At 43.1% G+C, this 72089-nt stretch overlaps 1 protein-coding gene and 1 non-coding gene across 3 annotated transcripts; both read right to left on the reverse strand.

Annotated features, from left to right (window-relative positions):
- Window positions 1–12913: 12913 nt before the first annotated feature.
- On the reverse strand, window positions 12914–58585 carry RPL21 (ribosomal protein L21). Of its 2 annotated transcripts, none has more exons than XM_044073279.1 (5): window positions 58447–58585; window positions 55727–55788; window positions 24793–24905; window positions 13321–13471; window positions 12914–13054 (listed from the first exon to the last, which is right to left on the reverse strand). In XM_044073279.1, the coding sequence occupies exons 1-5, from the start codon at window positions 58511–58513 to the stop codon at window positions 12965–12967; spliced, it is 483 nt and encodes a 160-aa protein (XP_043929214.1). In that variant the 5' UTR covers window positions 58514–58585; the 3' UTR covers window positions 12914–12964. The 2 variants fall into 2 exon arrangements, with proteins under 2 accessions (XP_043929214.1, XP_043929215.1); XM_044073280.1 differs by lacking the exon at window positions 55727–55788 and adding an exon at window positions 47816–47877 and having other exon boundaries at window positions 58447–58546.
- Window positions 24611–24744, reverse strand: LOC122803702. Its single transcript, XR_006365148.1, has one exon. It is a non-coding gene; the product is annotated as a small nucleolar RNA SNORA27 (small nucleolar RNA).
- Window positions 58586–72089: the final 13504 nt, after the last annotated feature.

Below are 72089 nucleotides of genomic sequence, written 5' to 3' on the forward strand. Positions count from 1 at the left end.
CATACTTGATGAAAATGCATACGGTGGGCTATACTTTATTCTCCAGATGACAAACACATCCTCCAAAAGGGTATCGTAGAGACAGATACCTGGTGTCAAACTCATGCTGTAAAGCTATAAGCCAAAGAAAGCATAGTTATCCACTTTTAGAAAACAAAGTATCCCCAGAGTACCACATAGGTAGTAGCCCCCAAAATGTGGAACAGGTACTAATGTATACATACAGCCATGTGTATCTCTCCTTTGATAATCACATTACCAAAGGGTTTTGGAAATCCCTCTGTGGAGCACATAAGCAATAAAGGGTTTGCATGCAGATCCACAGAGGTTGTTGCACTCCTATAATGATTAGTCATCTTTGCCAGACTTTGCTTGCTTTGGAACAGGATTCAAATATACCTAAAGCATAAACCTTCACTCACACTCCAATAGAAACCATGATGGGTAGATGTGAAACAGAAGACATAGCCCAGGGATCACTGCAGTGGCTAAGCTTGTCACAAGCATACAGAAGTGACCTAGTCTGGAAAGCACCAGCATGCTCTGGCAAAGATAATTAGAAGTTATGTACTCACCATAACGTTCCATCTGAGTAGGTGTATTCATTTGTCTGCAACCTGTGGGTTATGGATCCGACATCGGATCCGAACCGGCATGGTTTTCCAGCTATGGATCCAAGCTCTCAGCTCCTCCCCTCACCCATAATGCCCTGCTCTACCCTCATGACCTCAGATCGAGTTTGCCAAAGCAACAACACCCTGAAAAGGGTAACATAGAATAAGCAGGAAACTGAAAGGCCAGGGGGATAGGAGGGCGGGATGGTTGCAGACAAATGAATACACCTACTCAGATGGAACGTTATGGTGAGTACATAACTTCTAAATCTGAAGTAGGATATTCATTTGTCTGCAACCTGTGGGACAGAGTCCCCAGCTACCTGAATCTTGGGGCCATCATGGAAGGATATTCCGAGCACCGGAGCCAAAGGATGCTCTACCCCTAGATGCAAGATCCAACTTATAGTGGGAAATAAAAGTATGAGATGAAGCCCACGTGGCTGCTGCACAAATATCATCTAGAGGAACCCTAGCCTTGAAGGCTGCCGAGGTAGATACTGACCGGGTTGAATGGGCATGAACCCTTCCGTGCGGGCCTTCCTGAAGCTTGATAAGCCAATAAGATGCACTGTGAAATCCAGCGGGACAGAGAAACTTTAGAAATTGGCTTGCCCAAATTGAATTTTGCAAAGGAAATAAACAACTGGTCGGATTGCCTATGACCAGCCAGCCCTGTTCAGATAAAATCTAAGTTGCCTGTGAACATCTAATGAATGGAGCTTATATTCACCTTTGTTTTCATATTTAGGGAAGAAAACAGGGAGGTTAATGGACTGATTGATGTTTGCTTCAGAAGCGACTTTAGGAAGAAAGGACGGGTTGGTCCTGAGGTAGACACGGTCCGGATGAAACACCAAGTAAGGAGGTTTAGCTGATAATGCTTGAAGCTCAGAAACTCTCTTGGCCGATGTAATGGCTACCAAAAAGGCTGTCTTGTAGGACAAGAATTTGAGATCCACCGTAGCCGCTGGCTCGAAAGGGGGAGCGGTCAAGGCCTGTAGAACCAGAGAGAGGTCCCAAGGAGGAACCGCTTGTTTTATAGGGGGCCTGAGAAGAAAAGTACCTTTAAGAAAAATTTTACACAATTTGGCTGACATAAGAGGGTTAGAGTCATGGCCAATGTGATAATGAGAAATTGCCGCCAGTTGTACTTTGACTGTGGAACTGCTGGCACCATCGTTAAAGAGAGTGGTTAGAAATTCAAGCACTAATGGAAGAGGAGCCGTGAAGGGATTCAGGCCTTGCCGCTCCGCCCACAAAGAAAAACGTTTCCACTTGCTGCGGTAAACCTTTCTAGTGGATGGTTTATGAGCTGCCACCAAAATTGCCTTAACAGGTGACGAAATACCGGAGTCCTGATCAAGAGTGGAACTGGAGCAGCCAAGCCGTCAGCTTCAGGTTGTCCAGATTCAGAGGAGGAATGCAGGATGGATGGGATATCAGATCCGGATGGGATCTAGAATCCAAGGAGGATTCACCGAGTGAGACCTTAGGAAGGGAACCAGATCTGTCGAGGCCAAACGGAGCAATGAGAATCATTCTGCAACCCACCCGAGAGGCTTTCTGAAGAACTTGGAGCATCAGAGGCAAGGGTGGATAAGCATACAGAAGACCGGGTGGCCAAGCATGCACCAGAGCTGCCTCTTGGGGAACCTCCGGGAGGAGGTATCAGAGCCAAAAAACTGTCGCACTTGGTGTTTGAGGGAGAGGCAAAAGATCGCATGAAGGGTTCCCCACCGTGCGAATATGCGTTCCGCTACTTGACAATTGAGAGACCACTCGTAAGGGGTCAGAATGGTGCGACTGAGCTTGTCCGCTAGGATGTTGGACCGACCCGGAATGTGCGTTGCTATTAGAAAGCGGTTGGTGGAGATTGCCCATTCCCAAACTCTCATGGCTTCTCGACAAAGAGGGTAAGACCTTGTTCCTCCTTGCTTGTTGATGTACCAGACCACAGACATGTTGTCCGATTGAATCGCAATTGTTCCCAAGGGAAGAAAGCCCTGAAGTGCTAGCAACGCTAAGAGCACTGCTCTCATCTCTAGAACATTGATATGCAGTAAGGTCTCTGAATCGTCCCAAGTGCCTTGGACGGTCCGGCCCGCAAAGTGCCCCCCCCCACCCGAGGCGGGAGGCGTCCGTGGTCACCGTGGCGAGAGGGGGAGAAGCACAAAATGGGCGGCCCCTGTGGAGATCCGGGGAGTGAAGCCACCACAAGAGGGACCGCTTGCAAGCCTTGCTGATCGCAATGGGATGATGCATGGGGAGAGCAAGGTATGACCACTGTACTAAGAGCGTCCACTGTAGAATGCGCATATTGAGCCTGGCAAGAGGAAGAAGTGCTATAGCAGATGCCATGGACCCTAGAGCCCTCAGGACCAACTCCTGAACAGAACTTGAGTGGAGAATGGCCTGCACCTGGAGCTGCAGATTTTGAATTCTGTCCGCAGTGAGGAAGGCTCAGAACTCCTTGTATCTAGCCTGGCCCCTATAAAATCTAAGAGCTGTGTGGGCCAGGTTGGATTTCTTTGTATTTATTATGATGCCCAGAAAAGGAGCAAGATGGAGGAAGGAGTCTCGGCCAATAAAAGTAGATGCCTTGTTGGGGCGGTAAGGAGCCAGTCGTCCAGGTAGGGAAACACCTGCACCCCTGAAGCCTCAGGTGGGCCGCTACCACTGCTAATACTTTGGTGAACACCCTGGGGGCTGTGGTGAGACCAAAGGGAAGGACCCGAACTGGTAGTGACTGGCTCCCAGCCGAAGCGGAGGAACCTCCTGAGCGCCTGTCCATCAGGATGTGGTAGTACGCGTCCTTGAGGTCTATCGAGCACATCCAGTGATTTTCTCCCAGAAGGGGAGAATAGATTGCAGAGTGACCATTCGAATTTTTCTTTGGGGACTGCCAGACTCAAGAGAGAGAGGTCTAGGATTGGTCTTAGTTCCCCGCCTTCTTTGGCACTAAAAAGAACCTGGAGTAGAACCCTGATCCGACCTGGTCTGGGGAACGGGCTGGATGGCTCTTTCTTTAGCAGATGGCCAATTTCTGCCAAAGCGCCTCCGCTGACCGGGTGGGACGCCTGGGAGGACTTCAACTTTGGAAGGTGAAGGAAAGCGATGCGATATCCTCTGGATATGATTTGGAGAACCCAGCGGTCTGATGTTATGGACTCCCATGCCGCTAGGTGCCCCGAACGCCCCGACTGCCTCCAGAGTGGAGCAGTCGGGCAACCCTCAGGGTTGCTGGCCGGGCCGCTCAGAGAAAGGTTCCCTGGACCCGAAGTTTCTGGGAGCCCTCTGCCTCTAGGGCGGCGTCCTCCCTGTCCTCCTCTGCCACGGAAGGACTGGTTGTCCGAGCAGGCTGGGACTGCTGCGACTTCGAACCACATCTTCTTCTGACCCTTTTGGTTCCTAGAGTAGGGCCTCTGGGGTGCAGAGAAGCGGATTCCGACGGCAGACAGCGCCTTCCGCCCTTCTCGCTCTGGGTCAACGCCTCGCGAACGGTTTTGCCAAAGAGAGCAGAACCATCAAAGGGCGCTCGCAAATGACGCTTTGAAGGGCTCAGAAAAGAGGACGGAGCCAGGCCTGACGCCTAATGACTAGGCCTGTCCCGCAGCTCTAGCGCCTTCCGTGGCGTGGGAGAGTAGCCGATAAAGGTATTAGTAACTGACCTTAGAGTGGCCATACGGGTGGAGTGCAGAACCCTGTCCTCCTCCGAAATGGACTCTGGGGGAGATGCAGCATAATCTTTAATCAGATCTCGCTGCATCCTAATGACATGTGCCAGTAGTTCAGCGCCCTTACGAAGGTCGCTGAACTAAACATCCGCTTCCCCAAGCGGTCCATCATCCGAGACTCCTTGCTCGGGATGGACTGAGGGACTCTCCTGAGCCAGTTCCCTCTTGGTGGCCGCCGTCAACATGGCATCTACCGGGGCCCCTTACTCCAATGGGCACGGTCGGACGGTGGGCTAAGGATCCTATCGGGCCTCTTAGGAATTGGCTCCACGGTGTCCGGTTCCTTCCACGCCCTGGTGGTAATGAGGTCCACCAGGGGTCGGCAGGAGGGGACACCCAAGAGGTAGACGGGCCCGCTTCAAATGCCTCCAAGAACACGGACTCGTCCGAGGAAGACTTGGGGCAGACCACCCCCTTATGGAGCATTTCCATGATGTCTCCAAATGAGACATCCTCGGGGTGACCGTGGGGAGCCTTCCCTTCCTCCAAGTCCGTGTCTTCTGTGAGAGACTCGGGAGTCAATGTGCCTCCTTTGCGTATGCTTGCGAGGACATCCTCTGGGGGCTGTCAGAGGAGTCCTCGCAAGCAGCAACTTGTTCCATTGGAACAACTTGGGGCACAGCGGGCTGTCCCAGGGGCCGGATGGTGGAAGCCTGGCCCAGTGCAGAGGGAGCGGGACGGAGCCGAACAAGTGCCGGGGTCCGGAGACCCTCAACAGGGCCCTCTCCACTACATCAAACGCCGAAGGGAGCCGACCTCGATCAAAGGATCCGACAATCGGCTCCCCTCGGATCCGAAGAGTGGATCGGAGCCGGCGCCAAGCGCCGGATCCGAAGGACAGTGCGCTCCGACACAGACGGGCGCCGAAGGAGCACTGATCCCCGGATCCGAGGCTCGGATCCAGGCTCCGAGGTCGGATCCGATGCACTCGAGGGCAGGGTCGGATCCGGTACCAAGTACTATCGGCGCCGGCCCACCCCGGCTCGGCTGCTCGGCTCCAGCTGCTCTGAACCCGGTAGCGGGTCGGAGAAGGAGCAATAGGTTTGAAAAGGGTGTTGAGCTCCCCAGAGGGAGGCAAGAGCACTCCCATCTGCATCTGGGCCTGGATGAATCTTCTCATCATCCGGTCCAGATCAGCATCCGAAAGGCTGTATGTAGATCTCGACGAGGCTACCGAGGCAGGCCTTGAGTGCCTCCTCGATAGCCTCGACGGAGATCGGGTCTCCTCCTCCTCAGGACCCGGTGAAAAGCACACTGGGGACCGGAGCCGAGAAGGAGGAGACCGAGCCGACAACGGAGCCGGGGGAGAAGCCCGCTTGGCTGGCGGGGCCGAAACAGAGGTCTCGGCCCGCCGCTTGTGGTGCTTCTCCCTCCGGTCCTTTTTCCTAGCATCCCTCTCCTCTCCAGAAGCGGGAGGTTGAGTCCCAGGAGGAGGAGGGGGTGCCACGGAGGGGAGAACCGAAGGTCCGGTTACTCCCGAAGGAGCGGAGGTCGGAGCCGAGTCCGGCGGTAAGAGGCCCGCCAAAACAAGCTTGGACCTCCGCTCCTTCAGAGCCCTGGGGTTGAACCCTGCACAAATGGAGCATCCAGATGTGAGGTGTTCAACCCCCAGGCATCTAACACACCGAGTGTGGCCATCAGCTGGGGAAAGCTTATGGCCACACTCGGAGCATTTAGAAAATATAGATTTGGGCTGTTCAGCCATCCCAATCTATAAAGAAGTTACTAAACTAAAGTAACTAAACAATATACACACACAGGCCCAACACACACACACACTACGCCAACAGCGAGGGGAGGGAAATAATTTTAGATTAACTCTAAAAGTAAAAATATAAAAGGGGAAACCTACACTTTCACACAAAAGTTCAATAAAAAACTTCAAAATTCTAATATTAACAGTAGAAAACTAGCACTTAGCTTGAGCTTTAGAAACCAATCCAGTCACCATGCGCGGCAAACGAGATCTGAGGTCATGAGGGTAGAGCAGGGCATTATGGGTGAGGGGAGGAGCTGAGAGCTTGGATCCATAGCTGGAAAACCATGCCGGTTCGGATCCGATGTCGGATCCATAACCCACAGGTTGCAGACAAATGAATATCCTACTTCAGATCATCTTGTTTGACAACTGCGTGTAATTGAGACTTCTGAGTTAACAGCCACATGAAATACTGCCTTCTACAAGTGGCACCTTATATGGTCTGTCCATGCTAATTCAACTGCTGGAAGTATCAATTTCTCCAACATCAAATTCAGATTCCAGGATGGCACACCTGACCGCTTTAGGGGCATTAGATGCAAGACCTGCTTCAGCAAGTGTTAACTGCTATCCTGGAATAGTGAGTACAGGAGTCCAGAGGTAAAACACTACATATAGGTGGACCTTTGTGGAAATAATGGTACGCCTGGGTGAAAATACTGAATCAGCAGGCCACCGTTACCCACTACTTCAGTAGGTCATCAGCTCCCTATTTGGGCAGCAAAAGGAGTTTACATTTTGCCACACAATTTCTTACTGCTGGGTTTCCTGACCTCAGTCATGACAGTCTGCATACCTGAAGTACCAAAAAAGAAACAATCTTCCAGGCTGCCAAGAGTCCCATGAGTAGTAGGATGCACTCCCCTTAAATCAGCACTGCTGTGTAACGGATATAGGCATCACCTCCTACAAAGAGAAGGCCAGCAGAAGCTAATTGTCAAGGTATGGATGGGTGTGTGTGCCTTTGTGCAACTGGCAATAACTAGGGAAAGATATTTTGACAATTCAAATACTGGATAAACCAAATAAAAGATGAACTGAAGTGGCCACACACTGCAAAGATTCGCCTATCGAAGTGCTGACATTCACCTTCTAAAACAAATGCTTTGAGACTTGGCAACTGAAGGCCAGTCCAGAAAATTAGCATTTTTAGTGTGGGGGCCGAGAGGTGCTCATTTAGCTTAGAAAAGAGAATGGGCCTCTACAGGCCACTGTTTTTTGAAGCCACGGAAAGCTTCAGGTAAAGACCTTTTACCTGTCACCTGGGAACCATTTCTGATTCCTTCCTCCAACATTCACATGCAGAATGGGTACAATGAAGTGCTCTGTCTGCATGTTCGCTTGTACCCCCTTGCTCAGGGATTTAGATTCTAGACTGCACATTCTAGCAACGACTCCTAATACCATTCTGTCAATGACTGCCGTCCAAGCTAGCTATTAGCCAAACCCCCAATTTGGGAGGATGCTCAGTCAGGGGGAAAGGTTAGGTCGGGGTAGTCACAGCTGAGGGCCAAACCTTTAGCCTCTTTTCTTCTGCTGGACATATTTTATGCAATGGCCTGTCCATGCGATTGGTTTGCCTTTCTTGTTTTCTGTACTATTATGCTTGGTTTAAAGGTAATTCCAACTATACTTACTAAGAAAAGTTGGAATACACAGTGGTGTGTATACATGTCCTCTCCTTTTCTTCCAAGGCACTAAAAACTTTACAGATCTGTGGCAGAGTTAGCCATCTAAAGGGGCAATCAAAAACTTTGTTATAATGTCCTCAGCTAATGACCAAACAGTGCCATGCATGTCTGCTTAGTACTGTCCTGCCAGCAGCTACACCAGAAACAGTACCAGCAGCATCACAATCACATTTAACACTATGCGTAATCTACTTAAATGTTTTTCCTAAAGAGGTTTTATGGTCATCTTTTATGGTTCCAAAACCTGCTAATGTTCTACTGCAACTTCAAAAATAGAAGTGAAAATTCAGAACTCTGAATGCTAATGTGACAGAGAACCCCACCAATTCAGGAGCATCTCATTCCCATTATGAAAGTTTCTTCCAGATGAGAATTTGCCCCCTTTGGTATCTTCTACAGGCTACCAACGTTTGCAGTTGGTAAACAGAAAGGAGTAGGGCCCACCACATAATGTAAACCTTGCCCAACTTAACTGGGACTGGTGGATGAGCTGGATCTTGGGGAATAAGCCACAAGCACATTCGGCACTGCTGCTTGCAAAGGGGCAACTGCCATCAACTCAGAAAATACCATAACCCAATAACTCTAAAGCCCTCTTCTGGGCAGACACCTCAACCACTGAAACCAGCCCTATATAAAGGCCTAAAAAGATGTTAGATCAGGTGCTGAATCTAGGATCAAGGTGTCTTCACAGTCAGCTTGGGGGATAAACTTTTGAAATATAATCCAGCTCATCCTCCCTTGATTTGCCAGGTTCCATAGGATCAGATACTGAAGGTCTAGCATGAACCCTTAAGCAGCCCTAGGCAAAGAGGAACCACTCTGGGGAATGATTTGGGGAGGGCAGGTACCTACTCAAGACTGTTTTCAACACAGCTCATTGAACATTTGCCCAAAGTTTGTAGTCTGCACAAAGTAGGGGAATCCTCGTCTGTCACATGCCTGTAAACCACAATTAAAATAGAAATAATCCCTCATCTCCTTGTTTTATCACTATGCACCTCTCCACTTGCAGCATACAGTAGTTCCACTGGAAAAAGCTTTGTGCTCAGTCCACCCAGATGTGACCAAGTCATATGAAACTCCACAGGGACATCAGGCACACAACTCAAAGAAACCAGGCCCAAGGACAGTACAAGTGACACCTCTAACAGCATCTTCGAACAAAGAATGCTCTATAGGGTGCCCTCAGTCTCTTCAGGCCTGCAGAATCACTTGTTTGAGGGGGATGTCTGGACATCATAAAATGCCCTTTTTCGGTTTTAAATGCGGTAGGAGAGGAATCACTTATGGCTTTTCTTCATGAAGTCTTTAGAGATGTTACAAGCAGCAATGTAGAGGTAAATATTAATTTAAGATCAGTTGTTTAATCTAACAGAAAAAGGCAAATCTCTGAGCAAAGAAATGAACTCAATCCCATTGGGGGTCAACGGCACTCTTCCATTTGTGGCCTGGCCCAGACTACAATGACATATGACTGTCAACACCCAGAGATGGCCAACCATTATGTCTACCTTTAACACAGAAATTTAAACACAAAGGCTCAGAGAATATCAGCATAAGATAAAAGGGTAACAGACCACTTAAAAATACTGTACATCTGCTTAAAAAAGTAATTAGAAAACATCTAAACAGGACTTCTCAACTCTCTAAGGAATAAGTCACTCTGCAGACTGCTATGCTTTCTGTTCAAAACTGCTCAACAGATTTAAGATTCTGCCCCCAAAAGCATGCAAATGGGATTCTTCATTATAAATCCAACTCCCTGCAAATATTAACTGCTGCTGACATGTACAAGTACCTCCCCTATGCTAAATTTAAAACCAACTTGCTGGACTGCTCTCAGTTCGCCGGTGAAATCCATTCATTTCATGCTGCATTAATTTGCTATCATGGGAGGACGATCATCACAGAGCTCCAGCCAAGTCCCACTGGTTAAATATATGCAAAACTGCATTCTATCGTAGTAGTTTTGAGAAACATTTGTTAGTAGCCCTCAAATTATTTTCTAAAAGTGTTTTGAGACAAAGGTTTCAATAATATGCCATCAAATGTTCCACCAAGATGAGACGTTCCATTACCTAGCAATGTTAAACTTTAAATTTCACTCTTAGACCAGATTTACACAGCTTAGTTCTCTCCCCAAAAGTGTGGAAGAGAAACCATTCAACTTTGCAAACAGCACCAAAGTTTTGGCTTGTTCAGAATACCACCACATTGCAAAACTTTAGTCACCACCTCAGGTATTGGCAAAGGGGTGCACAGAATTCCTCTCATCAAATGTGGCAAAAAAAAAAAAACAAACTATAGAATATTCTTCACTGCAGTTGCCTGTGGTAGTATCTGTGAAGCATGTATCAAGGGGGAGGCCTGAAAACACTCAGTCAACAAAATATACTTTTTTTTTTTTGCATAAAATGACTGCAAAGAACTGAGGCAGTTTAAATGTAATGGTAACTAGAAAAACGATCAAAGCATCATACAAACTTCACATAATCAATATTTGGTACTTGGTATTTAACACTGCCATATGTATGGGGGGGGTCTTCCCATTCTATTTAGGCAAGACAGAAAACCTGCAAATATGACTGATATAAAGTAGATTGGCCCATCAACATAACAGACCTTGCCATAGTCTACATAATGTTAAGCACTAGGTAGGGATGCTTACAGACAAATTTTCAGCAGCTTGTAATCCTGCACATAACAGACAGCATCACTTCAAAGCAGTGCTTATCAAAACACACTCAATTTACTTAAATCACACAAATAGAAATACATTGCATCCATTACCTACACACCACAGATGTACGGTAACTTTTACAAGTACTAGTGGCAGTCTAACAGAATGAAAGATCTTGGCACAAGTACTCAATACAGAAACACTACTACTCAGTTTCAAAGGAACAATCCTGCTGAAAACAGCTAACACATGCCCATATAATTCCTTTAAAACTACACCAAATAAGGACAAAAATGTATTCTGCAAAAGAGGGTGCGAGGCTGGCATAATGGTTACAGTGTTTAACTTACAGACACAAGTTGCAGGATTTGATACTCACATGGGGTAACTGGCTGGGCTTAAAACGGTCCACAAGGGCAACTGGCCTAGTATGAACCTATGAACGGACAGCTTTGAGCCCTATGAGTGCATTCCAGAGTAGGGCATAAAGAAAACAAAAATCTTGAACCACGTGGAAAACGTATGCACAATACTGTAAAGGACAACAGGATAATGAATACAAATGCCAAGACCAAAAAAGAAGTCACCACCAAACAAACAACCACAAATGGACTCAAATTACACAAGTGAAGCCATGTGAACCTCACACAAACAGGATAAACAGGGACAATAAAAGCATGGGTAATGAGAAGTCACAACAGACAGAAATGGCAAGGAGCAAACTGGGAGAGACAGAAATACAGAAATACCGTGGTGGCAATTAAAGGGAGAAAGAAAACCACATGGTTAAAAAGTTGGGAAAAAGCCAGCAAGATACAGAAAAGAATGAACAGGGGCAGGAGAAAGACATTAAATGGTAAGCTAGAAAAGAAACTGGCAGTAGTGGTAAGGCAAAGAAACAGCACAAAGACCAAACAGAGGGCATGGAGAAGAGTCAACCACTAGTGGAACAAGCAAATACACAAGCTTTACAAGTCAAACAAAAAGTATCCAAGTGTGAAGAAAAGATGGAGGGAGGTGTGACAGATTTATTCCAACTCAGATGGACCTTGCCAAGTTAATGAAGACTAAGCCTACAATCTATTAACCCCCTCGGGGGCTGTATACTGGTGCCTCCCCCCACCACTGCAGAAAAAAGCCCTAGAAAGGAGTACAGGGGTAGCCACACTTTACCAACTTGCACCTTCCCTGCTGAGCAGAGAAAAGCTGATAATTACAGGGAAGACGGCAGACCAGATATGACGCATGGTTTGGAAGCCTAAACTACTACTCCAATTAGATGCAAGTATATAAAAATAATGGTGGGGGAAATCATAATATTTAATGTCCATTGAGACAGACTTCTGGTTTTATGTACTTAAACACTATGCTAGTCCTTGGTGTTTCTATATTGCATACTTTCACTTTTACATTATGTGGCTCCAGATTCCAGTTTTGGACTACATTCAGGTTACATCCAGAAGGGATAGCCCTCAAAAGTAATTTACTTTGATACAAGTAAAACTTTCCATGCAGTGTGTACCAATGGTATTAATCAGCAAGTGCTTGTACAAAAATGCAAAAATGGAAGGGGGAAGATTGGTAGATGAAAGGACATAAGTGGTTAAGTAAACCTATACTACTATCAGAAAATTAAGTAGCAATGTACTACATGGCTCAGAGTTCTGGGACCAGTACTGCTCAGAAGGCATACTTTACAACAGAATGTATGCATGAATCGCAGGTTGGGGCTATTCTGTAAAGTGAAAAGGGATCTTGCCAATACAAAGTGCTACATCAATAGTACAGTTCAGGTGTCTTGGGGCGAAGTGTGGAACTAATGCACTATGAACAGGGAAAGAATCTGGGACAAATGCCCATCATGTACTTGCTGCAAGAACTAAGAATGCCTGGCTGCATAGAGTGAACTAATTCTACAAGACAAAAGGTAACGGTTTCTTTGGAGTAACCCTGCAGCTTTGGAGGCCAAACAGGAGACAAGGACACATCAATCTTGGAAAAAAGCACAAGAGAAAGCAGTTCAAGTATTAAAGGAATATGGAAGAAAATGGATAAAATACACAGGCTTACAAAACCATTACCATATGTGCAAAATGTGGAAGCTGTAAACAAGGAACTGTTAGAGAGAGTTAGCAAGCCACAAAAATGACTCCACTACTGTATCCTTGTGTATTGTTTGAGTACAGAACAATCTAGTTGACAGAAGAGGGAGGTGCATTATCAAGAAAGCAGTGAATAAATTGAGAAAATGGTTAGAGCAACTGCAGTTAACAGGTGGAATACAGAAAGCAAGCCACCCTTCCCCCAAACATCAATAATTCAATGCCAGTACACAGTACTCTTGTTTACCATAAAGCAGGAGCTATTTAAACAAGAGAATTTAGAAATGCATTATCACATCTAAGAAATACACAGGCACAAGTCCTCCAAAATTTTTCACTCCCCAAAATAGGGGCTTTTATTTTTTTTCCTGGACTGAATTATGCCATAAACTCGTAAGGTATTGGTTCCAGCAGCTCTGGTTCTCTACCCTTGGTCGAGACAAAGTGTGCAGCTTTTGGTGGAGCAGGCTAGAGAGAGAAAGAAAAAAGTCATTAGGGTCAAGCTTCAAATTGCAGTATGGACAACCACAAACAGCTGTGTTTTCAATTCAGTTTTCTATTGCCAGAGTAGAATACTGGTACTCAAACTTCTATCAAACTACTTATTCATTCACTCCAGAGAAATGGATCAACCAAATGAACAACTAAATGAACAAACTAAAAATCTAAGCAATCAAACATTCTACATCTAAATTACTTCAAGTATCAAGTACTTTTAATTAAGTTCTACATACCTGACGTTTGAGTTCAAAGAAAACACCAGATTTCTTTGCTTCTGCTTTCTTTCTCTCATTCTCTTTTACACGCTCCAGGAAACTGTGCCTGCTCTTTGAGTGTTTAATATGCTCAATTCTCACATTAATCCTTTTAGCAAGAATCTTGCCTCTAAAGAAAAACAAATCTCTTATAAGACAGCATTTAAATTTTTTAAAACACTAATTGCCACCTAATTTGCTTTAAATGCACTTGAATACATACAGCGCAAATACATTTTACCCGAAGACTTACACATTAACGTTTTTCTTTACTTTTGTTGCAATTATGCAATCATCTTGTAAAGTGGCCAATCTTATTCCAAAATATGAAGTTTTTAGTTACTTCAGAGGAACTGTATGTTAAAATTTAATAAAATGGTGTTGACCGTATGCTGAGCAGATTCCCAATTCCATGTCAGCCAGCCCCGCCATCTGATGATACAGCAGATGGGAGAAAGCATGTAGTGGGTTGGCATGTTTTCTGTAGTCTGTGGCAGATTTTATTACAAAGTAACCAGAATGCAGCACAGTTGTTTATTCAGACAACAAAGCACTGTTATATTCAAGTGAAATGTAACAAATGTAAGACAGAACAGGGCAAGATTCTCAAGTGCACAGTGCTTGGCGTACACTAATAAAAGATGCAAAATTAAAAATCAATGTCTACCATTGGACTGACTGATCACTTTTAGGGAGAAAACTACAGATGTTTTAATCGCCTCAATGACAGGCCTATTGGCCAGTGAGTTCATAAGTTTACAATACTGGAAAGAAAACATTTGTAATAATCTGTGCATTTATGAAAATGCTGTAAATTGATTAATAGCAAGGTTCTAGTGAGGCTGTAGCTTGATTTTTGTCAAAATGGAGTAAAGTTCAAAATGTCAAACTGTTCAACTAAACAGCAGTAATCTTTTGTTCAAGTCTAGGTTTGAAAATGGATTTAGGTAAAAAACATGGCAGAGAAGCTGCATTTAGTCATAAAAGCTTTCATATGAGGCTAAGCAATTCTATCACATTTGGTTGACACATTTAAAGAAAAACGGAATTTATGGCAACAATCTAACTGCACTAAAAAGAGGCAAGTTGTTAGCCACCATACAATCATAAGAGGTTTAACATTAAAAGTTTAGTAGTTTTTATGTAGATTTTAACGGATGCGATCCTCCATCCACACTTATGCAATTATGGACTTTGTGTTAAGATGGATGCAGCAAGTGGGGCGGGGGCAGAGAGGCTTGTCTCAGTGAATTTTGCGTGGTTTTGTATTTTAGGAAGTTAATGTTAACAAGTGATTCAGGACTCGATAACTTAAAGTGGTACCATAAATCTACCTTACACATACATGCTTTAAGTTTGTTGACTGGATTAGTCCCAGTAGCCTAGGGTCTCCTCTGGAAAGAGGCTACAATGTGGTATTTATACTACTACTAGGGGACATTTGGCCAAGCTACTGGGGAGCTACTCTTTTCAGTAGTGCTGTGGGATTTTTAGGATCCACATGAACTAAAAATCTCAAGTAGCTGGGGACTCCGTTTAATGTCTCATCCAAAGGAAGACATGGTCAAAAGTGCATCACCCCCCTTATGTTGCACTGCAATGTGAAATCCATCTACCTAAAAAGAACCCACAGTCTTCAAAGGTGTGTGCGCTAGCAGTGCCACTTGCACTGCTCATATTTAATATCTACACATTACATACACACAAAGTTATATTTCCAACACACTCAAACTGACAAACCTTTAACACCTCTGCACACGCATCTTTTAAATGGAGATTTTTTTCGAAGGAGGCGAGCCCTGGTGCAGCCCTCTCCTTTAAATTACTTCACATTTTTTTTTACCAGGAAAGTCCAACTGGGGGAGAGCCCATTTTCAGGGGAGGCCCAGGAAGAAAGTACAGTTTTGTACCTACCATAAATGTAGATGTCCGATAGGCATGCATCTGCAGTCCTTACAAATGGGTTGTCCTGTCGCCAGGCAGCCCTTCGGTCGGCCGGATTCCAAAGTCTGGGTCTGGCCTCGGCTGGTGTCGCACTTCACCCGACGTCATAGCTGCAGTTCTTCGGGTATAAAGGCATCAGCCGACGCCATTTTCCTCAGTGTTTCTTGCCCCAGATGCCAGGTGCCCTCTAGGAAGGCTGAATTTGGATAAATGCAAATGGTTCCAAATAGTAGAGAGCAAACAAAAAATAAGCATGTATGTACATATATACAAACAAATACACCATAATAGATTCCCCCAGCTAGCTACAAGATGGGCAAATACCCTAGGAGTACCACAGAGGGGAAGGTGGGTGGGTAATCCTGACTGCAGATGCATGCCTATCGGACATCTACATTTATGGTAGGTACAAAACTGTACTATGTCCTTCAAGGATGCATCTGCAGTCCTTACAAATGGGTAGAATACCATAGCCAAACTGGGGGAGGAGGAGAAATAAGATTATGGTGTAGTTAAGATCCCTTGCAAAACAGCAGTGGCAAAACCTGCTCGGGATCTGGAGTATAAAGGTAAATTATAATGATTGGCAAATGTATGCACGGAGCTCCAAGTAGCAGCCTCTAAAATGTCTTTGGTAGCCACTCCTCGTAAAAAAGCTGTGGTAGTGGCTGTAGCTCTTGTAGAGTGAGGCCTGATGTTTTCTGGAGTTTTCTTTCCATGGTAGGAGTAACAAAATCTAATGCAATTTCCTATCCACTTAGAGATTGTCTGTTTTGAAATTGCTTTTCCTTCCATTCCTGTTGCATATGCTACCAGTAGCTGGTCAGATTTTCTGTTGCTCTTGGTTCTGTCCAGGTAGTAACGTAATTGTCTATGTACATCCAAGGTATAGAACAGTCTTTCTCCCTTGTTCTGTGGGTTGGGGAAGAATGTTGGTAGGTGGATATCTTGATTTAAAGATACCCTGGAAACCACCTTTGGCATAAAAGTAGGATTAGTTCTCATGGACACTATATCTTGATGGAAGAGCAGGAAGGGCTGTACAGCCATTAATGCCTGTAGCTCAGATACCCTTCTTGCCGAAGTGATTGCAAGTAGGAAAGCAGTTTTCCATGATAAGTACTGTAATTCTGCTGTTGCTGCTGGTTCGAAAGGAGGAAGTGTCAACTTTTCTAGCACAAAGTTCAAGTCCCATGCTGGCAATGGTGGCTTCCTAGGTGGTTTTACATTTTTAATTCCTCTCAAACTGTCTGAGCAGAGGATGTGAGAAGAGTGGAGGATCCAAGTTGTATTCTGCTGAAATAGCTGATGCATGAATCTTAATGGAAGAATAGGACAGCCCGTTGTGGAAGAGCTCTGCCAAGTATTCCAGGATGTTAGCTATGTTTACCAATGACACATTCTCTCCTTTTGCAGTACTCCAAATGAGATATCTTTTCCATTTTGCTGAATAATTTTTTCTTGAGGGTCTGCGCGCCTCCAAGATAATGTCTTTAACCCTTTGAGATAAATTTGGGTTATTTGGTCTTATGCAATGTTCCAGGCAGCCAACTGCAGTGTTTTCAGGCTTGGATGCAGGGTTTTGAAGTTGTTCTGTGTTAACAGCAAGGGAACTAGGGGTAGAGGCCATATTTGTTCCCGAGACATACTCTTCAGTAATGGGTACCAATGTTGCCTTGGCCAGTTTGGAGCTATCAGAATGAGCCTCGGACGGTCTTATTTGATCTTCAATAGCACCTTGTGCATCAAAGGAAGAGGTGGGAATGCATATGCTGTCAGGTTTTTCCAACTGAAAGATAGGGAGTCCACTTTCCAAGCAAGTGGGTGGTAAGTCCTTGTGCAGAATTTTTTCAGTTGGTGATTGTGTGGGGATGCAAATAAGTCTATTTCTGGTAGTCCCCATTTCCCTGTAATGGTTTTGAAGATGTCCGGATGCAGCATCCATTCGTGGGCATCCGTGGTAGTTCTGCTTAGGATGTCCGCTAGTATATTTTCTTTTCCTGGCACAAAAATTGCTTGTAACTGAATGTTGAAGCTCAGTGCCACATTCCAGAGGTCCATTGCCATCCGGCATAGAGGGTATGAATGTGTGCCTCCCTGCTTGTTGATGTACCACATAACTGTGGTGTTGTCCGTCCTTAGCAGTTGACCCTGTCGAAGAAGTGGTCTGAATGCCTGAATTGCCAGTTTTAATGCCAGCATTTCCTTTTGGTTTATGTGTAGGTGCAGCTGGTCTTGAGACCATAAGCCTTGTATGCACTTGTCCAGCATGTGTGCCCCCCAACCGAGGTCTGAGGCGTCTGTTGTGATGGTCTGGCTTGGTTGAGTGGTGCGGGACAGTCCCTTGTTTGACTGACAGGCCTGAGTCCACCATTGGAATTCTTGCTTCAGGCATGGAATTATCGGAATTTTGGTTTCTAGGTTGTGCTTGTGCTGAGACCATAAATTCCTTAGGTACCACTGTAACTTTCTCATATGTAGTCTGGCATGTGGAATCAATATTATGCAGGATGCCATGTAGCCGAGAGCTTGCAGGACCTTTCTTGCTGTTAGCTGGTTCTGTCTTGTTAATGCCATGAAGTAGAAAGGGAGTTGCTCCTGTTTTTCTACTGTCAGGAATGCCATTTGTTTTGTTGTGTCCAGATCTGCACCCAAGAAGGTTATCCTTTGGGATGGTATCAGCCTTGACTTTTTCATATTGACTGTGTATCCCAGGGCTTGCAGTAGTTGAATGACCCTTTGAAAATCTTTTGTTAATTTGTGCATGTTGTCCGCTTGTAACAGGCAGTCGTCCAGGTAAGGGTAAATTTGAATCCCCTGAAGCCTGCAATGAGCAATTACTGATGCCAGGCATTTCGTGAATACTCTGGGCGCAGTAGATAAGCCAAAAGGCAATGCTGAGAATTGATAGTGCTCTGATCCTGCAAGAAATCTGAGGTATCTTCTGCATTTTGGTCGTATGGGGACGTGCAGGTATGCCTCCTTGAGATCTAGAGTTACCAGCCAAGACTCCTTGCCCAGCATGGGAAGAAGCTGCTGTAGGGTCAGCATTTTGAATTTTGGAACAATTAGGTATGTGTTTAAAGCGGACAGGTCGAGAATAGGCCTCCATTGATTTTCTTTTCTTGGTACCAGGAAGAGTCTGGAGTAAAATCCTTGCCCTTGTTCCATAGATGGTACTCTTTCTACAGCTCTCATCCTTAGTAAGTGTGTTATTTGTTCTAGAGCTTCTGTCTTCTGATTTGGAGGCAGGTTTGGCATTCCTCTCTTCCTTGGTAGAGTATGGAAATGAAACCTGTAGCCTTGGTCTATTGTCTGTAAAATCCATTTGTCTCCTGTGATGTAATGCCAGTTTACTGAAAAGGCTAGCTTCCGCCTAAGGGTGCCTCTAGTTGTTCCCTGGTAGGCGGTGCTAGAGCCAAGTCACTGTGATTGTCCTCTGGAAGTGGTGGTGGCTGTATCTGTGGCTGTACCTCGCTGGTTGTTAGGCTGCCACTGACGTCCCCTGTAGGCACCTCTGGATAGACCCCTGCCTCTTGAACGTCTATTCCTGCCTCTCGGAGCTCTGGAGGTGTCTGGAAAGGACCAATTCTTGGAAGGCCAGTTCCTGTTAAACCTTGGAGGTTGGACCTGCAAGAAATCCTTGACTGTCTGGACAGATTTTGCTTTGTCTTCCACCTTCTTTAGCACCTGCTGTGCAGGGGAGCCAAACAAATTGAGCTTATCCATGGGGGCCATCTAGGAGCTTTGATTTAACATGGTCTGGTAAGGACTGTTCTTTTAACCATGCATGTCTTCTGATCACTGTGCCAGTCATGGCTGATCTAAAGGAAGCCTCCAGTGCATCATAGCCGCATTTTAAGGAATGATTACTGACCTGCTGAATGTTATGTACCATTTCCTGTACAGATTTTTTGTCTAATGGTTCATCCGAGGACAGTTTTTTAGTTAACTGATCTAACATAAATTCCTGATACTGAATCATGTGGAATTGACAGTTCAAGGCTCTAGCTGAAAGAGTAGCAGAAGTGTAAACTTTTTTACCCCATCTCTCTAAGGCCCTAGATTCCCTTTCAGAGGGGAGGGGGTTTTTGGTAGAGGTAGCTGCTACAGCCTTGGGTCCCTGGGAGATAGTTTCGGGGTCAACCAAAGGGGCCTTATACAAATGATAATGTGTGTCCGGAACCCTGTTAGTACCTATCGGGCTTTGCAGGGGCCGGTGGAAGAGAATCAGGAGCAGTACAAGCATCATTAAAAGCATCATCCACAACAGTAAGTACTGGAGGAATGGCTAAAGGCCTATGCTGTGGTAAATGCAAAAAGGTTCTAAGCCTTTTCCTTGAGTCTGAAAAATCCTGGCCCTGCCATTGAAATTGTTCCCTCATAGCATGCAAGGTTTCCCCAAAAGAGAATTCCTCAGGTGGAGAGGCAGAAGGAATGGACTCTTCTGCATCAGAGTCCTCATAAGGAGAAATAGGGGCCTCTGGAGGGTTAGAAATATCTGATTCATCAGAGGAACCATCTGAAGAAACTGGCTCAGGGGGCTCTACTCTGATCCTCTTCTCTGGAGGTGGGTGAGAGGCCCTGTCTGGATGTGGTTGGGATCCCCGGATCAAAGTAATGAGATCCTCTGCTAGACTAAGCATTTGTGAACTAGAACTGGGCCTGTGAGAGGGGGTCTTAGCAGGCACAGTTTTGGTAGTTTTTGCTGCTTTAGCCCTGGCAAAGGCCTTAATCGACATGGATGCAGGAGGCCTAGCAGCTCCACGTGCAGGGGTAGAAATATCCCAAGGGATAGTGTCAGATAAATCCTGTGAACCTGCAAGAGCAGGTGGGACTTCGGTAGCAGATTCAGCCAAGCTGGATGAGGCCTCGGTAAGTGGCAAGTTTTCGGCTGAAGGAAGAACCGTGGACTCTGTTTCAGCCGAAACAGAGACACTCGCGGTTGGCTTAACTGCGGTTTCGGTCGAAACCGCGGACCGCGAGTGTCGGTCCTTTTCCTTGCGTTTTTTAGAAATTTGCGAAGTCGGAGGATCCGACGGCATAATGTAAGCAAAAGCGGGGCCGAAAAACTCTTCAGCAAATTCCGACCGACGTCTAAGCGTCCGTCGGTTGAAAGAAGCACAGGCTAGACAAGCTGCTACGTCGTGGTCTGGGCCTAAGCAAGGCAAGCAGTAAGAGTGGAAATCTTTATGAGGTATTTGTTTCCCACAATTTAAACAGTTATTCACTTTTTCTGACATCGGCTGAGGCAAGAAAGAGTCCCCAACGGGGTACTTAGCTTTTTAGAAGACTTCGGTAGTTGTAGTAGTAATTCTCTGGTTCTGACCGACCGGCACTTGCGAACAGCTTCTGCTTCGGGCGCCACGCGGCAAGAAAGACTGAGGAAAATGGCGTCGGCTGATGCCTTTATACTCGAAGAACTGCAGCTATGACATCGGGTGAAGTGCGACACCAGCCGAGGCCAGACCCAGACTTTGGAATCCGGCCGACCGAAGGGCTGCCTGGCGACAGGACAACCCATTTGTAAGGACTGCAGATGCATCCTTGAAGGACATCTGCTCCAGATGCATGCCGTTGGAATGTGGGAGGAAACCAGAGCACCTGGAGAAAACCCACGTGTACACAGGAATGACATGCAGACTCTGCACAGAAGGCACCCCAGCCGAGAATCGAACCGGAGAACCTCTTGCTGTGAGGCAACAATAACTGCTGCGCCCTGTCCATTACTATTACACCATTCTAACTCAGACATCGCACATTCCCCAAGGATAAGACATATTCCACAACCCTGGAGATTGTGTAAGGTTAGCTGTGTGCATGTCTTCATGGTGGCTTAAGTGTATAAAATATATGCCTACACAATGCACAAGCAAGGACAAGACATCTGGGTTACTATGCCACTAGATTCAGTCCTCAGACCCACTAAGGAGTATAATGCTCCCTTCAGTGTGTACCTAACCAGGCACGTGCAACAGGATCACCCACAAAGGTTCCTCACAAAGAATACTGGGCATAAACACAATGCCCTATGCAGATCACCTCAAAACCCTCTCCAACATTCCTAGAGACTGCTGACGTTATGCTTATAGCGAGTATTTTTGGATCCTTCCCCAACACAAAATGATCACAAGAACTACTACATCCAAGGCTTTAACCTTTGCTTGCAATTTAAATAGGACATGGAGTGTGAGGTATACATCTCAGAATTCACATTTTATGGAATAGGTCTCTTGTTAAGATGAAGCAGTCTCCTTCCCTAACCCTATTCAACCCTGAACCAGTGATGTGAAATTAGAAATTCACCCGTGGTCTGACGCCCGTCTCTGATGGATAGAGGCAGCAGTTATAATGTCCCAATATACACCCCTGGGGGAGGAAAAAAAAAAAACACACACCACACTGCAAGACAAAAACAGCCCGTGGAATACACGTGAGTTGCATGGCTTTATAAAAAGCCCCAGTGGTCAGCCTAATATACATCTATGAACCTATGACAGGAATATCTTCGAAAATGCACCCTAGCCAATCCACAGAGCAGCTTTAACCTGCTAAAGTAAGATACACACACACCATAGACTGCATTTCCCCATTCTTTTTAATGCAATGTGCTCTACATACTGCAAGACATAAGAATTACTAATGCCTCCTGCCTGACATACTATATCACAGTTATGCTGTCAGTGTGGATGGCAACAGCAAAAACAAAACGAGACCAGAACCCCACAACAATTGGCAATACACACACTGACATCTGGGCATAAACTGCCTTCTAGGAGTATTTTTTTTTTTTTTTTTTTAATCAACCATATGTTTTATGCACACCAATAATTAACATTTTAATCAATTAAAAAATAAATCACTTATAGTAACACTTGCCAATTAAAATCAACAGTCATTCCCCTTAGGAAACAAAGTGTCAAACTTGAATATATATACACAGCTTCGTTAAAGAGGTTTTTACCAATTCCCTCACCCAATAAACTTTTTCCAAAACAGCAGCTTGTAAGCCCTGTACTGAGCTTCCACGTGCTTCCAAAAAATGTTGCCACCGAATTTTGTTCTCTTAGTTCTATATCACTAATATGTTCAAGCAACCTTATTTTAAAAGTCCTTTTGGACTCTCCCACATAAATCTAGTCACACGAACATCTGAGGGCATACACAATGCTCTCAGTATCTCATAAAATTTCCATGTACCTCAAATTTCTGACCAAAGAACTAAAATAGGGTACAATAAATGTACAAGCTTTAAATGGATGGCAATAGCAACCTGGGGTTGTGGGCAGAAAATCCTGCACACAGCAAGGACTGCTCTCCTTTCAAGAACATTTATGTGCAGACCGGTTCTGCAGAAATGTTCATAAATCAATACAGCACATGTTGGGATAAATGTATGGAATTTATGTAACTGATATGCAGGCTAAGTACATGCACAGAAGCATACATAAAACACCAGAGAGAGTACAACACAGCCTAAATAAATTCAACCAACCATACAACAAACTGCTAAGACCAGTACAATGAGATTTGTTGGTCAGAGTGGCAAAAACCTTTGAAATCAGACCAGGGAAACTGCAGAAGACATTATGAAAGGCATTTCTGCTAAATATCAGAAAAGCAAGATAGAGCAACTGTACATGAAAATGTATCTAGATTTACAAGTGAGGTGGTAATGGTGGGGGGGAGTTGCAAGTGGTTCAGATGACAGACTCCTTGGACTCTACTTACTTTCAAGTATGGATACTGTAGTGAAACAAAAAAGGAGTGCTGGATTACTGAAGCACCACACATCAAATCACTAAATCCAAAATCTTATTTACCCAAAATGGCAGCCATGAAAGCAAAACACTTGTCGCTACAAATCAAACAGTAGGGGAATTTCGCCTAGGTCATGGTCAAAATTTCTCACAAAACAACCAGCCTTTGTTCTCCCTTAAAGAGATGCCAGGACTAAGGAGACCAACCTCATCACAAAAGGGGGAGGGGCATTCACAGCAAAAGATCGGAATTAAGTCCATCTGAGGTACACAATGCACTGGAACTAGCAAACTTCTATATAAAAATCCATGAAAAGGAGCAAGGCAGATACCTAAAAGTGTAAAACTGTAAAGCTCAATTTCTTTTTATCACAGAGACATTCCCCTTACAAGATGCAACCGCCAAAGTGTTTAGTAGTAGGAGCAAGACGGATGCAGAAAGTTATAGGCAAAGAAAAAAACGATGACACATGTATATAAAAGAAATACCCGATCTCCCACTCCAAAATTACCATATGAAGGGGGGACACTTACCATTCTTTTAACATTTGAACAACTGTTTTCGGAGTTAATGGCAATCGTGCCACAAAATGCAACTTGGATAAACAGCATCATCCATATTTACCTACTCTTAGTAATCAAAACTAGCATAGGTCTCTGGTTGTAAGTTTTTTTTTCGGTAGAGTCTGTACCGCAATCCAATGCTGTAACCTAAATATATACCATTACTTTGTGGGGTCCCCAGGAAAAGCAAAATGGTCCCTTAATGATGAATGTATCTTTACAACCGGCTTACCAATTGTTACCTTAACTTACTCCCTGACTAGTTAATTTCAGATATGAGGAGGGGCACTAGGCCCACACAATTTCCAAATAAAATGTGCTGCAAAGATTCCCCAGAGTTAACCATGCTGTCAACATCGACTTCTCAACTTCAACCATTTACTTCAAAGGCCCTAGAAGAGAGTCTGTGTTAATCTACAGTATTTTCAAGCAATGCACTAATTTGTGCCTGCATGTGTAGGAAGGGATAAATGTACCACAAAAGTAAAACTGGTATGAACACAGTCAACCAAAACAAAAATTCACCTTGTAGCCCTGGGTACAAAACTCAGTCATTTATCTACAATTGCTCAGGTTGTCACAAAGGAATACCTTGCCTAATGGCTTAACAAAAAGTCTTCAAAGGACTACAATCAGGACCTGATAAGTCTGAAGGCAACAAGACTTGGGATGAACACACACTCAGCATTTAAATGACAGGGTTTAAGTCAAACATTAAAGATAAATGAGAAAAACTAAATGTATCCCTGCCAAACACAAAATAAAACCTGGCATGCAAGATGGCACACACTGGGGAGATGAAGTAAAGAAACAAAACTCTGACTTAAGTGATGAAAAGAAACCCCATTTGTTAACATGAGTGCAACTTGGCCTACCTTATCTAGTAGCTCTACACTATGCACACAGTCACTGCTCATTTTCTGCCAAGATGTGTAGCTTGCAAGCATTACAATGTGGCAAGACAGTATGACAAACTTCAAAGTCTCCACATTAAGATAAGCAAATGTTTCCAATGACAGGAACCAAGCCATACAAACCAGCATGCTTGGGTTTTAAAATGGATGCTCACTTTTCCCCATCTGAATGACCAACAGGTACATCAAAAGTACTCTGCTAGCAAAGTGAGAAGGGGTTACAAACTATGATCAAAACTCAACTCTTCAAGACACCAGTAAATACTTACTTGATCTGTTTGTTCACTATAATGCCTACCGCATGTTGCGTAACATTGTAAACTTTTCCTGTCATACCATGGTAGCATTTGTGAGGCATGCCTTTTTGGATAGTGCCCATACCCTGAAAAGAAAATATGTACAAAATATTAAACACAGTACAACACTGAATTTTAGCAACATTACTATAGAAACTGGCTACAAATCAACCTGTTACGAGAGAAAATATCAAGAAGTACGTCTCAAAGCTAATTCCAGACTCATGTCTTCCCAATTTATGGAAAACATTAATTTTAAGTTAAAGACTTTTCAAACCATTTCTATATTTGTATGTGTAAAACTTCATTTCCACATCACTAGGGAGATAAATTTCAACTTATGCTCTTGTATATTACGACAAGAGCCCAGAATTCATAGGGGTGTGCTCTACACCACACCAGGTAGTGTGAGTTTTTTGGATTAATTCCACGCTAATACAACAGGTGGACGTTCCACACATACTCGCACACATACAAGACTAAAAATTACTACACAACACCAACATTCACATTAGGTACAGTTAGTACTGTACGTACAATAAAGTGTAAAGGAAGCAGGAATGTAGCCTTGGTTACACTAGGGTCTGTTCATTTTCATTTTATTTTCAGTTGTATGGTACCCTTAAACACTGTTTTTATAATTGTGTTTTTAAAAATTGTTTTTATAAAACTGTCTTAAACTGTTAAAAGTGGTCAAAACTTTTAAATAATAGCAACTTGTAGAATGGGGGATGGTCTCACACATAGGTGATGACTCACAATATATTGTATATTAAATACTGAATAAGTAAATACATGCATTTTTTACATTTCACATACACATAAATCTGGTGTTATATACACTGTGATGGATCTGTTTTTAAAGTATTTCATTGTTGGGGCTTAATTGTATAGTACTAAGCATGCAAATGTCTTGCAGGGTCTGTCCTTTTTAAACACTGTTTTTAAATACTGTTTTTAATGGACTGCAGCACAAAATGTTTGCTTACAATGAGATTAATAGGCTCATTACATGTCTTAATTAGTTTTAATTGATGGATGTATAAAGGCAAGTCCTTTAGAAGGTTCCACTGTTTTGGATTCTGAAGAAGTAGAGTATTTACTTGTCGAAAAGTGTATGATATTGAACGCACTTCAAGTTTATCAGTTAATAAAAGAAAACTAATCCTAGCATCTTGTGGAGAGCGTCTTGCTTCCAACAACTTAGTTCTAGGTTTCTTTTTCGTTCATCGGAGCACTGTGGAATGGTGTTCTACTTCTTATTTACATGTTTAACTTTGAAAATAGACTAGGATTTTTACAAACACACACACAAACACACACACACACACACACACACACACACACACACACACACACACACACACACACAAACACACACACACAAAATTCAGAGATCCTGCCCACATTAATGGATCAGTGCTGTACTCCATCACAGCAAAAATGGACACTTTTAGAGGAAGTGCTCTGCAACACAAGAGCATTAAAAGTGCATACCCTGTTGGCTCTACCATATACGGGTTGCCCCAATACAGACACTGTACGGTTCCATAAGGTAAATGAGCTACAACCCTGAGTTGCCCTCCTTCCGACAGGCATTAAAACAAGTTTTGTTTGCCTAATACGAGGTGGTGGTGGGTCACATGTATAACAATCCAATGGCACTAAATGTTGCGGGAATTCTTGGTGTACTAGGCAAAACAAACCAATTTGAAAACCTCACATCTCCCCTATTAAACATTTCTACAGGAAATGGGACAGCAAAAAGCAAAACAAAGATTGTATCCAGTGCCATATTACTGCACATGGCAAGAACAGCGCATAAATCTTGCAGACGAGTTTTAGTACCGTTTCAGCAACTGCAGACTACCAAATAAAAATCAAACTACAGAATCCCACGAGACACACCCTCCTCCATAACAGCTTCCACCTTTCGCATTCCATTGGGCCCATTTAGAAGAACACTATTATACCAATTACTGGTAACTGATAAGAATCTTAAGCCTACATTTCCAGCAATGTCATAAACAGTACATGCGTTTGGAAAACTCCACATTAGAACTCAAATTTTTTTCAAGGCATCTTTGTTTTCTGAACTATTTTAATTCCTCAAACCCACTCCAAGTGCTTCTTTTACAATTTTAATGTTTCCTTCAGAGTGGTGGATGATGGGAGCCTGCCTTGGTAACGTGATCTTGTTTTCTTAAGAAAACTAGACATCCTGGTTTAAATGAGGCTCTCTGACCAATGTTTTGAAATTAAAATCTGCGCATTTTACGTCTTAAACTTAATATTAAAGGGATTTCCTAAATGTCATTTTTGTGCCGGTGTTTTAATGGTGTGTGTGTTTATATACTCTTTCAGCCAATTGTTTAACATTTAGTTGGTTGTCATGGTTATTTATTGATTGGATAGAGGGGATGAGGATTTGGAAAGTATAAAAAAGTGTGCCTGTGCTTACGTTTATTCTGAAGTCAGCTCTTAAATTCTTCACCTCATTTGTGTTTTTCTATGGTTTGTGGGTTTGTCTGGGAATTTGTGAGGATCTTGTTTTCATTCCTTCTTCCAGGAATACATTTCAAGTCATGTTCACCCCCTTTTTAATATATTTATACATACTTGGGCAACAAGGAAAGTGAACTGGTCCTAGGACCCTTTTCAGCCATAACACAAAGCTACACTGGCAAAAGTAAGCAATAAAAAATACTGAAAGACATTAGTCAATGTGTGAAAGTGAACTAAAACTTTAAAAATCTACTACACTGTATGTTAATAAATGTATAATTCTTAATTATAAATAATGACTTGCAAAGCACCAATACTGCACAAGTCACAGCCCTGTAAGATGTTACTGTTCTCTAATTGACCCGGAAATAAGCGGGGGGGGGGGGGGGGCAGGTATAACTATATTTGCATCCGTTTTGTATTAATAGTATTGAAAACATACTAAACCTGGAAAGGCCCAACCACTGCAGTTGAGCTCAATAACTAGTACGGTGAAAAAGGCTTGGAACATGTAGAAAACAGGATAAATGAGGTTGATTAGGATGATGACACACACAAACATGCAGACACCCTCTGTGTATATATATTTGCGTGCATCTATATACATGTATTATGTACAGATACATGCACATCCATGTCAGTCCATGTGTGACTACTTACAAAAATAACTTAGCAGTGTAGTGCAACTACATGTACTATTCTATAGACAGACATTTTACACACAAATATTTTATATATATATATATATATATATATATATATGCATACAAATATATATATATACATAGATGCATACACACACACATATATACATATATATACATATATATATATATATATATATATATATATACATACATATATATATACACACACACACACACACACACACACACGTATGTGTGTATGAGGGCCCTATTTGTATTGTTGAAAGTACGGTTCATCTAACCAACTTTATAGAAAATGCATTGAAGACTTCGGTTCTGAAACTCAAACGTGAATATTTCAGTAGTCGTCCGACAGGCACTTGCAAAAATACTTCTGCTTCGGGCACCGTGCGGCAAGAAAGACTAAAGAAAATGGCGTCTGCTGCATGTTTTATACCCCTGACATCATGGAAGAGAATACAGCAACCGACGCAGGACCCAAGACTTTGGAATTCAGGCCGACTGAGGGCAACCTGCCAGCAGATTACCCAAATGTAATGAATGAAACAGTGAAACACGAACATCCACAAAGTATTCTATAGCTATGTCGAGAATCTCAATGGCAACACTCAGATCTGCTCTGACTTGCAGCACAATGTCACTAAATATACAGAACTGATATTGCCAACATCCTGGCAGATAGGGGGTGGGGGTAACTGAATCTAAAGGGCCAATCTCTATACTGGAAGAATGCAAAGTATCAAGGCTGCACAAGTAAAAACTCTCCAAAGCCAAGAACACAGCATCCATGGGACCTGACAACATCCCAAGGCTGCGTTCTACATGAACTGGCAACCCACCTAACCACCATGTTCAATCATAGCCTCACCTCAGGCTTTGTGCCCACTGAATGGTGCCCACTGAATGGTACACAGCGACAGTTATCCCACTCCACAAAGAGGGAGCCACCACGGACCAGGAACTACCGCCCCATTAGCCTAACAAGGCTGGTCTGAAAGGCCATGGAACTTATAAACAGACCTTAGTAATCTCCAAACTCTGGACCCCCCCCCCCAGTTTATGTAAAAGGCAGATCAGGTCTCCTAAACCAGACTTATCTGAAGCAGTCACCAAAGCCGCCTAGACCAGGGTAAGGTGATTCACAGAGCCTATCTAGTTCTCGCCAAGGCCACTCTGGAATTATAGATAAACTCACTAAACTAGGTATAAATCCCTGTGTCACAAGATGGGTTGCCAACTGGCTCACTTGACAGAATCCACACTGAAAGTAGTAGACTCCAAATCAGACTTCGGACTAGTGACAAGTAGAGTACCACAGGGTTCAGTCCCGGGTCTTTTCCTATTTGGCATCTACTTTTCTGAAGTACAGGTTAACACAAAGTCTTTCGCTAACTAAGTTCGCAGAGGACTGCAAACTAGGAGCCATAATTCAAACTAACGATGTGGACATCCTACAAGAGGGCCTCACCGAGACAGATGCCTGGTGTCAAAGCCATTGCCTCAAGCTCATGCCAAAAAGTGCATACGTGGCGCACCTCATCACAAAATGTTTCTCATCCAGGAGAAAAAAAAAAAAAAAAAAGAAGAGGTAATTGTTCCCCTCTACTAATCACTCATTAGACCCATTATAGGAGTACAACGCCCCTTTTAGTATGTATCTCACAAAACCTACAACTGGAAAGGCCACAGAAATACCTCAAAGAGGATTACCAGCCTCAAACAGATGCCCTACGCAGTCTCAAAAAACTCAAGCTTTACTCCGTTGCATAATGCCTACTCAGAGGTGATCTCTGCCTAACATACAAAGCCATGTCAAACCCAGAGCTGTTGGACATGCTCCACTTAAAAGAAATCCCAATCCCTGGGAGCTACACGCTCTAGGAACCTAAACCTTGTCACCACAGTAAACAGAACATGCCGGGGGGATAGATTCCTGTCCCAGAGACTTTCCATACTCTGGAATAAACTACCTATCTATATCAAAGCTCCTCAATTAGCACACTCTTCAAGAAAAGTCTTGATGATTGGATGGGAAATAGGAAATTCACCCCATGGATCTCCTCTGTGGCCCTGCTAGACAGTGGCACAGGAAAATAATTTTCTTGGGTGGCAAAAGTCAGGGTACCTTTTTTGGCTGGGCTTGTACAGACCCCAGGGCCGACAGCCTAGTACCTACCTATAAACCTATAAACAATCACAAGCCTAAGTAAACATGGGCTTTTAAACAAGAAAGTTGAAAGAGACAGAAAAACTGCCCAAACTGCCAATAAACTACAATTTCTGGGCCAGAAACCAGTCCTCTTGTGGTAGATAGGCTACCTGGTGCTTACAACTCAGGTGCTTACAACTCCCACGTGCTTACAACTCCCACTGATGAGCTTAGAAGGCTTCCCTCAAAACATACAAAAAGTACAGTTGTGTACCTACCATAAATGTAGATGTTAGACTGTATTCACTGTTGCAGTCATTACACTATGGTTACCCTGCTGGCAGGCTACCTGCAGTCAGCCAGAGTTCCAAAGTCTAGGTCCGGTGTCGGTTGCTGTTGCCTCTTCCCTGACATCAGTGCGCCAGGGGTATAAAAGATGCAACCAACGCCATTTTCTTCAGTTTTTCTTGCCCCAAATGTCAGGTGCCTTAGGATAGGAAGGCTGAAAAGAATATATTATGCCAAAAAGCATGCATGTACCAATATAAACATTTCCTTCATCTACAAGCAAATACACCACATAGATTGTATAGAGTTGAGAAGTACAGAAAGGTCCGAGCAATGACAAAAATGGGTGGGTAACCTGGACTGCAACAATGAATACACCAACATCTACATTTATGGTAGGTACACTATGTTCGAGTTTCACTGTTGCAGTCATTACACTTGGGTTGAATCCCAAAGCTGAGGTTGGGCGGCTAGGTCTAAATAGGATTAAGAGCGGCTACCAGGCCCTGCAGAACTGCAGTGGCAAAAGCCTGCTCTGGATTTAGAGTAGAAAGGTAAGTGGTAATGCTTGGTGAAAGTGTGCACAGAAAGTACAGTTTTGTACCTACCATAAATGTAGATGTCCGATAGATATGCAACTGCAGTCATAACATATGAGTTGTCCTGCCTCAGGCAGCCCTCGGTCGGCCGAATTCCAAAGTCTGGGTCCGGTGTCGCCTGGTGTCGCCTCCTCTCCGACATCACAATGGCTGGAGTATAAAGGCATCGGCAGACGCCATCTTCTTCAGTGTTTCTTGCCCCAGATGCCAGGTGCCCTCCTAGGAAGGCTAAATTTGGTGAATGGATAAACAATTCCAGACATGCACAACAGTAATAAACAGATACACCATAGGAGATATCCCCAGCTAATAGGAATAGGGGGAATGGACCCAAAAAGAAGGAAAAGAGGGGAAGGAGGGAGGGAAAATCCGACTGCAGTTGCATATCTATCGGACATCTACATTTATGGTAGGTACAAAACTGTACTATGTCCTTCAAGAATGCAACTGCAGTCATAACATATGGGTTGAATAACATAGCCAAGCTGGGGGTGGATGGAGCTAAGAAAAAGATGGTGTAGCTAAAATGCCCTGCAGGACTGCCAAGGCAAAGCCTGCTCGGGATCTGGAGTATAAAGGCAGGTTGTAGTGCTTGGTAAATGTATGCACGGAGCTCCATGTAGCAGCCTCTAGAATGTCCTTTGTAGCCACTCCTCTTAGGAAAGCTGTGGATGTGGCTATAGCTCTGGTGGAATGTGGCCCAATATTGGCTGGCACACTTTTTCCATGGTAAGAATAGCAGAATCTGATGCAGTGTCCAATCCATTTTGAAATTGTTTGCTTGGAGATGCTTTTCCCTGTTTTCCAGCAGCATAGGCTACAAACAGCTGGTCAGACTTTCTGGTGGCCTTAGTTCTGTCCAAGTAGTAGCGTAGTTGCCTGTGTATGTCCAAGGTATGCAGCAGTCTTTCCCCTCTATTTTGAGGATTGGGGAAGAAAGTAGGAAGGTGAATAGCTTGATTTAGAGACGCCCTGGAAATTACCTTTGGCATGAAAGAAGGATTTGTTCTTAGAGAGACTCTGTCCTGATGAAAAATGAGGAAAGGAGGTACTGCCATGAGTGCCTGTATCTCCGAGACTCTTCTTGCTGCTGTGACTGCCAATAGAAAAAACGTTTTCCATGATAGAAATTGTATCTCTGAGGTTGCTGCTGGCTCAAAGGGAGGAAGAGTTAATTTTTCCAATACAAAATTGAGATCCCATGCAGGTATTGGTTGTTTTCTGGGAGGCTTGATATTCTTTATCCCTCTTAGGAACTGTCTTAGCAAAGGATGTGAGAACACTGGTGGATCACAATTGTATCTTGCTGAGATTGCCGAGGCATGAATCTTTATGGAAGAATATGAGAGTCCAGAGTGAAACATTTCTGCCAAGTATTCCAATATCTGAGGTATACACTCAGTACTGTTGTATCCTGACCCCTGTTGGCAGCCCAGATGCCGAATCTCTTCCACTTGGCTGAATAGGTTTTTCTGGTGGAAGGTCTGCGTGCTTCCAATAAGATGTCCTGAACTGCCTTGGAAAGAGTGGAAGCGGAAGGAGTTAAGGTAACCTCCAGGCTGTCAGATGTAATGTTTTCAGGTTTTGGTGAACAGTCCTGTAGTTGTGTTGTGTTAGGAGCAGGGACCATAGGGGCAGAGGCCACGGTTTGGTCCGAGTTATGCTCAGCAGCAATGGGTACCAGTGTTGCTTTGGCCAGTCTGGAGCTATCAAAATGCCTGTTGGTTGTTCTGCTTTGATCTTCAGGAACAGTGGCAGAGGAGGGAATGCATACATTTTTAGGGAATTCCAGCTGAAGGACAGAGCATCCGTTGTCCAGGCTAGAGGATGGTGGGTCCTGGTACAGAACTTTTCCAGGTGATGATTCGTGTGAGACGCAAATAGATCTATGTCCGGTCTTCCCCATGTCTTTGTTATTTGTGAGAAAATGTGGGGATGCAGCATCCATTCGTGCGGATCCAAGAAATTTCTGCTCAGCTTGTCCGCCAGTACATTGTCCTTGCCTGGCACAAACTGGGATTGCAGTTGTATCTTCAGACTCTGTGCTTTTTCCCAGAGAATCATTGTTAGTCTGCAGAGGGGGTATGAACGAGTCCCTCCCTGCTTGTTTATATACCACATGACAGTGGTGTTGTCTGTCCTTATTAGTAAATGCCCTTGTTGCAGTGATTTTTCGAAACTCTCGATTGCATGCATCACTGCCAACATCTCTTTTTGGTTTATGTGCAGATGCCTTCCTTTGGTGTCCATTGACCTTGAACGCATCTGCCCTCCATGTGCGCCCCCCATCCATGATCTGAGGCGTCTGTTGCAATTATTTGACCTGCTTGAGGTTTGTTGAAAGACATGTCTTTGTTTGATTGACTTGCTTGAGCCCACCACAAGAATTCTTTTTGCAGACATGGAATAAGTGGGATTACGTCCTCTAGACAGTCTGCAAAACTGGAAAAACCACAGACCAGAAAACTTTCCACTTTTTAATCCAACCAGGTCACAAAAAACAGCGCATTAACGTCTCGTCAATATTTGAAGTACGTTTTCGTCTAACAGTATAAAGACTTCATCAGATACACTCCATTTAATTAAATCACTTCTTTATATACAAGCAACCTAATCGTGCACCAATCATTGTGTTTCAATTAATATAAAAACAACCAATGAAACAAATTTATTCGTAACTATTCATGAATAATTCATTCTGTATTAATTATCTGATTACGTCCTCTAGGCTTTGGCTGTGTTGGGACCATAAGCTTTTCAAATACCATTGCAGCTTTCTCATACGAAGTCTTGCCAAAGGTATCAGAAGAATGCATGATGCCATGAATCCCAGGGCCTGCAGGAGCTTCCTTTCAGTCAGCTGGGAGAGCTGTGCTAAGCCTTTGAAGTACTCTGGTAACTGCTGTTTTTCCTCTGTGAGGTAGGCCATTTGTGTTTGCGTGTCCAGTTTGGCCCCTAGGAAGATAATCTGTTGGGATGGCCGTAGTCTTGATTTCTGAATGATGACTGTGTATCCCAAGGCCTGTAGTATTTGCATGACATAGTCCAAGTTTTTTCTTAAAGTTTGTTTGTTGTCTGCTTGTATGAGGCAGTCGTCCAGGTAGGGGTATATTTGAATTCCCTGGAGTCTGCAGTGTGCCACTACTGATGCCAGGCATTTCGTGAATACTCTGGGCGCAGTAGATAAGCCAAACGGCAATGCTGAGAATTGATGATGCTCTGTCCCTGCAAGAAATCGGAGGTATCTTCTGCAGCTTTGTCTGATTGGGACATGCAGGTATGCCTCCTTGAGGTCCAGAGTGACCAGCCAAGACCCCTTGCCCAGCATGGGAAGGAGTTGCTGTAACGTCAGCATTTTGAACTTTGGCACAATGAGAAAGGTATTTAGAGTAGACAAGTCCAGTATAGGCCTCCATTTGTTTTCCTTTCTTGGAACAAAGAACAGTCTTGAATAAAATCCCTGGCCTCATTCCTGAGGAGGTACCCTTTCTATTGCTTTTATACTTAATAGCTTTGCAATTTGAATGAGTGCCTCTGCCCTTTGATGGAGTGGCAGGTTTGGCATGCCTTGTCTTGTAGTTAAAGTATGGAAGTGGAATCTGTAACCCTTGTCTATTAAATCCAGAATCCAGTTGTCCTTGGATAAGATATGCCAGTTTTTTGAGAATAAGGATAATTTTCCGCCCAAGGGTGCTTCTCTCTGAGCCCTTGTAGGCGGTATGAAAGTCAAGTCATTGTGATTGTCCTTGTGGTGCAGCTGGACTGGCTGCAGCACTTCTTTGATTTGTTGGTTGCCATTGGCGGCCCCTGTAGGAGCCTTGGTATTGGCCTCGGCCACGCCTGTTCTTTCCCCTTTGAAACTTGTCCGAGTCTGGGAAGGACCAATTCTTTGAAGGCCAGTTTCTACTGAATCTGGGTGGCTGAACCTGAAGGAAATCCTTGACTGTCTGTACTGACTTAGCTTTTTCCTCAATGGACTTCAACACATCTTGTGCATTAGCACCAAAAAGCTTCTGTTTCTCCAGAGGTGCATCAAGTAACTTTACTTTGACATGGTCTGGCAGTGGCTGATCTTTTAACCAAGCATGTCTACGTATCACAGCCACAGTCATGGCTGCCCTACATGAAGCCTCCAATGCATCATAACCACACTGAAGAAAGTGAATGTTAACCTGCTGAGTGTTATGTATGTGATCCTGCAATGCCTTTCTATCAATAGGCTCAGGAGAGGCTTTTTCTGTAAATCATCCAGTAAAAAATCCTGGTACTGAAACATATGAAAAAGGCAATTAAGTGACCTCATGGCTAGGGTGGTAGAGGTATAAACTTTTTTTACCCAATCTCTCCATAGACCTAGCTTCCCTATCCGCTGGCAAAGGATTCTTGGCAGTGGAGGTAGCCACTCCCTTGGGACCCCGTGAAATAGTTTCTAAATCCACGGAGTGGGCCTTAAAGATGCGAGTGTCAGGGACTCTAATATCTGTCCGGCTTGACAGGAGCAGGGGGGAGAGAATCAGGGTTAGCAGTGGAGTCGGATAAAACATCATCCAAAACATCCATCACAGGAGGAATAGCTAAAGGTCTGTGCTGGGGAAGCTTTAGGAAGGTACGTAGCCTTTTCCTGGAATCAGAGAATTCCTGACCCTGCCATTGGAAATGCTCCCTCATTGAATGCAGGACTTCACCAAACGAGAAATCCTCTGGAGGAGAGGCAGAGGGAATTAATTCCTCAGCATCACAGTCCTCATAGGCCTGGAAGGATTCTTCTTGAATATCTGAATGCTCAGAATCCCCAGAGGCCTCATCAGAAGAAAGGTTTTCAGTGTGCTCAGTTCTAGGCCTTTTCTCTGCAGGAGGCTGAGAACCTCTGTCTGGGTGAGGCTGAGACCCCCTGATAAGAGAAATAAGGTCTGCAGCAAGACACAATCTGTTTATCAGAGGAGGGGGACTGGACAGCAGTTTTAGGATGGGCCTTGGCCCGGCTGGTGGCCTTAGCACGTGCAAAGGCCTTGATGGACATAGATACAGGAGGCCTAGCAGCCCCACGTGCAGGAGTGACCTTGTCCACCAGAATGGTGTCGGGTAAATCATGAACTTCGGTTTCCGGAGGAAAAACAACAACCGGCACCGGAGAGGTCTCCGGGACCGAAGGACGAGTTAACGATGTGTCGTCGGCCTGGAGCGGTTGAATTACCGCTTCAGCAGGGACCGAAGCACTAGCGGAGGGTCTAGGGATAGTATCGGTAGAGGACGTGGGCCGAGAATGCCGGTCCCGGTCCTTCCGTTTTTTGAAAGATTGAGCTGTCGGTAGATCCGACTGCATGATATACGCAAAGGATTCGCCGAAAAAGTCTTCAGCAAATTCTGCCCGGCGCCTGAGAGTGCGCTTATTAAAGCAAGCACAGGCAGCGCAGGCAGAGACGTCGTGGTCTGGGCCCAGGCAAGGAAGACCGTGGGAATGGAAATCCTTATGAGGTATTTGTTTACCACAAGACAAAAAATTATTAACTTTCTCAATTTGTTCTGACATCAGCTGAGGCAAGAAAAAATGTTCCCCAACGGGGTACTTAGCTTTTAGATGACTTCGGTATTGAAAACACAGGAGCTGACCGACCGGCACTTGCGAACTACTTCTGCTTCGGGCACCGCGCGGCAAGAAAGACTGAAGATGGCGTCGGCCGATGCCTTTATACTCCAGCCGTTGTGACGTCGGAGAGGAGGCGACACTAGCCGACGCCGGACCCAGACTTTGGAATTCGGCCGACCGAGGGCTGCCTGAGGCAGGACAACCCATATGTTATGACTGCAGTTGCATTCTTGAAGGACATCTCCAGGTTGCAGCTTCTAAAAATGTCTTTGGTTGGTACTCCTCTGAGAAAGGCTGCTGAAGTGGCTGCTGCTCTGGTAGAATGTGGCCTAATGCCCTTAGGCACTGATTTGCCATGCTGTGCATAACAGAAGCAAATGCAGTGTCCTATCCATTTTGAAATTCTCTGCTCTGTGATAGGCAGAATAACTGAGCAACTGCACCATCATATTGGGTGACTTCAACTACCCGAATATAGACTGGGAACATTACTCAAGCCCTAACTTTCTAGCCCAACGGTTCCTGGAGTTCATAAATTCAAATGCCATGGAACAGCTAGTCACTGTTCCCACGAGAGGAGAAAATATACTAGATCTCATTGTCACAAACATGGGGACAAAATGCTCCACACCGGAAGTATATCCCTCATTGGTGAGATCTGATCATAAACTAATCTCGCTGGAGGTCCTCATCCCGCCCCCACCTGAAACAAAAAAAGACCATAGTGAAGAACTTCTCTAAAGCAAACTTCCCACTACTCAAGACTGGTGTGGTATCCTTCAAGGCCCCTGAGCCAGAGGAAACCACAACCCAAGCTGCGGAAGCCCTTACAAATGCCTTCTATGAACACCTCCAGGACTGCATGGATCAGGCAATCCCAAATAAAACCAAGACTCTTTCCACAAAGGGCAAACGTCCAGTCTGGTGGACCCCAGCCATTAACAAACTTTACAATAAGAGGAGAAAGCTATTACATGATAGAACAAAATCCATAAAAGGGAAGTCACCCCTGATCATTATTAGTAAAAAATACGAGCACTCATAAAATCAACTAAGGCCAATTTTGAGAGAAAAATTGCCATGGATTCAAAGGACAATCATAAGGCCCTTCCAGCTATGTTAGGAACCAGGGTGGAAACTCCCAGATATGCACAGAATTAGTCCAAAATGATACAAAATCACTGAACCCACAGACATTGCCAACATACTGGCAGACAGGTTCAGTGCAAACTTCACCCCTCTCCCCTAAAGGAGAGATAACTATCCCAGCCGAGTGTAGCCTCCCGGACATCTCAAATGCGCAGGTGAAAGCTGCTCTCTCTAAAGCTAAAACACAGCATCAATGGGACCGGATGGTGTCCCCGGCTGTGTGCTACAGCTAAATGAGGAATTAAACCCGCATAAGGCAGCTGTTTAATCTCAGCCTTACCACGGATACGTGCCCAAGGAGTGGCGTGACGGCAACTGTGGTCCCACTCCACAAAGGCGGCCTCACGGACCCTGGTAATTACCGCCCATAAGCTTAACAAGTCTAGTCTGCAAAGCTATGGAGAGGATCATAATGGAGCTCATAAACAAAGATATAGGGACTTGCAGACATTGGACCCGACCCAGTTTGGCTTTGTCAAGGGAAGATCATGCCTTTTGAACTTGGTCGACTTCTTCGAAACAGTCACCAAGGCCATTGATGAGGGAAAGGCAGTCCATACAGCCTACCTTGACCTTGCAAAGGCTTTACACAATACCCCACTGAATTGTAGAAAAATTTACCAGCTTAAATGTAAACCCATATGTCACAAGATGGGTTGCAAACTGGCTTAAGGACAGAACCCACAGGGTTAGAGTTGCTGGCGCTGTGTCAGACTCCAAGCCGGTCACAAGTGGTGTCCCACAGGGCTCAGTCCTTGGCCCCCTATTGTTTGGCATCTACTTCTCAGAAGTACAGGCCAACATGGGAGGACTTTGGCTGACAAAGTTTGCAGACGACTGCAAACTGGGCCATAGTGGAAAGTGCATCGGACACGGATATCCTTCAGAAGGGACTCACGGAAACAGATAGCTGGTGCCAGAGCCATGGCCTGAAGTTAAACGCCAAAAAATGTATAGTCATACCCTTCGGGAAAAACAAGGTAACCCCAAGCTACCATATAGGTGGCAATCCACTAAGCACAGAAGAGGTTATCAGGGACCTGGGGACCCAGGTTGACAGTGGTCTTTCTTTGACACTCACATTGCTAAAGTGGTTAGAAAGACCTTCTACATTGCCCACCTGATCATGAAGGGATTCACATCCAGATCTAGTGAGGTCATTGTTCCCCTGTACTCTTCACTTATCAGACCAATGATAGAGTACAATGCCCCATTCGGGATGCATCTCACCTGACATCTGCAGCAATTGGAGAGACCCCAAAAGTTCCTCACCAAAAGGATAAAGGACTCCAAAATCTGTCATATGCTGCCAGATTGAAGAAACTCCAGCTCTATTGAGTCACATACAGTCTGCTCAGAGGTAACATGTGCCTGACATACAAGGCCATGTCCAACCCGGAATTAATGGACATGCTCCACCTCAAAAATCCAAATCCACCAAAACCACTAGAGCAAGCGACTTAAACCTTAGCACGGATATAAATAGGACGTGCTGGAGGGATAGATTTATCACTCAAACTCCCTATGCTGTGGAATAAAATCCCGGTCCATGTGAGGCAGAGCACCTCGCTGACTCTGTTCAAGAGAAATCTAGACCTGTGGATGGGAGATCGTAGGTTTACCCCGGGAATCATCTCTGTGTCACTGCTGGACAGAGGCACAACAAACTAATGGGCACAGTATTTTTTTCATATAAGGGGTGGCGTAAGCCACAAAAATTTGGGCTAGGCTTATAAATGCCTTAGGGCAGATAGCCTAGTATAAACCTATGAACCTATATACACATACATATATATATATATATATATATATATATATCTATACACACATAGAGATATATATATATATATATATATATATATATATATATATATATATATATACACACACACATATATATATATATATATATATATATATATATATACACACACACACACACACACATAATACACATACATACATATACATACATATATATATATATATATATATATATATATATATATATATATATATACACACACACACACACACATATACACACATACACATATATACACACATATATATATATATATATATATATATATATATATATATATATATATATATATATATATACACATATATACGTACATGTACAGTGCAATGAAAAGATTTGTCCCCTTCCTGATTTATTTTTTTGCATGTTTGTCACACTTGTTTCAGATCAAATTTAAATATTAGACAAAGATAACACAAGTAAACACAAAATGCAGTTTTTAAGTGATGGTTTTACTTAAGGAAAAACAATTATCCAAACCTACATGGCTCTACGTGAAAAAGTAATTGCCCACCTTGTTAATTATTAAGCAATAGTGGTTAATCACAGTTTTGGGAAAGCCAAGTTCAATTTCACTAGCCACATCCAGGCCCCATTACTGCCAGACCTGTTGAATTAACTAGAACCTGTCAGACAAAGTGAAGTAGGCCAAAAGATCCCAAAAAGGAAGACATCATGCTGCGATCTAAAGAAATTCCGGAACAGATGAGAAACAAACTAATTGACATCCATCAGTCTGGAAAAGGTTACAAAGCAATTTCTAAAGCTTTGGAACTCCGCGAACCATGGTGAGAGAGGTTATCCACAAAGTGAGAAAACATGGAGCAGTGGTGAACCTTCACAGGAGTGGCCGGCCTACAAAAATTGTCCCAAGAGTGCGACGACTCATCCAAGAGGTTACAAAAGAAAAACATCTAAAGAACTGCAGGGCTCACTTGCCTCAGTTAAGGTCAGTGTTCATCACTCAACCGTAAGAAAGAGACTGGGCAAAAATGGCATGCATGGCAGAGTTCCAAGGCAAAAACTACTGCGGACCAAAAACAAAGGCTCATCTCACTTTTGCCAAAAAACATCTTGACGACCCTAAAGACTTGTGGGAAAATATTATCTGGACTGACCAAATCAAAAGTTGAACTTTTTGGGGGTGCATGTCCAGTTACATCTGGCGTAAAAGTAAAAACAGTTGTGTACACTTACCAGAAATGTAGATGCTAGAGTGTATTCACTGTCGCAGTCATCACACTTGGGTTATCCTGCCTGCAGGTAGCCCTCAGTCAGCCCGAACTTAGGATTTCTGTGTCGGTTGCTATCGCTTCTTCCATTACGTCAGGGGTATACAACAGGCAGCTGACACCATTACATCAGTTTTTCTTGCCCTAAATGTCAGCAGCCCCCAACTAGGAAGCTAGTATATGGTGGGGATCACCACCAGTAAAAATACCAATGCCATTAGGAATGGCCATAGAGAGGAGAGGTAGAAAGATAGAGAAAGCCAGGGCCTGGAAGGGGGGGGGGGGGCAGGACTGCAACAGTGAATCCACTAACATCTACATTTATGGTAAGTGTATACAACTGTACTATGTTCTTCCTGTTTTACTGTTGCAGTCATCACACTTGGGTGGATTCCCAAAGCTGAGGAAGGGTGGAGGCAGTCAAGAAGTGTTAGGGCTGGCTAGTAGTCCTTGCAAGACTGCTGTAGCAAATCCAGCTCTGGATTTAGAAAAGATTGGCAAGAGGTAATGCTCAGTGAAGGTGTAAATGGTAATGCTCAGTGAAGGTGTAAACAGAACTCCAGGCTGCAGCTTCCAGAATGTCCCTGGTAGGGACTCCCCTGAGAAATGCTGTAGAGGTAGAAGTAGCCCTAGTGGAATGTGGGCCGATCCCCTGTGGGGTAGGTTTTCCATGGTGCTTGTAGCAGTAATGGATGCAGTGCGCCAACCATTTGGAAATAGTTGGCTTGAAATTGCCTTACCCTCTGCCCCTGTAGCAAAGCAGACTAGCAGCTGGTCAGAATTTCTGAAAGGTTTAGTCTGTCAATGTAGAAACTGAGCTGTCTGTGCACGTCCAAGGAGTGCAGGAACCTTTCCCCTTTATTCTGAGGGTTAAGGAAGAGGGTTAGCAAATGGACGGATTGGTTTAGAGCCACACTAGATACCACCTTGGGCATAAAGGACAGGTTAGTCCCGAGGGAAACCTGTCAGCATTGAAAATAATGAAAGGTTCCACAGCCATTACTGCCTGTAACTCAGACCTGGTTCTTGCTGAAGTTATGGCTAAAAGCAAGGCTGTTTTCCAAGAGAGAAATGTTGACTCTGCTGAAGCTGCAGGTTCAAAAGGGGAAAGCTTGAGCTTTTCCAGTACAAAAGTTAAGGTCCCAGGCTGGGGTGGGAGCTCTCCTAGGGGGGCCTTAAGTTGTTAGCCCCTCTCAGGAACGGTTTGATGACAGGGTGAGAAAATGGGCGGTTTGATGAGACTGTGAAAAAACAGGTGGCTCAGTATTATAATGAGCCGAGATGGCAGAGGCATGCATCTTAATAGAGAAGGATAGGCCTCCATGGAGTAGCTCTGCTAGGGAATCCAGGATTAGAGGCAAGGAGGGCACTGCTGTATCCCTCCCTTGAGACAGATTCCAATAACAATAGCTTTTCCACTTTTCAGCATAGAATTTCCTAGTACTAGGCCTTCTGGCTTCAAGAAGGACGTCCAGTACCCGTTTGAGGGTTGCTGGTGGTGTATTCAAGGTTAAAGCCAGGCTGCAAGGTTAGGGATTGCAACTGTGGATGCAAGTCTGTCCCCCTGTTGGGACAGCAGGGTAGAAGTCTGGTGAAGGTGGCACTGTTGTACCCACTCTTGCACAGTCTGACCAGTGGTGGCGTGGCCAGTCTGGGGCAATAAGAATTGCCCTTTGCCTGTCCTGTTTTATCTTGAGTAGTACTTTTGAAAGAAGGCATAAATTGAGAGGTTTTCCCATTGAAAGGATAGGCACCCACCTTCCAGGCCCTGCTGTGAAGGTTCCTGGTGAAGAATTTGCTCAACTGGTGGTCCACCTCCAGTGTCCCCCACCTCTGGATCAGAAGGTTGAAGGTGTTTGGTTTCAAATTTCCACTCGTGTGGGTCTAGGAGATTTCTGCTCAAGTAGTCTGCCAGTGAATTTTGTTTGCCTGGCAGGACTTGAACTTGTACGTGCACTTGGTTGCTCAAGGCTGTTCTATAGGGCCCATGGCTAACCTGCAGAGCGAGTAAGAATGGGTTCCCCCCTGCTTGTTTATGTACCACATAACTGTGGTCTGTTTTTATAAGCAGTTGTCCTGGAAGGATTAGGTATTTGAAAGGCTGTCGGAGCATTCTGTACAGCTAACATTTCTTTTTGGATTGATGTGCAGGAAAATCTGGGCAGGGCTCCAGTGGCCCTGAATGCATTTGCCTGCAATGTGGGCCCCATGCATAGTCTGCTGCGTCTGTTGTCAGGGTTTGGGCAGAGAGGGGTTGAGTGAAAAGCAGTCCCTTGTTGTGGTTGCGTGCTTCTGCCCACCAAAGGAACTCTACCCTTAGACAAGGTATGATTAGAATGACTGTTTGCAGGTACTTAGAATGCCAGCACCAAAAGACAAGTACCATTGAAGTTTCCTCATATGCAGTCTTGCATATGGAATTAGCAGAATACATGAGGCCAAGAAACCTATGGCTTGCAGTATTTTTCTTGCAGAGAGCTGGGTTCTGGCGGCCATTATTTGAAGTAGTTTGCCAGATAGACCTGTTTTTCTGAAGTGAGAAATGCCATCTGGGAAGTTGTGTCCAAGCTTGCTCCCCAGGAATACAATCTTTTGACTGGGCACCAGTTGTGATTTATTTTTCATTGATGGTGTACCCCAATGAAGTGAGAAGGCTTTTTACAAATGCCAGGTGCTGAAGTAGCAATTCCTGACTGTCCGCCTGAATCAGGCAGTCGTCCAAGTATGGGAAAATTTGGATATTTCTCTGCCTGCGGTATGCAAAGGCCGGAGCCAGGCACTTTGGGAATACTCTGGGCACAGTAGATAAGCCAAAGGGAAGTGCAGAGAACTGATACTGCATAAAGCCTTCCCTGAAGCGTAGATATTTTAGATCTCTGCAAACCCTGAAACTGTAGTCTGGGTGGCCTGTTTCCCTGAGTTTGGTCTGCGAAGGCCTGGAAGGGGCTGGAAAGGACCAGTTTTTAAAAGGCCAATGCCTACTGAATCTAGATGGTAGCACAGTTTGCATAGATTTAGCTTTTTCTTCCATCTTTTTAAGAACCTCTTCTACTGTGGTGCCAAATAAACAGTCCTTATTTAAAGGAGCATCTAGTAATTTGGATTTGACATGATCTGGCAAGGTTTGTTCCTTCAGCCAAGCATGCCTTCTCAGTACAGACCCAGTGACTGCAGCCCTGCAAGATGCTTCTAGGGCATCAAAGCTACACTGCAAAGTATGCTTACTAACTTGGTTTGCAGAATGCAACAGCTCTTGCAAATTTTTATTTTCTGCACAATCTGGAATCAACACCATTTTTTGTTTAATTAGTTCCATAATATGCTGCTGGTACTTTAACATGTGAAACTGGCAATTCAATGCCCTGATGGCAAGAGTTGCAGAGGTATATACCCTTCTTACCCAATCGGTCTAAAGCTCTGGAATCCCTGTCTGAAGGGGTAGGATTTTTAGCTGTAGTAGCCTTAATACCTTTAGGTCCCTGGGAAATTGTATCTAGATCCACAGTAGGATTCTTGAAGAGAAATTTGTGGGAATCAGGTACTCTGTAGTACTTGTATCTGGAGTAAGGCTGGATTCCATAAAAACATCTACAACATCCAGGACAGGGGGTATAGCTAGAGGCCTGTGCAGAGGCAACTCTAAAAATCTGAGTCCCTCAAAGTATGCAAGGTTTCACCAAAAAAAAAAAACCTCTGGAGGGGAGACGGTGGGAATGGATTCCTCTGCATCTGAATCTTCATAAGTTAAGGGCATGTCCTGATGATCAGAAGGGTCAGTCTCATCGGACTTGGTCTGTAGAATCAGAATGAAACTCAATTGTTTTGTCGCTTAGCAGGGGAAGGCTGGCTTCCTCTAATTAGGGTAATAAGGTCTTCAGCCATTTTAAGCATTTGTTTTTGTGGCATGGGAGCTTGAGCATGCGTTTTGGTAGTCAGTTTTCTAGGCATAGTGCATACTCTGGGCCTCAAACTCTGTAGTTTCAGCGAAAAACAAAGCCGGTTTAATTTGAACATCAGTAGGTCAGAATACACCCTCAGAAGACTGTGCTTGCACAGCGGCTCTGGACCCACCCAAAGTAGAAACATCTGCAGGTTCCATAGTCAAAGAAGCATCTTGCAGCATATTGAACTCCAAATGGCTCTCAGCAGAGGCCTGTGAATCTGTAGAAGCAGGCATCAGGAGGCTTTCCTAAAAGCGCGCAGAGTACCAGCGGAATGGCAACTAAGCTTAATAGGAGCATCGTTCGCAGTTTTGGACCTATGTGGTCTGTGTCCAAGCTTTTCGGAAGATCGGTAGTCGGATGGCTTACTGAAGCCATTTTGGAATCTGAAGAATGAGAGCAAAAAGCATTTAGTGACAAAGATAGCCCGACTATGAATGAAGTTCCAGGTGTTCAACAAGGCACAAAACCAAACGACAGCTTAGGTGTCAGTGGTCTGGGCCTAAACAGGTGACGCCTTAGTCTGAATAAAAACTGAGGTATTGCTTTCCACAGACAAGACAATTGTTAACTTTTAACATGTCGGACAGAGTAAGAAATATCTCCAGTACTTAGCTTTACAAGACTTCAGGATTACAAACTCGAAAGCGAAAATTTCAGGCTAGCGGCCGACCAGCACTTGCCAACTGCTTCTGCTATGGCTGGGCTCCTCCTCGGTAGAGAAAGACTGATGCTAATGGTCAGCTGCCCGTTATACCTCTGACGATACGAGCGTCATGGAAGAAGCGACAGCAACCAAGCGCAGAAATCCTAAGACTGGTGATTCCCAGGCCACTGAGGGGCTACCTACAGGCTTAGGATAACCACAGTCATCTGATGACGGTAAACGCAAAGAACATCAGCATTTCAGAAAAAGATAATCATGCCAACAGTCAAACATGGTGGTGGTAGTGTGATGGTCTGGGGCTGCTTCTGTACCTGGGGCGACTTGCTGTGAAACCATGAATTCTGCCTCTACCAAAAACTCCTGAAGGAGAATATCTGTCCATCAGTTCATGAACTCAAGCTGAAGCGCGCACTTGGGTTCTACAACAGGACAATGGATCCTAAACACACCCAGCAAGTCCACCTCTGAATGGCTACAATTTTGGAGTGGCCTAATCAAAGTCTGGACTTGAATCTGACATTACCTTAAAAGGCAGTTCATGCTTGGAAACTCTCCAATATGGCTGAATTAAACAATTCTACCAAAGAGAGTGGGCCAAAATTCCTCAACAGCGATGTGCAAGACTCATTGCCAGTTATCGCAAGCCAGCTTGACTGCAGTTGTTGCTGCTAAGGGTGGCTACAACCAGTTATTGAGGGAGGGCAATTACTTTTCATAGTTTTTCCCTTAATAAATAAAATCACCACTCTAAGAATGCATTTTGTGTTCTACTTTAGGTTATTCTGGGTCTAATATTTACACTTGCTTGTTGATCTGAAACAGTGTGACAAACCACATAAAAATAAAGAAATCAGGAAGGAGACAAATACTTACTGTATACACAGTGCTTGTATGTGTGTACATACTCAAAGCATACATGTACAAAACGTGAGAAAGTGTACATGTCATTTAAATAAAAAGGAAAATTGGAAATTATCTACACACAAGCACACTGATTTGCCCGTTTCAAGCTTAATCACTTCAACATTCCTTGTATAAACACCAAAACCAGTAACTCCATAAGCACGTTATGATTTGTGACATTATTTTCCTCTAGTGTTACGCCAAATTAGTGCTGCAGCTCCTAGTTCAAAAAGGTCACTCAAAAATTCATACCCCAGAAAACATGAAGCTTATTCTGCAATATCTGAAAAATGCCATATACCATTTCCATAAATGACTATGGAAAAGGGCTTAGTGCCAATACAAAAGAACAAGATCTCTTTTACATGACTTCAGTGACTGTCAAATCCATACTGAGAAGTACCTTATTCTGTCATCAGATCACTACTATAGATAATATCCCTAGTCCCCACCCACCCAGTCTTCTGCAATCCTCTTACCTATAGCTCTGAAGTTAATCACATGCAGTAAGTGCAAAACTCTGCAACCCAGCTACTAACTGGTGCCTGAAGAGCAATCCGCCACATTACACCTCTTCTACACAGTGCTGCACTGGTTTCAAGCCAGCCAGAGTATCATCTGCATAAAGTTGTAATCTACCTGGCCCTAACCACCCCCCCAGTGCAAATTCTGCTGACCTGGCCCTAAACCCCCAGATTGCAGAATTCTGCTGACCTGGTACCAAAGCACCAATTTCCAGGTGTTATGGCAGAATGGCTTGAATCTTCTGGAAGGAAAGCACCTGTTGGTGGAGAAATTCTACCATACTCAGCAGCTACCACTCAGCAGCTTTAAAGTTCTCCCTAAAGTCATTTTGCATTACCACTCCAATAAGCCTATCACTTTACTGTTTGACAACGATGACAGTAACCATGGTTTTCTTTTTTATGCTGCTTATACCGCCTTAACTCCATTTCATTACTAGAAACAGTTTAAACTGTTATTAGTGAACTGCTTGAAATTAATGAAGGCACTGTAAAAGTATAAGCAGAGGCGCCTCTAACCATACTTCTCCCTGCCAAGAATCCATCTTTAGGACAGGATACATTTTTAATCACCCCTCCAGTGAGGACCAGTGCCCAAAGTGGTATGCTGAGCAACAGTGTTATCCAGCTACTGGTGTGCTTAATGTTCAGCAAAATAAATCAATCAAGAAAGAAAAAAGTAGTCTGACAACAGCGAGACGAAATATTCAAACATTCAGAGCCAAAGGAACCAGCAATTATACCACACAAACAGCTGTAACAGCAAAAACATTTTTCCAATTTTACCAAATTAAACAGTCCTAACAGAGTGTAAATCTCTTTACCTGCACAATTCTAGAACTCAAGTCTCTTCTAATTCACTCATTTAGAAGGGGAAAAAAAAACTGCAAGGTAAAAAGGCTTTTTAGAGAGCAACTAAATACACATTACAAAACTAACTTTCTCCAAATATAAAATACCTTTATGTCAACAATGTCTCCCTTCTTGTAAATGCGCATGTAGGTAGCCAGAGGAACAACTCCTATAAAAACAAAACAAGTTAGTTTAAAAAACTTATGACTAACCAAAATAATTTAGCGTACTTTCATATTCAGAACAGAGAAAACAGTGACATCCCAGTTACTTTCATTCACATTAAAAAATACCTACACACAAGTGCGCGCATATGTACATATATCCCAACAGCCATCATAAAACTATAGGCAAAGTCAATAAATGCAAGGCACTCAAACTTCACTTCCCACCTTCCCTCAAAGTTGGCATGGTTTAGCTAGCAGCTGAAAGCCTGTATTTTTCTTTCAAGAGTACAGGCACATAGGTGCAAAGACAAATCAACAGTTACACAGAGGTATGACGACAGTCTTTGCAAGAACACTTGCACTACTCTAACAATGACAAAAGTGGATCAAAAGGCAAAGACCAATGAATTCACTGGCAAAACAAACTGAGCCACTGCAAACCCTTTTCAGTATAAGCTACTACAAGGCTATCCACCACAGAGCTTCGCTAAACTGCTTTGCCTCCGATGTTAAGACCACTTGATAAAAAGAAATTCAGGTACAAATTAGAACAATTTTCAACTTCCAAACATTCAAAAAAGATTTAGTAAGCATTAAGTATATAAATGCTTGAATTTACAAAAAGTAAATGTTCAGATATGATGGCAAGATTACTTCTAATCACAGCTCAGACCATTTCACTACACATTTTATGTAGACATGCAATTTGTAACAGAAACGTGTAATGTGTAAAACAAAATGCTAGAGCATAAGTCTTGTTACTGCAAATTTGGCTCAAATTTGGTTGTAGCTGAAGAGGTTCTAGGGGTTGCCTACTTACTACTAACTAAAGAGACCAGCTCCATTCCTGCCTTAAGAAATTAAATGTTTCTGAATGTTTAACAAATAGTTTAATGGTACTTTGTTCACCATACTTTGAAAAACTATTTGTGTACTTGGCCAATGTCACAATTTTGTGGCTGTGCTTTTACCTTTTGCTTGTAGATTCACTATGTTGAGTCTATAATCCACACGACGACGATGGAGACGATGGATGGCGATCAAGTGAACCCAGGCATGACACAGTAAACCAATTTAGCACGAAACACCAGATGCAATAAAAAAACTCAACAAAATGATGGGGTGTTACAATGTACGAGATAGTCTCGCACTAGAAATCTTGGCAGCTTAACAATACTCTACACTAACACCAAATACTGAAAATCCTAGAAACTCCAGAATGCAATCACCCAGCAAATCCTCTTTCTTACAGATGCATCCTGGCCAGCACCCAAAATGAGTAATTACTTGGATATCTTACAGTTTCTGCATTATAAATTTTGGCTAACACATTGAAAACTTAAAGACAATGTTTAGAATATTCAATTTGGCGAATACTCTATGTGCAAAAAAATTACTTCAGAGAAAACTGGACAAAGCCCCCCCCCCCAAAAAAAACAAAAACAAAAGTGGATACACAGGGGGGGAAAGGATTACATTAACTGCCAATGCCTGCAGCAACTGTTTTTCAAAGACGGCTTTTATACAAATCAGAATCAAATGTTTTAGCACTCACTTTGTCCTTTCCATTACACTAAAGACTCTATCATAAAAAAACAGTGCATCAATGAATACACAGGTCAACCCATTTGCAAGAGAGAGCAAGGAGACATTTAGTAACCTTTAGTAAAATCACATCTGTTCCAACTTCAAACAAAATACTTTTGTTTTAAAATCAGCAGGCCTACCTGAGAAAGCCAACATTCCACACATTAACCAGCTTTGAACCAATGCGATGAAACAGGGGGCACATTGATCACTGGTGCATACGCCTATATAAAAAGCAGTCACTACTACTACTACTTTTTGGCTTTTTCCCGTGGCTGAAATTCGCCACAGCGGATCACCTGTCACGCTCATGATTAGCAGTAGAGTTTTACAGTGTCGAGTTTGCCAACTCGGCCCAACCTTCCACCCTAGGGCCAATTTAGAGGGGGTCCAATCCACCTACTGCAGGTCTTTGGGATGTGGGGAGAGCCAGAGCACCCGTAGGAAACCCACGCGACCTGAGGGAGGACATGCAGACTCCGCACAGAAGGCACCCAACAGAGAATCAGAACCAGAAAACCTCTTGCTAGGCAACAATGCTAACTTTCGCTGCACCACTGTAGCCACCCACATAAAAAAGCAGTTACTCTCGGATGACAAAAATAGTGTTGGCTCATAGTTCGACGCACAGAGCACTGGGAAAGAATACAGAGATCAAACAAGAGAAAAAATTCACAGCTCAGTGATTTAAGACCGCGACAGAGATAACCACCATAGATAAGACAGAGAGGAAAGTTGTATGTTTGGCAGAAGTTACATGTGCTTAAAAACAGAGAAAACACTTGATGGCAGTAATATAAAACTTATAGCGGCGTATATCTGCCAGTCAGATTAGACACACCAATGTCATGAATTTACATTGCTGCTTTTTGCTTACATTAAACATGGTTAAATGTACCACCCTCAGAAAATAATTCTCCCAAGGATAAATGGCAAATTTGCCCCCTAAAAACAGCCATTTAAAACAAAAAAGAGACAGAAATTCCCAACCCCCTTCAGTAAGAAGCAGTTCAGATATGCATGCACTATAAGCCTTCAACCAGAAATTCCCAGCTCAGAAGGGCAGAGTCCAGCCTCTCCTCCCACAAGAGTGCAGACCACGAACCCTCTTAATGTAAAATAACTGGCCTGAAAGCCCAAGTGCTTAAACCAGTGTTAGATATTATGAATATGAGGCTGAAATTAATTAGGTTGTAAATATGCTGAAAGAAAAAGTTTGCTTAAATACAGAAACAGAGTTTAGTAATATGTGATCAGCAACCATACTAAATGACTGTGGTTTAAAAAAATAAGGAACTTGCTTATGAGTGTATTACACACACATCAAGAAAGCTGAACTTCTTACAGACGTGACAACAATGTAATCTGCTTTCACTGGACAACAGGACATGCTTTTCTAAGAAAGTTTAAAAATGTGCTTTTCTAATCCACAAGGCATTTTCTTGAAGACAGTTTACAAGGCATTTTCTTGAAGACAGTTTACAAGGCATTTTCTTGAAGACAGTTTACAAGGCATTTTCTTGAAGACAGTTTACAAGGCATTTGGACAAGAACAGATGTGTTAGCATTTGCGTCATCAAGGCAGTATCTTTTCAAAACCTAGAGGGTGTGTGTTTAACTAAAATATGTATAAAAAGTCTGTATTAAATCTAGTTGTTAGGGGTATGGTAGGGACACATTTGGTGTTCTAAGGTAAATGTTATATCTCTCACATCATCTGTACTATATGAGAAGTAAAGTTGGAACAGTACTTTTAAGCTGCAACATTTGTCCGGTTTGGTTTATTATAAGTTATTGGTTACTGCTCTTAAAGTCAGATGCTGTATCAGTGTATATTCTGCAAGTTTCTGTATGCAACAGACTGTGAATGCAATTATAACCAGACTTTGATTCCAGCCAGCAAGACTGAGCGTCTTAAGAAGACTTCAAATCCCACAGCAAGAGCAAGCAGCAAGAAGCAGTAAGCAGAGAGAGACATCAATATATTTTTTCAACCAGAATTAATACACTTTTAGAACAGACACTGAGCCCTCAATCAGCAGTTCCCAACCTAGAAGGATGTAAGCTACCTGTTCTGCCACTACAGTGCAGACCACAAACCCTCTCAGTGCAAAACAACTGGTCCGAAGCCCAAGTGTTTAAACCAAAAGGCTTAGAATGAGTTACACCAAGCAGTAATAAATACAATTGAGTACTTTTAAGATGATGCAAAAGTAAAAAAAGCAGGTAGAAACACAAGTACAGTAAAAGCAGATGATTTTTTTTTTTCTGAACAAGTGCTGAGATCAAAGAAACAGATTTGAGCGCTGAAACTAGAAAACTGGCTAGTTATAAGAAAAAAAAACTAAGCTAGAAGGCTTCCCTCCAACACAGAAGGGCTTGGGGGCTCAGAAGCCTGCAAATAGTCTATACCACTTAACAGGAAAGGCAGGAAACAAGCTTAAATTTTTTTTTTTCTGTTTCCCAGATGCTCTCTTTGTACACAGTAGGAGTGCCTGAAATCAGAATATGATCTCACTGCACTCAGTTGAGTGAGCAAATGAGATGGGCCCAGAAGGAGTATCCAAACACAAATTTATAAGAGGGGCGGGCAGTTGCAAGGCCACCAAGATCAACACCAAAACAAAAACAGGGAGGGTGAGTGGGACTAACTGAAGAGCAGAGTGCAAACTTCCAGTTCAGTTAATATTCCTTCCACACAGTTAAAATCAATTTAAATACTGTATTTTTTTGAAAAAAAAAAAAGAGCAGATAAAGGTACTTAAATTCTCTTATACATCCAGTTGAATATAGCAAGTTCTTAGTCGGCCAAAGCTGAGGTTTTTAAGCAGAAAATATTTCACACTGTACCACTTAAATAGGCAAGGACAGGAAATCAAAGAATGTGACTACCCCCACACCTGTAATTACTAGCAAATAACAAAATTCAGCAAACACTGACTAACTTCCAGTTCAGCTAATATTCCTTCCACACAGTTAAAATCAATTTAAATACTGTATTTTTTTTTAAAAATAAAAAGCAGATAAAGGTACTTAAATTCTCTTATACGTCCAGTTGAATATAGCAAGTTCTTAGCCGGCCAAAGCTGAGGTTTTGAAGGGTCAGTCTCATTGGACTTTGTCTGTAGAATCAGAATGAAACTCATTTTTGTCTCTTAGCAGGGGAAGGCTGGCTTCCTCTAATTAGGGTAATAAGGTCTTCAGCCATTTTAAGCATTTGTTTTTGTGGCATGGGAGCTTGAGCATGCGTTTTGGTAGTCAGTTTTCTAGGCATAGTGCATACTCTGGGCCTCAGAAACTCTGTAGTTTTAGCGAAAAACAAAGCCGGTTTAATTTGATCAGTAGGTCTGAATGCACCCTCAGAAGACTGTGCCTGCACAGCGGCTCTGGACCCACCCAAAGTAGAAACATCTGCAGGTTCCATAGTCAAAGAAGCATCTTGCAGCATATTGAACTCCAAATGGGTCTCAGCAGAGGCCTGTGAATCTGTAGAAGCAGGCATCAGGGGCTACAAAAGCGCAGAGTACCAGCGGAATGGCAACTAGCTTAACGGGAGCATCGTCAGCAGTTTTGGACCTATGTGGTCTGTGTCCAAGCTTTTTCGGAAGATCGGTAGTCGGATGGCTTACTGAAGCCATTTTGGAATACGAAGAATGAGAGCAAAAGCATTTAGTGACAAAGATAGCACGACTATGAATGGTTCAGGTGTTCAACAAGGCACAAAACCGACAGCGAGGGGTGTCATGGTCTGGACCTAAACAGGCGACGCAGTACGAATAAAAAACTGAGGTATTTGCTTTCCACAGACAAGACAATTGTTAACTTTTTCTAACATCGGACAGAGTAAGAAATATCTCCAACGGGGTACTTAGCTTTACAAGACTTCAGGATTACAAACTCGAAAACGAAAATTTCAGGTAGCGGCCGACCAGCACTTGCCAACTGCTTCTGCTTTGGGCTCCTCCTCGGTAAGAAAGACTGATGTAATGGCGTCAGCTGCCCGTTATACCTCTGACGACCTGACGTCATGGAAGAAGCGACAGCAACCAACGCAGAAATCCTAAGACTGGTATTCAGGCTGACTGAGGGCTACCTACAGGCAGGATAACCCAAGTGTGATGACAGTGAAACGCAAAGAACATCAGCATTTCAGAAAAAGATAATCATGCCAACAGTCAAACATGGTGGTGGTAGTGTGATGGTCTGGGGCTGCTTCTGTACCTGGACGACTTGCTGTGAAACCATGAATTCTGCTCTCTACCAAAAACTCCTGAAGGAGAATATCTGGCCATCAGTTCATGAACTCAAGCTGAAGCGCACTTGGGTTCTGCAACAGGACAATGGATCCTAAACACACCAGCAAGTCCACCTCTGAATGGCTACAATTTTGGAGTGGCCTAATCAAAGTCTGGACTTGAATCTGACATTACCTTAAAAAGGCAGTTCATGCTTGGAAACTCTCCAATATGGCTGAATTAAAACAATTCTGCAAAGAAGAGTGGGCCAAAATTCCTCAACAGCGATGTGCAAGACTCATTGCCAGTTATCGCAAACGCTTGACTGCAGTTGTTGCTGCTAAGGGTGGCACAACCAGTTATTAGGGAGCAATTACTTTTTCACATAGTTTTTTTCCCTTAATAAATAAAATCACCACTTAAAATGCATTTTGTGTTTACTTGGGTTATTCTGGGTCTAATATTTACACTTGCTTGTTGATCTGAAACAGTGTGACACAAACACGCAAAAAATAAGAAATCAGGAAGGGGCAAATACGTACTGTATACACAGTGCTTGTATGTGTGTACATACTCAAAGTACATGTACAAAAACGTGAGAAAGTGTACATGTCATTTAAATAAAAAGGAAGGAAATTGGAAATTATCTACACAAGCACACTGATTTGCCCGTTTCAGCTTAATCACTTCAACATTCCTTGTATAAACACCAAAACCAGTAACTCCATAAGCACGTTATGATTTGTGACCATTATTTCTTGAGTGTTATGCAAATTAGTGCTGCAGCCTAGTTCAAAAAAGGTCACTCAAAAAATTCATACCCCAGAAAACATGGCTTATTCTGCAATATCTGAAAATGCCATATACCATTTCCATAAATGACTATGGAAAAGGGCTTAGTGCCAATACAAGAACAAGATCTCTTTTACAGGACTTCAGAGGCTGTCAAATCCATACTGAAGTACCTTATTCTGTCATCAGATCACTACTGTAGATAATGTCCTGGTCCCCACCCACCCAGTCTTCTGCAATCCTCTTACCTATAGCTCTGAAGTTAATCACATGCAGTAAGTGCAAAACTCTGCAACCCAGCTACTAACTGGTGCCTGAAGAGCACCGCCACATTACACCTCTTCTACACAGTGCTGCACTGGTTTCAAGCCAGCCAGAGTATCATCTGCATAAAGTTGTAATCTACCTGGCCCTAACCACCCCCAGTGCAAATTCTGCTGACCTGGCCCTAAACCCCCCCCCAGTGCAAATTCTGCTGACCTGGTACCAAAGCACCAATTTCCAGGTGTTATGGCAGAATGGCTTGAATCTTCTGGAAGGAAAGCACCTGTTGGTGGAGAAATTCTACCATACTCAGCAGCTACCACTCAGCAGCTTTAAAGTTCTCCCTAAAGTCATTTTGCATTACCACTCCAATAAGCCTATCACTTTACTGTTTGACAACGATGACAGTAACCATGGTTTTCTTTTTTATGCTGCTTATACTGCCTTAACTTCATTTCATTACTAGAAACAGTTGTTATTAGTGAACTGCTTGAAATTAATGAAGGCACTGTAAAAGTATAAGCAGAGGCGCCTCTAACCAATTATATGCTTACTTCTCCCTGCCAAGAATCCATCTTTAGGACAGGATACATTTTTATCACCCCTCCAGTGAGGACCAGTGCCCAAAGTGGTATGCTGGGCAACAGTGTTATCCAGCTACTGGTGTGCTTAATGTTCAGCAAAATAAATCAATCAAGAAAGAAAAAAGTAGTCTGACAACAGCGAGACGAAATATTCAAACATTCAGAGCCAATGGAACCAGCAATTATACCACACAAACAGCTGTAACAGCAAACACATTTTACCAAATTACAGTCCTGAGTGCAAATCTCTTTACCTGCACAATTCTACAACTCAAGTCACTTCTAATTCACTCATTTAGAAGGGGAAAAAAAAACTGCAAGGTAAAAAGGCTTTTGAGAGAGCAACTAAATACACTTTACAAAACTAACTTTCTCCAAATATAAAATACCTTGATGTCAACAATGTCTCCCTTCTTGTAAATGCGCATGTAGGTAGCCAGAGGAACAACTCCTATAAAAACAAAACAAGTTAGTTTAAAAAACTTATGACTAACCAAAATTTAGCGTACTTTCATATTCAGAACAGAGAAAGCAGTGACATCCCAGTTACTTTCATTCACATTAAAAAATACCTACACACAAGTGCGTGCATATGTACATATATCCCAACAGCCATCATAAAACTAATAAATGCAAGGCACTCAAACTTCACTTCCCACCTTCCCTCAAAGTTGGCATGGTTTAACTAGCAGCTGAAAGCCTGTAGTTTTCTTTCAAGAGTACAGGCACATAGGTGCAAAGACAAATCAACAGTTACACAGAGGTATGACGACAGTCTTTGCAAGAACACTTGCACTACTCTAACAATGACAAAAGTTGGTCAAGGCAATTCCAATGAATTCACTGGCAAAGCAAACTGAGCCACTGCAAACCCTTTTCAGTATAAGCTACTACAAGGCTATCCACCAGAGCTAAACTGCTTTGCCTCCGTGTTAAGACCACTTGATAAAAGAAATTCAGGCACAAATTAGAACAATTTTCAACTTCCAAAAATTTAAAAAGAAATTAGTTAAGCATTAAGTATATAAATGCGAATTTACAAAAGTAAATGTTCAGATATGATGGCAAGTTACTTCTAATCACAGCTCAGACCATTTCACTACACATTTTTATGTAGACATGCAATTTGTAACAGAAACGTGTAATGTGTAAAACAAAATGTAGAGCATAAGTCTTGTTACTGCAAATTTGGCTCAGGTTGTAGCTGAAGAGGTTCTAGGGGTTGCCTACTTACTACTAACTAAAGAGACCAGCTCCATTCCTGCCTTAAGAAATTAAATGTTTCTGAATGTTTAACAAATAGTTTAATGGTACTTTGTTCTCACCATACTTAAAACTATTTGTGTACTGGCCAATACACAATTTTGTGGCTGTGCTTTTACCTTTTGCTTGTAGATTCACTATGTTGAGTCTATAATCCACACGACGACGATGGATGGCGATCAAGTGAACCCAGGCACCCAATTTAGCACGAAACGCCAGATGCAATAAAAAAACTCAACAAAATGATGGGGTGTTACACAATGTACGAGATAGTCTCGCACTAGAAATCTTGGCAGCTTAACAATGCTCTACACTAACACCAAATACTGAAAATCCCTGAAACTCCAAGAATGCAATCACCCAGCAAATCCTCTTTCTTACAGATGCATCCTGGCCAGCACCCAAAATGAGTAATTACTTAGATATCTTACAGTTTTCTGCATTATAAATTTTGGCTAACACATTGAAAACTTAGACAATGTTTAGAATATTCAGTTTGGCGAATACTCTGTGCAAAAAAATTACTTCAGAGAAAACTGGACAAAGCCCCCCCCCAAAAAAAAGTGGATACACAGTGAGGAAAATGATTACATTAACTGCCAATGCCTGCAGCAACTGTTTTTCAAAGACGGCTTTTATACAAATCAGAAGCCAATGTTTTAGCACTCACTTTGTCCTTTCCATTACACTAAAGACTCAATCATAAAAAAACTGTGCATCAATGAACTTACACAGGTCAACCCATTTGCAAGAGAGAGCAAGGAGACATTTAGTAACCTTAGTAGTAGAATCACATCTGTTCCAACTTCAATCCAACAAAATACTTTTGTTTTAAAACAAGTCTCAGCAGGTCTACCTGAGAAAGCCAACATTCCACACATTAACCAGCTTTGAACCAATGCGGTGAAACAGGGGAGAAAAAAAAAAAAAAAAAAACAACACACACATTGATCACTGGTGCATATGCCTATATAAAAAGCAGTCACTACTACTACTTTTTGGCTTTTTCCCCGGCTAGGGGTCGCCACAGCGGATCACCTGTCCGCTCATGATTAGCAGTGGAGTTTTACAGTGTCGAGTTGCCAGCTCGGCGCCCAACCTTCCACCTAGGGCCAATTTAGAGGGGGTCCAATCCACCTACTGCAGGTCTTTGGGATGTGGGAGGAAACCAGAGCACCCGTAGGAAACCCACGCGACCACAGGGAGGACATGCAGACTCCGCACAGAAGGCACCCCAACAGAGAATCGAACCAGAAAACCTCTTGCTGGAGGCAACAATGCTAACCGCTGCACCACTGTGGCCACCCATAAAAAGCGGTTACTCTCGGATGACAAAAACAGTGTTGGCTCATAGTTCGACGCACAGAGCACTGGGAAAGAATACAGAGTATCACACACGAGAAAAAATTCACAGCTCAGTGATTTAAGACACGACAGATAACCATAGATGGACAGAGGAAAGTTGTATGTTTGGCAAAGTTACATGTGTAAAAAACAGAAGAAAACACTGATGGCAGTAATATAAAACTTATAGCAGCCCATCACTCCACCCAGTCAGATTAAATAGACACACCAATGTCATGGTTACATTATGCTTTTGTTTACATTAAACATGGTTAAATGTCACCACCCTCAGAAAATAATTCTATAGGTCCCTGAAATTATCTCAGTCCCCTGTTGGCAACAAACTACTTAACCATGCTTTCACATGCAAAGAACACATTTTAAAATTAAAAGTTTTGCACATTAGAAATATATTTCATCAGTTCACCACACAAGTAGTTTTACCTGCAAATCTAACTCAATTTACCCAAACAAAAAGATTTCTCCACAATAATGTACTCACCATGTTTGCGAAACGGCCTTGCAAACATATACCTTGTTCCTCTTCTCTTACCCTTGGTGTTGGTCATTTTGCCCCCTCACTGCAACAAAAACAAAATGTTACATTAAAACAGAGTTCACTCCAAGCTAAAGTCCAATAAAGGATTACCAGCATACAATACTATCATTCAAGATATCAGTTAAATTACCATAATCAATGGGGCTTTACCTGGACTTTGGCAAGTACTGGATAATACCAGGAGACTGGTGAAAAAAAAGACAGTTCAAAACTTAGGCCCAAAAACTAACAAAATTAGGTGAAAGATAATTCAAACTGGTGAAGACTGTGTTGCAGAGAAGATACTTTCTTATCTAAAACTTTACGAACACCGAAAATTAGGAGAAAATACAGACATCTGCAGAACATGCTCCTCCCCCATGACATCAATTGGACACTGGCAGTGGAGGGGGACACAGTAAAGTCTAAGCTTGCAGTGCATCAGTTCCAGCATGCTAAATGTTGTGCAAAACACCCACAAGAGTAGCCATCCAAATTCATTCCTGCCTTTAAAAAAAAAAAGTGTCTTATGCCAGATACCACTGTTCGCCTACCATTTTTGTAGGAGCAATGACAGCATATCCCTCCTCCTGTGTACTATTACTTGGAACACAAAGTTCAAGGAAGACTACACACTTGGATATGGACAGCCAGTGTCCAGAGGGCATTTATATCTGCTGCACAACTTTACAAGACTCCTGCAACTTCACTACTATACATGGAAACCCTAGATAACCTCCACTAAATCTTCCTGAGAGAGTTTTCCTCTCTGATAATTATATGGGTGTATGCAGGCATTTTGTACAGGTCTATGTTACATATACGAACATTCAAAATGTCGAATACTGTATGTTCGAGACCATATGGTCGATATCTGAATGTTCGAATATACAAATAAAAAAAAGAAAAAAGAAAGAAAATACCTTAAACGGTGCAAGCAGGGGGGCAGGCACCCCATGCACCCTCCTACTTAAATATACCAACTCCAGGACTGCACTTCAGTGCAGAAAAGGGAAATTCTCATTCTGCACTGTACGGCGCCATTAAAATCAACCTTCGAACACTTGAAATGTCAATCATATGGTCTCGACCTTATGATGTTCGACATTTCAAGCGTTCATTTGACAGACCCTTTTGTACATGCGTACAACTATATATTTATACTCATATATAAAAAAAAACACTTTGGCTTGTCTGCGCGTATACACAAAAGCAGGGGTAACCTACAGATACAGAAATGGGGCAGTGTCAGGTCATCACAGCATCCAATCTTACATGCAATGAGGATTACCAATTCACCTACTGCATCACAGAAATAGTTCGTGTACCATTACACATCATACACAGGAATAGGACTTCAACCATAACAGGGTGAAGCAAGAGAGACATGGATGCCAATAAATTCACCTCGAGCATGAAGTACAGGCAGCATGTTGAAAACGAGATTTATAATTGAAGCATTCATAATTTTCTGCAGATTTTGGAACTATTTTCACGTACTACCATTCACAGCTGTAGGAGTGTGAAGTGCTAGCTCTATCACACAGCAAGCAGAAAGCGACCCTCTGTGGAACAGTTTTAAAGCTGTTACAAGTGGTACAGTGACGTTCTAACAGCTTTTAAAAGTTATTTTACCTTCTCCCACTGTTTGCCATGTTGCAGTCTACACTATCACTACAATAAAGACCAGATATTAAACAGTGCTTTTGTCTAACCCTTTATTAAAAACAACCCCCCACAAGATCTGCTAAGATCGGGTCTCATGGTAGGGATGCACCTAGGTTCATCTTCCCTCTAATCCACTTTATCTACACAGACTTATCAGAAATAATTGTAGACGAAAACAGATAATTGAAGTTAACACACTAGACCAATGGGGTTTCCTTTCCCTGTGCCTTCTGGTTTGGTTTTATTACTTTTAGATTTCAGAGTACAATTATTCATTTGTGTGTTTCTATATGCACATTTTACATATTCTTAATATTAGGTGCAAGTATCTACACAATATACACGCAAGCTACAAGAAGCCCATCAACACAGTGCTAGCCACTTCTGTAGTTTCAGGTCACTCTTAGGACACTTGCTGGGCTGAAAAACCCACTCACTGTCCAAACACTTTGCTAATAAACATAAATGGGGTGGGGGGCAAAAAGTAAACCACATTTGAGTATTTGTACCAATAGGAAAGGTGAAATAATTACACTGCACCAGCAGATCAGACAAAACATTCTGCAGTTACCATCACACTCTGCATATGTATCACACATTATCAGTGTCAAATTTCCAAAAGTTTGAGAACTCATCGAAAGAAGACAGTTGTAAAAAGCTATTATCAGATGTACTGTACTCTAATTACAGCACAACAATACAAACCTTAGTTATCCACCCCCTCCGCCTAACAGACTAAGTCATGGACAAACACTGCAGTTGCGAAATCCCTCTGATCAATTTAATTTCCACAACAGAGTTTTAAGAGAAACACCAGCTCCACCAACAGTGCTGGCTCTGCCCAAGACAGTTAGCTTTCCCAATATAAAGGAGGAGAGAGGGGGTCCTTGAGGGAAAACAAAAGGCAGCACTCCAAGGCCTTTTACAAGCTTTGAATTAGTTCTGCTATGCACACTGGAAATGGTGGTCAAATTTTAAAACTATTAACTTTGCTCCAAGTCAAGCCCATAACAAAACAGTCAAAGAAGGCAGAAAGAAAAATTGTGCAAGTAAACTTACCATTACAGATATTCAAATATGCCACTGTTACAACAGCCTAAACTACGAGACATGCCCTGACAGTTCAGATCAGACAAACAGCTTCCGGAGCTTTGTGCCATCTTCCAGTGTGCCCCAGCCAACAGCTATATGTACTAAGAAAAAGTGCATACATCCACATCTTTGCAAAAAAGTCAAACAGAAAGAGGGATGGAGGGAGGAAGAGCAGCTGTTGAAACAGTGACCTATTATATTTGTTATAGTAAGTTTAATTGCACAATTGTACCATGTTTATCATTAGGTGATTAAGCTACACGGGAGGAATACCAGAACTTAACACGCATGGAGAACAACAGTGCATGAACTCCTGGAGAACATTAGTAATGCCTGCTTTGGATCTATATTAGTGTAACTTGATAAGTGTGCCCAGATGACCTCTGAAGTGGCCAAAGTCCTGGTAAAGTAGGCTCCATCTCTGTCTGGACAAGTTTTATTATGAACAAATAGTGGCATGGGGCAACCAACAGAAAGTCAGTTTTGACATTTTTATCCTACCTTTGTAAGAAAAACAGGTCAGCCAATCTGAAGGCTTTTCTCCTGTGGATGTAGTATCCAAGTCTCTTATGGACATCCACAGCAAGTAAACTTCTCTCAAGCTCTGGAGAAAACCAGGAGATTTGACCAGAAATTACCATGTAATTGAGAAAAAGGAGGTAATTCCTATCAGAACTAGTAACTCAGAAACCTTTCTTAAAGCAGTCAGAGCAGAGTCACAATATTCCAAGACAAGAACTTCAGTCAGCCTCATCAGCACTTTCAAAAGAATTAGTGTTCAAGACTTCCCCAGTACTAAATTCCACAAGGAGCTATTTGCCTTACAGGTGGGACAGGTACAACAAAAATCCATTCATAAACAATTTCACAACAAGTATTGGGGGGGGGGGTCTAGCAACAGAGCAGCAAAGTGGGTTAGGAACAAATCATAAGGAGGAAAGCAAGACCACGAAATAACGTACGGCAGAACCATTGAGTCTTTGAATGGATGGAAACAGAAGAATCCCTAGCAGAGAAGGCATCCTATGCCAGTTTTTTACCTTTCAGAATGATGCTCAGTACTCCAGCAATTTAAGCCGTCTTGGGTGTTAGAGTAAACAAAATGCCTAGACTCTGGACAGCTTTACAAGAATCCATGTAGCAAGGAGAAAACAAAATGACAAGGTATACGTAGTCAGTTTAATTTAGATGGTCCTTGACTTTGGAAGAACCCCCCCATTTTGGACTTTCTAGGTTTGCCTTGTGCAGAATGCTTACAGTTTTCTGAAAGAACCTGAACTCGCAAGAAAAAAAAAAAAAAAGTTTCTATTACTTGGTGAAAGAAGGATTAAAAAAAAAAAAAACCCACAGTGCAGCCCCCCCGAATCCACATGACCTTCAGTACAGAAAAAAAAGTTCATTAAAAACCTCTATCCAGGGGATCATTGAAAATCTTAGCACTGCCAACCGCTGGCAGTTTAGAATGGCAAGTCTTCACAATACTGACCCCATACCAGCTGCTCTAAAAACAATATTAGCAGTGTCACAAGTATTGACAATCTCAAAATGGAGAAGATTAAGGGCAGTCAAAATTAAATGCATGCAATATTAAAATCAGGACACCCAGAAGAAATTCTGATAATTGCCCCACACCCAGAGGCTCTAGAAGCAGATGGCCAACTCAAAAAAAATACTGGTTGCAAGAAAAACATTGTCAAAGGCTTTACAAAGGAGGAAAGCTATAAGAAAAACACACCTGTAAGGCATGCATTTAGTCGGAGTATGACAATTCTCTCTCCACACCTGGATGCCTAAAGGCTTAAAATAACCCTCAGAAATTAGAAAAATCATGTTGGTTAGGAACTTCAGAAAAAAAGTCTTCTTGCTCAATTTCCCCTTTTCTGGGAAACCTCTCCCCAAGGAACAGCAGCTTGAAGGACAGTGTCTTCCTGGAAAAGATGCACCTCACAGCAGCATCACCAGTTACCCCCAAAAACCAGGGACAGAATTTCAACAGCTGCAAAGGATGTGCCTATCCTACCAGTCCTTGGTGGCTTCCAGAACAGCACACCAGTGGGACCAAAATAAATGGTCTGGTCCCAACAGTCTAACTTATCAGCAGTAGTGAGAAAGTACAGTTTTGTACCTACCATAAATGTAGATGTTAGAGTGCCAATACAGCTGCAGCCATAACAGATGGGTTCTCCTGCCGTCAGGCAGGTCCTCGGTCGGCCGAATTCCAAAGTCTAGGTCCGACGTCAGTTGTCGTTTATTCTTCCCTGACGTCGGTGCGACAGGGGTATATAAAGGAACCAGCAGACGCCATTTTCTTCAGTTTTTCTTGCCCCAGATGTCAGGTGCCCCCAAAAGGAAGGCAATACATAAATTTGTGTAATAAAACAATGCAATATAATCAAAATACAGTAGTTGCAAGCAAATACACCATAAATGAATACCCCCAATCAAGTTGTATGAGGAGGTGTTAGCCCATAGGCCTGTCCCAAGAGGGGAAGGAGGGAGGAAAACCTGGACTGCAGCTGTATTAGCACTCTAACATCTACATTTATGGTAGGTACAAAACTGTACTATGTTCATCGTGCATACAGCTGCAGTCATAACAGATGGGTAGAATCCCAAAGCTAAGAAAGGGGTGGTAGGCACTAGGTGGAACTAGGAGGAGCCAGGATGCCCTGCAAGACTGCAGTGGCAAAGCCTGCTCTAGTTTTGGAGTATAATGGTAGGTGGTAGTGCTTGGAGAAGGTATGCACAGTGCTTGGAGAAGGTATGCACAGAACTCCAAGTGGCTGCTTCCAAAATATCTTTGGTAGGAACTCCTCCGAGGAAAGCTGCGGAGGTAGCTTTGACCCTTGTGGAGTGAGATCTGATGCCTGTAGGTACAGATTTGCCATGAAAAGAATAGCAAAAGCGTATGCAGTGGGCTATCCATTTTGAGATTGTTTGGAAATTGGCTTTCCTTGAGCTCCTACAGCATAGGACACAAAGAGCTGTTCTGATTTTCTGAAAGGCTTTGTTCTGTCCAAATAATAACGCAGTTGTCTGTGGATGTCCAAGGAATGTAGGTTCATAGGTTCATACTAGGCTGATTTTCTGAAAGGCTTTGTTCTGTCCAAATAATAACGCAGTTGTCTGTGGATGTCCAAGGAATGTAGGTTCATAGGTTCATACTAGGCTATAAGCCTAATAGTTTTGTGGCTTACGCCACCTTTAGTTTTGGAGAACTATGCCCATTATTTTTTTGTGCCTCTGTCGAAGAGCAGTGACACTAAGGTAACCCTGGGGTGTATCTGCGATCTCCCATCCATTGGAACAAGGCCAGCGAGGTGGCCTGCCCCACATAAACCGGGATTTGTTCTCCACAGGGAGTCTTTGGGTGATGAATCTATCCCTCCAGCAACCGTGTCGAGGTTTAAGTCCCCCCGTGTGGCTCTCAGGGACCTAGATTTTTTGAGATGAAGCATGTTCATCAAATCAGGGTTTGACATGGCCTTGTATGTCAGGCACAGGTCCTCGAGCAGCAAGTATATGAATTGAATATAATGAGTTTTTTTTTAGTCGGGCAGCATAAGACAGATTTTTGAGACCCATTGTTTTGAGGATTAGGATAAAAGGTAGGTAAGTGTATGGCCTGATTCAAAGCTACCCTGGATACCACTTTAGGCATAAAGGACGGGTTGGTTCGTAAGGAAACTCTGTCCTGATGGAAGATAAAAAGGCTGCACAGCCATGAGTGCTTGTAGTTCTGAAACTCTACGAGCTGAGGTAATAACCAGAAGGAAAGCTGTTTTCCAGGATAAATATTGCAAATCTGATGAGGCAGTTGGCTCAAAGGGAGGCAAGGTCAGTTTTTCCAGAATGAAACGGAGATCCCAAGCAGGTATTGGTTGTTTCATTGGGGGTCTTAGATTCTTAGCCCCTCTGAGGAACTGTCTTAAGAGAGGGTGAGAGAATAAGGGTGGATCAGTGTTGTATTCTGCAGAAATGGCTGAGGCATGGATTTTGATGGAGGAGAATGAAAGTCCACTGCTTAGCAGCTCAGCCAGATACTGTAACAGTTTAGGTAAATTCAGTTTTCCAGGATCCTGACCCTTTTTGTCATTCCAGACACAAAACAGTTTCCATTTTGCGGAGTAAGCTTTTCTAGTTGACTGCCTTCTAGCCTCCAAAATGACATCCTGCACCTCCTTGGAGAGTAGGGTCTGTTGTGATGCTAAGGAATCTTCCATGCAGCTAGATGAGTGTTTTTAGCTGGCTGTGAAGAGTTTTGAAGCTGTGCTGAGTCAGGAGAAGAAGCATTAGAGGCAGGGTCCATAGTGGGGAATGTGTCAGGCTCCTCAGGAGTGGGTACCAGTGTTGTCTTGGCCAGTCTGGAGCAATGAGAATCATCTTTGGTCTGTCTGCTCTGGTTTTCAATAGAACTTTGGGCAGCAGAGGAAGAGGTGGGAAGGCATAAACTGTCATTGATGTCCAACTGAAAGAGAGAGCGTCCACTCTCCAGGCCTTTGGATGGAAAATCCTTAAGCAGAATTTTGTTAATTGGTGATTTTTATGGGAGGCAAAGAGATCTATGTCTGGCCTTCCCCATGCTTGGATTATTTCTGTAAAAACTTTTGGATGCAACTTCCATTCGTGTGGATCTGTCATATTCCTGCTTAGGTTGTCTGCCAGCGTGTTTTCCTTGAAGTTCGATTTGTAATTCCAGGGCCATGTCCCAAAGTGACATGGCCAGCCTGCACAGGTGGTATGAATGGGTTCCTCCCTGTTTATGTACCACATTACTGTGGTGTTGTCTGTCCTTATCAATAGTTGACCTGGATGCAGAAGGTCTTTGAAAGCTGTAATAGCATTTGTTACTGCTAGCATTTCCTTTTGATTGATGTGAAGGTGCTTTTCTTTTTGGGACCATTTGCCCTGAATGCACCGATCTGCCATGTGCGCCCCCCAGGCGTAGTCCGAGGCATCTGTTGCGATGACTTGATTTGTTTGAGGCTTGCAGAATAGGAGACCTGTGTTTGTTTGGCATGCTTGAGCCCACCACAGACATTCCTTTTGTAGACATGGAATTAGTGGCATTGTTTCCAAACTGTGGCTGTGTTGAGACCATAGGTTTTTCAGGTACCATTGAAGTTTCCTCATATGCAGCTTTGCACATGGGATTAGTAGGATGCAAGATGCCATGAATCCCAGAGCTTGCAGGATTTTCCTTGCAGTCAGCCTGGTGCAATTTGCTAGTGCTTTTGAAGTACTGAGTTAGTTGCCCCTGCTTCTCTGGCGTGAGGTAGGCCATCTGGGTGTTTGTGTCCAAGTTGGCACCCAGGAAAATTATTTTCTGAGAGGGTATTAGCCTTGATTTCTTTTTGTTGACTGTGTATCCCAGAGAATTCAACAATCTTATTACAAAAGCCAGAGGTTTCAGAAGAATGTGCTTGCTGTCCGCTTGGATCAGGCAGTTGTCCAAATATGGGTATATATGTATCCCTTGAAGCCTGCAGTAGGCAATTACTGATGCCAGGCATTTTGTGAATACTCTGGGCGCAGTAGATAAGCCAAAGGGCAATGCAGAGAATGGATAATGGGTTGAACCTGCAAGAAGTCTAAGGTATCTTCTGCAATTTTGTCCGATTGGGACATGCAGGTATGCCTCCTTGAGGTCCAATGTTACCAGCCAAGACTCCTTGCCCAGCATGGGAAGAAGCTGCTGTAATGTGAGCATCTTGAATTTTGGTACGATTAAAAAAGTGTTTAAAATGGATAAGTCCAATATAGGTCTCCAATCTTTTCCCTTCCTTGGTACCAGGAATAGTCTGGAATAAAAACCTTGACCTTGTTCGTGCGTAGGTACCTCTTGAATAGCTTTCATGTCTATAAGATCTGTAATTTGCCTTTGTGCCACTGCCCTTTGTGTGGCAGGTTTGGCATGCCTCTCATTTTTGGAAGGGTGTGAAAATGGAATCTGTAGCCTCTGTTTATAATGTCCAGGATCCATTTGTCTTTTGTGACAATATGCCAATTTTTTTGAAAATAATGCCAGTTTTCCTCCGAAGGGTGCTGCCATTTGAGTCTAGCTTGGCATGCAAAGGGGAAAGTCATTGTCTTGCTTTCTGAACGATTGCAAGTTATCCTCACCACCTCTTTGTGTAGGAGCTTGCCACTGTCTGCCTCTAAACGATCCTTGGGATTGTCCTCTGCCCCTCGGGCGCCTGTATCTACCTCTTTGGGGTCTGTCCGTGGCTGGAAAGGACCAATTTTTGGAAGGCCAATTTCTACTGAAACGTGGGGGTTGTACCTGTAGAAAATCTTTCACAGTTTGCATTGATTTAGCCTTTTCCTCCATTTTCCTTAATACCTCCTCAGCATTAGCACCAAATAATACATCCTTTTGTAGAGGGGCATCTAGTAATTTAGCTTTGACATGATCAGGCAAGGTTTGTTCCTTGAGCCAGGCATGTCTACGTATGACTGATCCTGTAACAGCAGCTCTACATGAGGCCTCTAGAGCATCAAAACCACATTGTAAGGTATGCTTACCCACTTGTTCTGCACTATGCATCAAATCCTGCAACTCCTTCAAGTCTGGTTGCTCAGGTTGTGACATTTTACTTTTCAATTGTGATAACAAAAACTGTTGGTATTTTAGCATATGGAACTGACAGTTTAAGGCCCTCATGGTTAAGGTAGCCGAGGTATATACCTTTTCCCCCCACCTTTCTAAGGATCTGGAATCTCTCTCGGAAGGTAATGGATTTTTAGCAGTGGAGGCCTTAATTCCCTTGGGGCCCTGTGAGATGGTTTCTGGGTCAGCAGCATGGCTTTTGTATAGAAATTGGTGTGAGTCAGGAACCCTGTAGTACCTGTCAGGCTTGACTGGGGCTGGGGGCAGAGAATCCGGGTTAAGGCAGGCCTCCGAGTAAACATCATCTAGGATGTCCAAGACAGGAGGTATAGCCAGAGGCCTGTGCTGAGGTAGCAAGAGAAATTCCCTAAGCCTTTTCTTGGAATCTGAATAATCCTGGCCTTCCCAGTGGAAGTGCTCCCTTAAGGTATGCAAAGTTTCCCCAAATGAATAATGTTCTGGGGGGGATACAGAAGGAATGGACTCCTCTGCATCAGAGTCTTCAAAAGGGGACTAAGAATGTTCCTGATCATCAGAGTGCTCTGAAATAATGGAGCCTTGATCAGAGGAGGGGGATTCTTCCTCCACTCTGGGCCTTTTGTCCAGTGGGGGTTGAGAACCCCTGATAAGAGAAATTAAATCCTCAGCCATTTTAAGCATCTGTTTTTTAGGCATGGGGACTGGAGATGGGCCCTGTGTAGCTGGTCTCTTAGCATGCATGGCTGCTTTAGACTTAGTGAAAGCCTTAATGGAAAAGGAAGAGGAAGGTCTGAAGACACCTTGTGTGGAGGTAGACCTATCCACATTTTGAGGTTCAACGCCAGGAGTGGCTTCGGTATCTGTAGTCGGGGTGTGGGCCGAGGAGCCTGCGACTTCGGGCACAGGAGACACCGCCAATTAAGTGCCGTCGGTAGTCAGGGGCTGCGTAGGCGTCGCTTAGAACCGGACCATTAGTAGTCAGCTTTGGCGTGGTGTCGGTAGAGGCCGCGGACCTCGTGTGTCTGTCCTTATCTTTGCGTTTTTTAGACAACACTGGAGTCTGAGTATCCGACGACATAATATAGTTAAATGTTTTTCCAAAATAATGCTGGGCGAACTCCACCCGACGCTTAATGGTGTGTTTGTTGAATGTAGCACAAAAGCGACAGACCGAGACGTCGTGGTCTGGGCTTAAACAAGGTATACAGAGGGAATGGAAATCCTTATGCGGTATCTGCTTCCCACATGAAATACAATTATTAACTTTGACTGACATCGGTCTGAGGCAAGAAAAGTTTCCCCAACGGGGTACTTAGCTCTCAAGAAGACTTCGGTTTCCAAATTTTCGTAATTTCAGGAGCTGGCCGACCGGCACTTGCGAACTGCTTCTGCTTCGGGCACCACGCGGCAAGAAATACTGAAGAAAATGGCGTTGGCTGGTTCCTTTATACCCATGTCGCACTGACGTCAGGGAAGAAGCGACGACAACCGACGCCGGACCTAGACTTTGGAATTCAACCGACCGAGGACCCGCCTGACGGCAGGAGAACCCATCTGTTATGACTGCAGCTGTATGCACGATGAACATGACAAAGGTCTCCCAATTAAACTTGTGGCTTAAAAAGGGAACGACGGAGACAGCAGGATAAACTTCCGCGAAGGATGTTAACAGTCAAGATAAGATAGTTTCTGTGGCCCTACGTTAACTTCTGAAAAGTTACACGGAGATGAATTTTTAGTGACAACTAAGCATAGTAGTCCCAACCTCAACTAGAAGGGACAGAAAGGTAACACTTTCCACAAAGTAATAATTTACACAGGAATCCCTCAGGGGTACAAATGCTGTGGAGAGAAAAAATAATCTGATAAGGGACAGCCAAAATCAAAGTATTAACATCTCACCACAAGTTCATTCTCACAAAAATCTTTTTAGGGAGTCCCCCTAGAAAACAGACTGAAAACAAAGTCAAAGGTAAAGCTTTTTGTGGCAAGAACTAAAGAGCAGACTTTGCCTCAGATCTGACACAAACTGCTTCACAAATACTGAAACAAAATGCAAACACTCTCCAATTAGGTACTTGCCCAAGTCTGTCCACAGTTCAGCAGTAAGGCAGTTCTTCAATGCTGGCATCCTGGCCACTGGTTTTACCCTGCTGTACTGCAATGGCTAGGGCACATGAGTTGCCCAAAAGCTTGAGAAGCTGGCACAATACACCCCACACAGCTAAGGCCACTGCAACAGTGATCTAATAATGAATATAATGAGTGATAAGTGGGTACAAGAACCTGAAAGTAGCCCAAAGTGAAGTCTCCAATTACCTGTGCAATTCTCTCTTGTATTTGGTCTCCTGTCAGATGGACCACCTCCTTTTTACACAAGAATGGTCCCCACCCATCAAAAAAAAATTAAGAAACCAGTCAGACTGAACATTTAAGTGAGGCTTTCAGGTGTGTCAGAAGGGTTCTGATAAAGCCCCAGCAGGCTGCTCTACAAATACACAGGGCCACAATAGGTGGAAACCAGCTGTTCTCACAAGGAGAGAAAAAAATATTTACACTGACGCAAGGTCTGTAATAAACTGGGGAAACAAAAAAACTGTAAGCAGTTCTAGATGAATTTAGCTCTGGAACAACCTACTGGGAACAAGGATTGGAACAGTAAAGTTGGCTGCATTTAACATTTGTGGAAGAATGAAGTGGCGTTTTAGCCTAGACATAACTGCCTTTGTTTCAGGCTTCACCATATTGACTTGGAGAGGTGTTTAAGCAGCAACAGCAGACTTCAGATACTGAAAATTATATGAGGCTCAAGCAATTCAGGCCACTTAAAACATTAACAGTTAAAATAAACAGAACTGCAGTTGCAAAATAAAAGATTCAAATGACAACTGCCAGGAATTCAGCATTCTTATGGCAAACGATGCAGAAAAATCTCCAGAATAGTAGAGAATATGTTGAGAAGCCATTCCCACAGTTCTATCTAAATTACTTCCACTTACAATTGTAGCAATAGCCACAATGGAGCAAAATGCCCGAGAGAACATGTAGCAATGGAAAGTCTATTCATTTTGATCATAAAGGTGAAGACAGAGCCGGAGACAATACATAAATTGAGTTTTCTTCCCACTATAGAAGCAACCAGAAACACACATGTAGAATCTTGCTTGCTTCAGACATACTTTTGCAGTAACTTTTTAGTGCAAGACTTATTAGGTGCAACGATTCAGTCTTGGTACCCATTTAAAATGCCACCATGAAAGATGAACTTGATCTTCTCTTCAAACGGGGACTATAGTTTTTGGAATATCAAGAGAGTTTGAACTTATTAGGGGAAAAATAAATAAAATCACACCTGGATATTTTTATCCCCAGAGAACAGTAACTTGATTGTGAATCTTTGTCATTCTGAAACTAATGCATAGAACTAAAAATATGAATTTGTTACACAATTTAATACAATAATGATGCATTACAATAACAGTAAGTGACCACAAAAGGATTACTGCATCATTCATTTTTGTTGAACAAAAACACAACACAGAAAGGAGTAGTGCATTAATAGCTCAGGACAATTCCCACTAAGAAATTTAGAAGCATCTCCCGTATGTAAATGGAATTACTATGGTGCTAAAAGTAAACGCACATGATACAAGCAGGCATTAATCATCAGTTGCACAAAATTCACTATGCAACACTGGCATTAAGGTGCATGCCTTGTGCAACAATCCTAAGGCACAAAAACTTAAGTATACAGAAAAAGCCTGGGCTAATTTCACTGCTCATGTAAAAGATGCGTCTGTGAAGGATAATTATGACTTGCTTAAGAAAATCATTAACGGTCTTCAGACATGTACTGGCTCTTAGCGGTCCACCAATACACCATTAAGCAATAACATAGCAGCCACAAAGCAGACCACCTTAAAATGAATTGCATTTTCTCAGATGATTTTACTGAACTTAATGCAAATTATCTCTGGCATGGAAAAAGGGCGTATGCCCCACTTAAAAAATTTATCAGGTGGTGGAAGCAGAATCTCGCTACAAAAAACAGCATCTACAAATGCTTCATTACACTGATGAAGCATTAAATTTCATCCAAGGGCGGCTAGGTACTCTTACAGCTAAAAATATAGTCCCAGTCAACCGTGCATTGCCATGTAACAGATATAATTCATAGACTTTACTGTTATGACTCTAAATAATCCTACTGTTAATGGACTATGCATTAAATTTCTTTAGGGGCTCCCTCTTGTCTGCC

This window comes from Protopterus annectens, chromosome 5.part1, assembly GCF_019279795.1.
Source record: "Protopterus annectens isolate FY-2018-M chromosome 5.part1, PAN1.0, whole genome shotgun sequence".
NCBI lineage: Eukaryota > Metazoa > Chordata > Ceratodontiformes > Protopteridae > Protopterus > Protopterus annectens.

Coding starts and splice junctions, on each gene's coding strand:
- RPL21 (XM_044073279.1), bottom strand. CDS start 58,513: ATGACCAACACCAAGGGTAAGAGAAGAGGAACAAGGTATATGTTTGCA. Junction 55,789..58,446: donor AAGGCCGTTTCGCAAACATG/GTGAGTACATTA, acceptor TTGTTTTTATAG/GAGTTGTTCCTCTGGCTACC. Junction 13,472..24,792: donor ATAGTGAACAAACAGATCAA/GTAAGTATTTAC, acceptor GTTTTTCTTTAG/AGGCAAGATTCTTGCTAAAA.